The sequence below is a fragment of the Ochotona curzoniae genome, unplaced genomic scaffold, assembly GCF_017591425.1.
Source record: "Ochotona curzoniae isolate NIBS_2020 unplaced genomic scaffold, NIBS_Ocur_1.0 contig_2599, whole genome shotgun sequence".
NCBI lineage: Eukaryota > Metazoa > Chordata > Mammalia > Lagomorpha > Ochotonidae > Ochotona > Ochotona curzoniae.
The window spans coordinates 13,493,292-13,564,587 of NW_024465520.1; the positions used below are offsets into that span (position 1 = coordinate 13,493,292).

General features: G+C 45.4%; 1 protein-coding gene and 1 pseudogene across 2 annotated transcripts; one reads left to right on the plus strand and one right to left on the minus strand.

Annotated features, from left to right (window-relative positions):
• Nucleotides 1-17,893: 17,893 nt before the first annotated feature.
• Nucleotides 17,894-44,260, plus strand: MFSD1 (major facilitator superfamily domain containing 1). Of its 2 annotated transcripts, XM_040974868.1 has the most exons (16): nucleotides 17,894-18,093; nucleotides 19,471-19,523; nucleotides 20,442-20,554; nucleotides 22,889-22,931; nucleotides 23,235-23,302; nucleotides 25,103-25,211; nucleotides 30,428-30,530; nucleotides 33,421-33,519; nucleotides 34,023-34,134; nucleotides 35,672-35,728; nucleotides 36,077-36,233; nucleotides 37,046-37,143; nucleotides 37,867-37,979; nucleotides 40,558-40,605; nucleotides 41,475-41,532; nucleotides 42,632-44,260. In XM_040974868.1, exons 1-16 carry the CDS (start codon nucleotides 17,931-17,933, stop codon nucleotides 42,633-42,635), a joined length of 1,398 nt encoding a protein of 465 aa, XP_040830802.1. In that variant the 5' UTR covers nucleotides 17,894-17,930; the 3' UTR covers nucleotides 42,636-44,260. The 2 variants fall into 2 exon arrangements, with proteins under 2 accessions (XP_040830802.1, XP_040830803.1); XM_040974869.1 differs by lacking the exon at nucleotides 42,632-44,260 and having other exon boundaries at nucleotides 41,475-41,536.
• An 8,584-nt stretch (nucleotides 44,261-52,844) lies between these two features.
• Nucleotides 52,845-54,263, minus strand: LOC121152713 (annotated as a pseudogene).
• Nucleotides 54,264-71,296: the final 17,033 nt, after the last annotated feature.

Consider the following 71,296-nt stretch of genomic DNA (forward strand, 5'->3'; position numbering starts at 1 on the left):
TCCTCTCTGTCTCTCCTATTCTCTGTATATATTACTTTCCAATAAAAATTTTAAAATAAATCTTTTTAAAGATTCCAAAATCAGGGCCCAGTGCAGTGACCTAGCAGCTGAAAGTCCCCACCTTGAACACGCCGGGATCCCATATGGGCACTGGTTCTAATCCCCAGCAGCTCTACTTCCCATCCAGTCCCTTGCTTCTGGCCTGGGAAAACAGTTGAGGACGGCCCACATGGGAGACCTGGAGGAAGTTCCTGGCTCCTGGCTTCGGATCGGCACAGCACTGGCCATTGCGCTCACTTGGGGAGTGAATCATCGGACGGAAGATCTTCCTCTCTATCTCTCTTCCTCTCTGTATATCTAACTTTGCAATAAAAATAAATAAATATATATTTTTTAAATTCTAAAATCAGCTTTGAATTAGACATGTCTTAGGCAAATTACTCTTTTTCAACATCTAAGCACAATATGTAAAACACAAAATTAGGAACACAATTTTAGCTAAATACAAAATTAGGATATGCAGAGATGCCAACACAAAATGCCTGCTGTTTGTCAACATGTAAAAGCACCCCAGAAACTTTTTATAATTGCAGGATTTTTAAAGTTTTTTTTTTTTAAATGACAGTTAGTGGGAAAATGTGATACTAAAAATATGCAGCAGCACTATAAATAAGGAGAGTGTGTTCAGAACAGTAATACTTCAAGGGAAAGACAGTTTCAGCAAAGTTTGCATTCTCTTGGAAGGTTGCTTTAAAGTTTCTCTCTTATTTATGACCCAATATCTGGGGTACTTTTGGAAGTTTTCAGCACATATCCTTAGAGAATAGTTTAAAAAGTCCACACACTCCTAAATTCATGGCTGTATTTAGAACGGCTTCAGGGTAACTCACACATTTAAGCTGACGTACATTTATATTTTGATAAACTGTACAAATTGTTTAACCTCATGCTATTTTAAAATATTTACTTATTTTTATTGCAAAGTGAGATATACAGAGAGGAGAAGGGACAGAGAGGAAGATCTTCTGTCTGATGATTCACTCCCCAAGCGGCTGCAACGACTGGAGGTGCGCTGATCTGATGCCAGGAGCCAGGAACTTCCTCTGGGTCTTTGGGCCGTCCTCGACTGCTTTCCCAGGCCACAAGCAGGGAGCTGGATGGGAAGTGGAGCTGCTGGGATTAGAACCAGCACCCATATGGGATCACAGCATGTTAAGGCAAGGACTATAGCCGTTAGGCCACCACACTGGACCTAGACCTCATGCTATTTCAAACCATTTCCTTGCTAAAGTATATCTAATTAATGCTACTTTGCTTTAGTACATTCACTGTAAATTCACTTAGATAATAATGTTATAGACATATGTATGCCCTTGTATACCTGTATACTATTGTCCTCATTGATCAAGAATTAAAAAGATGTATTTTAAAATGCAAAAATTAAAATAGTGTTTGGTCTACCATACTTACCTGGTTGGTTACACCATTGTTCTACAACAGAAGAAAATAAAAAGAACGATCCTTGAAATGGATTCTTTGCAAGTTCCACCCAGTTTGGGAACATGGCTGACTCCTGCCGTCTCTAGGGTTACTCACAGGCCCCTGAAAGGCGGGAAGCTGCTGTTGCTACTTGAATGAATAAAGAAATCCAGAGCTCAACGTGCATGCCTTCTTGACTTCTGCAGCTAGGGACTTTGCCAGCTGCTCAGCAGTGGGAGCGTTCCCAGGCAGTGGCTCCCATGCTGCTTGTAATCAGACAGATCCTGTGCCCCAAAACTCACAGTGATTCTACCCTTGGTTGGAGTTCTGAGTCTGGTCCCCCAGTCAGTTGGGGGGATCCACAAAGAAACCCCATTTGAAGTTACAATTGCTAGGTCAGCTCTGTCTCCAGCCTCATCTCTTACATAAACCAGTAGATGCTACGACCCAGCCCAATCCTGACCACCACACACTCTGCCCTCACATACACCAGCAGGAACTGTGGCCTAGTCAGTGTGACGTCCATTAACCCCCACTAGGCTTGTGATCAGCCCTAATTCCTGCGCTTGCCAGTACGTGCAGCAGACTGGTCCAGTTTGTCCTACATCCCATTCAGCTCTCATACATGTCAATGGGCGTTGTTACCTAGCTCAACCCAACTGACCTCACTATCCAGCCCACACTCATGCCAGCAGGTGCCACTACCTGTCTAACCAGGCCTGTCTTCAGCCCTGGTTCTCATGCTCACCCATGGAAGTTGCACTCCATCAGAGAGGTGCCCAGTTTCCCTGCTGGATCCATTCCCAGTCCCAGATCTTGCACTCTCCAGATGGCTCTGCAGTCTAGCTTGACAGGATTTTCCCTAGTCCCAACACTTGCCAGCTGATGCTGTAGCAAAGCCCAACCAGCCTGCTCTTACTCTGGCCTGTACATGCACCAGTGAGTACAGTTGGTTAGCCCAGCCTGGCTTTCCCCCTAACCTAGTTCACATGCAAGCCAACAGGTATTCTAGCCCTGCCCAGCCTAGTCTGCCCCCATCCCAGTTCCCATGCTTGCCAGAGGGCACAGTGGCCCAGGAGGGAAGTCCCCTGCATCCCTCCTACAGGGCTTGTGCACACACACCCGTCCCTGGGTCTCATGTGTGCTGGTGGGTGCAGTGGCCCAGTCTGGCATGGGCCCTCTCACCTTGGCATTTGCCCATGGGTGCCGTAGTCTGGTTCAGCCAAGTAATTAAAAAAATTTAAAGAAAGTACACAAATTTCATCTCTCACAATACAGAGTTAGGAGCTTACTGACACTTCACACCTTGTCCCCTTCCTGCCTGCATTTGCCGCAGAAGGAGTGATTTTTGATTAGGGTTAAAAGATACATGTTAGGGTGAGACAGACCAATATAGAGACAGTCAGTCGAAGACTGGGACTCAGGGTGGCGCTGCGATGTAATGGGTCAGGCCACTGACTGTGGTCCTAACATCCCCTAAGCACACCAGCTTGCGTCCTGACGGCTCCATTTCTGATCCAGCTCCCTGCTAATGTGCCCGTGAAAGCCTGGGATGATGCCCAGGGCCACCCTCGTGTGAAACATAGACGCTCCTAGTTTCTCGCTTCAGACCAGTCCAGCTCTGGCCACTGCAGCCATGTGGGGAGTGAACTCGTGGATGGAAGGTCTCTGTCCCTCTCCCCTTCTCTCTGTAACTCAGCACGCATACTTCTGTGCTCTTTTCACTCTTCTTCCTCGACAAAGCGCTCCTGCTGGGCTGCCACAGCGCTTACTTTCCTGCACTGTCCTATTCTGGCGTATCCATCTTTAGTATCAGGGCTGTGAGCTCCTTGAGGGTACAATGTGTAATTTAATCTCTGTATCTCATGTGTCTAACAAGGTGAGAGGCCTTATCACGTGTGTTGAATGGATGCATGAGTGAATTTTCCAGCGATCATTAGGTGCTGGGGCCTCTACACAACTTTCTTCTACTTAAGGCTTGAATTCACTCTGCTACTGATATACACAGGCTCTGATAAGTTCTTTTCCAATCATGCAGTGCTTGTCTTTTGTTTTTATCATTATATGCTTGTTTTTCCCTATCACAAGGTCTCTGCTACCAAGACTAGAACTGGAGGTAGGTGAACTGTCCTGAGCGACCACCTGTTTATTAGCAGGGTGAGCCCAAGAACAGACTCTCCCATGCGCCAGGCGCGTACCCAGCCTCACAGGTCTTCACTCCGGGCACGCCCACCTGCTCTCTCCCTGTTGACTCCTTCTCATTGCAGCGTAATTAACTGCAAGCCTTCCTTCTTTTATGCTACTTCTATCCATTGACCAAAGGCTCTAAGCGTTATCCTTCCCTTTCATATTCAAGTTTCTTCCTTTTTAAAATATTTATTTATTTTTATTTGAAAGACAGGCATGGAGAGAAGAAGAGGCAGAGTAAAAGATATTCCAGCTGCTGGTTCAATGCCCAGATGGCTGCAATGTTCAGCACTGAGTCAAGCTGAAGCCAGGAGCCAGGAGTTCATCTGGGTGTCTTACATGGACAGCAATGGCCCAAACGCTTGGATCATAGCTCTCCCTCTGCTGCTTTCCCCAGGAGATTAACACGGAGCTGAATCAGAGATAGAGCAGCTGGAACACGGACCTGTGCCCACGTGGAATGCTGATGTCGCAGGTCGGGGCTTAACCTATGTCACGTTGGCAATCCCTCCATTCGTATTTTCAAGGTGAACGTGTAGCATTCTTTTCCAATCTGTCAGGTGTTGTTTTTTCAGATTGACAAGAGCGCTGCCTCTGTTTACACAGATTTAGGTTTTGGCGTCGCTGGACGCTCACACAGCCAAGGGCTACCTGGATGGAGCTGAGCGGCACGGCGAGTGACGAGGCGGCTGCAGACGGGATGTTGGAAAAGAACACTTGATTACTGCTTTGTGAACACTTCTCTCACCCACTTCCTTGGGCAGTGACATCACTCGGGTATTAACTAGCAGGCGTGGTGCTCCCTTTGCACCAACACTGGGTAAAATCAACCAAGTTTCTCATAAGCATTAGCATTATGGCAAGGAAAAATGTTTTCTTTCTACCTAGTTAGGCAGTGGCTGGAGGCCTAAGTTAAATAAGTGCTGCTTTGTTCCTCAGCATTAATACCTACTGTTTGTAGGCTATCATCCATTGATTCCTACAAGGTTCTTCCTTTTTTAAAAGATTTATTTTTAATTGGAAAGTAAGATATACAGAGAGGAGGAGAGACAGAGAGGAAGATCTTCTGTCCGACGATTCACTCCCCAAGTGAGCGCAACGGCCGGTGCTATGCCAATCTGAAGCTAGGAGCCAGGAACTTCCTCCAGGTCTCCCATGCGGGTCCAGGGTCTCAAGGCTTTGGGCCGTCCTCGACTGCTTTCCCAGGCCACAGAGAGGGAGCTGGATGGGAAGCAGGAATGCGGGAATCAGAACTGGCACTCACATGGGATCCCGGCGCGTGCAAGGCGAGGATTTTAGCTGTTAGGCTAGTGCACCAGGCCCAGGGTTCTTTCCTAAGTGAAGCTGTGCTATCTGCTTGTTGGATTCAGACATGGTTTGATTTTAACACACAGATTCTTCCTCTTAAAACCTCAGAGAATGGTGAGTCTGAAGCAAACAGTAATTTGTTTTCCTCCAAGCACTGAACTTTTGAAACATACTGTCAACCCAGACACTTTGAAGAAGATTCATAAGTGGTATTTCCTGCATTTACAAATTACTTTTTTCCACTTCACAAGAAAACGTTTTCCTTTATTCGGCCAAGGAAAATCACAAGGCGTTTGTTACATGATAGCTGTTTTGACTGAGAATTCTAATTAACTGGGAAGCAAGAATGTGATATCTCACTGTGCCCTTTCAATTATGGATTTACTTCTTTTCATTTTCTAGGCCATGCATGAAATATCTGAATTAATCATGCCACTGTTTTCCCCAGAACGCTCAAAGTCCTTTGGTCTTTATTGTCTGAGCCAGTAAAAGGAATATTTTTATTTATAACAAAGTTTGTTCCTGTGATCACCAAGGAACTAGATTGCAGTTCCCAACATCAGTAGGCCTGTGTCCCAGGAATACTCCGTGTTCCTAAGCAAATCCCATCTGCCCAGCCCAGGGCCTGCCGCGTGCAGCCGGGGTCTGAGTGAGGCACAGTCGGGTCCCCAGATGTGGGCTGTAATTGCAGGGAGTTGTTGGGGGCACAGCGGGGAGACCACGGGCACACGTGATTCCAGAGGGAAGGCTGTCCTCCCAGTTGCACCCCCTGAAAGACAAAAGTGCTATTTAAAATCCAAACTACTGCTTTTATCTCTTAGGAGAGGGCTGTAATTTATTTGGAGGCACATGGCTTTTGGGAATAGCACCAGAGGCCTAAATCAGCTTTGAAATTCCCTCGGACAAAGGTGAGGGAGAGCCGGGGAACAGCTGCACCCAGATTGCTGAATCGGGAGTCTCAGGGTAGCTCCAGCAAGGACGAAGAGCCCAGAAAAGGGGAAGACACGGGGAGGTGAGTAGAGAGATGGAGGGAGGGTCACCCCCAGGAGCTCAGGCCCGGGCGAGACCTCCCAGGCAGTGGCCATGAACCTCCTAAGCCTGGGGACTACTAGTTCTTAGGTGCAAGTTGATGTCTTTTTGAGAGTTTTACTCCACTCTCTTTATGCTGTTCTGAAAACTTCATGAAGAGTCTGCTGGGTCTGGCCAACGTGCAGAGGCGAATCTGGGGCCTGGAGGAAAAGGACCACGTTCAACCACATGTGAACACGTGAAAACATAAGGCAGGGTCCCGAGTGGGGCCATCGTGCACAGCTGACTCCCACTGGCCCTGGGGCCCTTGGCAGTGGTACTAAAAGGGTCTTGGTTCTTTCCACACAGTGTGGGGTGGGTACAGTCTAGGTCCGAGAGAAGCTGTTCAGGAGGAAGCTGGGAGGCAGGAGGCCAGATGCGCCCAGAGAGGGGTCCTGCAGGAGAAGGTGCCAGCTGCAGGGGCTGAGGGGTCCCGGGGGGAGGGCCCAAGGGAGGGGGTGTGGATCATGTAAGAGCCCTGAGGTCCCCTGAGATACCGGAGAAGGAATTTTTTGAAAGACTGACCAGTTTTGTTCAATCAAGTTAGCTATGAGTAGCTCCTGGGTTCAGACTGCAAGTAGGATTGGTTTTGGAGCCAAAAGGTTTCAAGGTCAATACCATCTGATTGTTCAAGTCACTCAACCCATCTTATGACTGACAGAAGCCAGATGAAACGATAGCCACATTTGCTTACTTTCTGACTTTCCAGAATTGAATGATATGGCATTTCCAGGCCTGCTGTCTCTCTCCACTTTGCTGACACTATTAGAGCAGTCATTCATTCACTAGTTTTGTTTTACTTTTGAATTTGTATCTGAAGGAATTTTATTTACATTTAAGGAGAAATTTGACTCAACATGTGTCTTTTGCTTCATTTTTTTAACCTTAATAAAAGGAAGTTTTAAGGAAAAAATAAGCAGATCCGTATGTTACAACTGGCAAATTATAATAAGCCGGAGTCCTGTAACATGCCAGACTCTCTCCACTTCTGGGTTCATGAACTTTTTACCATGGCAATGAGACACCCACCGCAGGCTGCTTACCAAGTACAGAGATTTTGTTGGTAAGCAGTGTGGAGTTGAGAGTCCACACAGCAGGATTCAGGCTCTGGTGAGGGGCTCTGGCAGGCGCTGGGTGGAGGGCAGCAGGGAAATGCAGTGTCGGGCAGAGCACATCCTAGAACCAGGAGGCAGAGAGGACGGAGGGAAATAGAGCCGCTCTACCAGGATTCTCAAGAGAACTCAGGAAGCTGAATGACAGCTGTCTTCCAAAAGCTCCTCTCCTCTGCTTACAGAAAGCAAATGCTCTGAGACGAACAGACGCTATTCTCCGGCCGCACAAATCAGTCCTTTTCTGCTGGGTGACGGACACACCTGGCTTCATCTGGGAGGCCAGATACGGCAGGATGGCCATGCGCTGGGCAGTGCGGTAAAGGAAGGTGTGTGGACTCTGTCGGTCCTCCAGTGGCCAGGATGCGGCCCTTGCCTCCCTCTGTAGGAAGGGATGCTGCCCTGGAGGTCGTCGCAGCTGCACGGAGTGAAACTCAGAAAGCCAATTTTTAAATCCCAAGTGTATCAACCTTCTAGAATTTCCAGTGGACTTGATGAATCAGAGTAATGCAAGCAAGCAGGACTCCCAGCCTTTGGTTTTATGGCACCTATAAAAAATGTTTTACAGTTTCTGCCCAATTTTATGTTGTTAAACTAAACATTTGACATCATATGGCACTTTAAGCACATTGATTTATGGTAAGTCAGCAATTGCATCTGTAATAAAAAGTCCAAAGTGTGGGTTTTAAAAGTAATCTACTGTATTTATTATTGACATAAACAGTTACCTGCAGTCCATTTGAACATCATCTTGGATTTAACTCATGTATTAAAGATATTATGTTTCCTACTCAGCAAGGTCACCACCAAGGTGAAAACTATATGCAGTTGGAAATGAAAAAGATCAAGTGTATAATGATAAATATTTTCAAAATAAATGATATATGGGAGTTCATCTTTGTACATTCTGGATTAATAACCACATTCTCTTTATTTGATTTCTTTTAATGCGTACCCCTCCCCCAATCTCCAACCTTGGGAACCACTCATCCCCTTCTCATCCCTCGGGTCTGGGTATTTCAAGGCTTCTGTATAAATGGAATCATGTGGTCTGGAACCCGGGAGATCGCTTTTTTCTTCCCTACTCAGCATAATTCCTTTGAAATCAGTTTAGTTTTCCACTGTTTGATGGGAGTAGTTAACAGACAGAGCGGTGTGATTCAACTAATTTGAGAATTACTTCAGTAGAAGCCAAAAAGGAAGCCCAAATTCAAAGTTACTACAGGGCAATAATGATGAGTCCTTGTTAGTAAGAAATGTTGATTTTTAGACTATATAGCAAGTTTGCACAAAAATGAATTTAGCTACATATGAGGTGGTTGGCAGCATAATTAAGAAACTGTACTGTTTCCCTAATGTTAAAGGAGTGTTTAAACAGTAGCAAAAACGGATGAAAATAATCAGAAAACGATTCACCTTTTAAAAAACATTGCATTGGCAGCATTTGTAAGCTTGAATCAACATTTATTGAGTTCATCTTACATACACACACAGCCCAAAAGTCATGGAAAATAAAATATGCATTGGTCTAAGGCACACATTTGGCTTGCCTTTCTTTGCCCAACGGCTCTGCTCTTAGTCTGTGTGGCTGACCCGGAGGGGTCCTCCCAGGAGGTCCCACGAGCCCATGGAGTAGCACAGGGCACCCTGAGCTCAGCAGTAACTCTGAGAGCTGCTGTTTGGGCTCAGGTCTTCAGCCTGTGTTGTCTAGCACATACTCAAAAAGACAGGTGTTCAGCATAAACGTTATTATTTTATAAAGTGGTTAGTACATTGAGCCCCTCATCAACACGGGACACTCCTAAAATCCAAGGTCCCAGGTGCCAGCCGAGGGCCAGCGCAGCCTTCGCAGGCCTTGTCAGGGACAGAATCTGAGCTTGCGCTCAGGTTTTCTCCACATGTCGCCCTTTCGGTGTAATGCTGCTGCCTGTTGGTTTGACTGCCACCTCTCTGGCACCCATATTTTGGGTCCATGTCATTATTTATCAGCTAAACAACATGGCAAATTAACTGACTATGTGGACATATCTTTTTCTCCCAGCATGAGAGGAAAAAAAGTGGCAATAAACCTAACTATAAAACCCAACAAATAGGAATCATTAGTAAGATTGTTTTTCCAGGAGCTGGCACTGTGACACATCGGGTACTCTGCTTCTGATCCAGGTTCCTGCCCACGTGCCTGGAAAGGCAGTCACTGGGTCCGAGTGCCTGGGACCCCATCCACGTAGGGGCCTGGATGGACTGTCTGGCTCCTGGCTTCAGGCTGGACCAGACTCGACTGTCGTGGCCATCTGTGACCAGTACATGGAGGATCTTTCTCATTTCCTCCTCTTTCTCTGTTTTTCTGCCTTTCAAGGAAAGAAATCATTTTTTAAAAAATTAATGCTATGTGAAAAATGGGTTTTAATTGATATCCTATTAAAATCTACATCGTGGCTTAAGCTAATGATATAGGGAACACCCCAGTATGTAAAGAGAATATTGTTTATTTCACTAGTCCAATACTTACAGAGAAGACTTTAAAACACCTCCTTCTGTAACAGAGGGAGCAAGATCAGAGAGTTAAAACTGCTCGGGTTAAACACACCAGATCCGCAGGGTCCCACCACCACCGCGAGGCAGGAGAACGCATGGCCACGGGCCGTTAGCAACAAGGGGGCAAGCTAACAGTGGAAGGAAGGGGTCACTTGTCGAACTCCCTAAGCCAGGCTGTTTCCGGTGACCTCGGGTCAGGACAAGCAGTAACTCGGGCTGTCCGGCAGCTGCAGCAAGGCTGTGGCAGCAGAGCTGGTTTCTTCGCCACGCCCGGCGGAGAGCCGCCTAAGGAAAAACCCAGGAGTCTGTCACTCGTCATCGGTTTTACTAGTCCTGCTTACGTTGTGTGAATATTGAATTTATCCCAAAGTGGGAAGTTTGGTTATTCTTAACTAATCCTTTTGTTTTTATTTTGTTTTTTATCAAGATGTTTTTTGATATGTCCTAGTGTTATTTTTTCCCAAGGATTCTACTGATAAAATGTTTAAAAGTATTATCTAAATTAAATTTAATCACTTTAAATAAACATCCTGCTTGATGTTGATGCCAACACAGCTGTAATCTGTGAACATAACATTTTCTTTCTGGGGCCTGGCACAGCAGACTAGTGGTTAAAGTCCTTGCCTTGCACGCACCGGGATTCCATATGGGCGCCGGCTCAGCTCTGGCCATTGCTGTCGCTTGAGCAGTGGATAATCGGACAGAAGATCTTCCTCTCTGTCTCCCCTCCTCCTCTCTGTAAATCTGACTTTCCAACAAAAAAAATGAATAAATCTTTTAAAAAACACATTTTCTTTCTGTATTTGAAAATTTCCTGATTTTTGAAATAAAAAATGACAAATATATAAGAATAATAACCTAAATTACTAATTTTCTCTTTCCCTCTATTTCACAAACTAATTAATTAAAGGAGTATTTGATCTTTAAGGTCATCTCACCTCTTTTAAGTTATTAGTGCTTCAGAACTTCATTTAAAGATGAGGGTGGCTATCTCATGTTTGTGATTCCTGCATAGCCAGGGCTGAGCCAGGCTGAAGCAGGAGCTGGAACAGTGACCTGTCCTAGCTGCCTGCTGCTTCCAGGATGTAAGCAAGCTTGAACTGAGAGGAAAGCCTGTGCTTGAACCCACACAGTCCCCTGAAGTGCGTTTCTGAAGCGAGCTATTGTCTTCAAGCATGCAGAGGGCCAAAGGCTGGAATCGGCCTTTTCATGTAACACTAGAGCGACACCCACTGGTCAAATCGCGGTAGTGGCTGTGTCAGAGCCGTTACCCTTGACCAGCGTACCGGCCAGAGAACATTCAGGACACACACTCTAAACAGCCGAACACACCCATGCAAAATGGCTTCTACTTTCAAAAGTTCATATCTGTTATCGTAGATATTTATCCACGATATTTCTGGAAATCTGTGCCGCATACACCGGTTCTGATTGGCAACCATTCAAAAACTTGACAATACATTCTCTTGTGGAGGCTATGGGGAGAGATTTTCCTAACACAAAATAGCACAGCCCCTCTACAGGGAAATTTGGGCACGCTTAAAATCATATGAGGATGCTTCCAAAGCTTCATGGGACCTGTACATTACAAAAGTGTATGCATTCAAAATATATTTGTAGCAAGCTTCTCTGTTAATTCTGCTTGAAGTCCCGCCGATGTGTATCCTCTTATGCGGTAACATCCCATTAAAGACACACTCCCAACAATACGAAAATACACGCACGAGCACTGTTCACCACAACATATGTAATCTCGGAATGTTATAATACCCAAATGTAAAGGAGCAGTTGAATAAACTGTAGTATGTATGCTTACCTCAGTACTATGCAGGTGTAAAAAAACCAGAATGGCCTATACGAATGGGTGTGAAACACTTCCTCAGGGCATATTGCCGAGGAAGAGAGAGACAACACTTAAAAGCTGCCATGCGCATCCTTGCTGTCTTTTGAGCTAGTTCCTGTACTTTTGGTACTTGACGTGAATGGGGAATGGTGCAGATGGGGAGGGAAGCATGACCCGGGTAGAGACTCAACCTTTCTGACATGTCACTAAGGCTGTGTCCCCTGGGCAGGTCACTTCTCTGAATGGACAGATTAAGGTAGCTGTCCCGGCACGCATGGATGGTTTTACGCGGATGCATTGATTGAATAGACCATGGCCATGATGCAGTGTTCCCAGACAAATCCTACGGGTGGATGACAGCTGCCAACCACCCTCAGGGAGATCATTCACACCGCAGTTTTAAGCTAATCTGTTGATGTATGTGGCTATCTGAATGCATGCCTCATTTCTAATAGCCTTTCTTTTAAAGATATTCATTCATTCAGCAGCAATGGCACTGCTTATCCGCTGGCGCAAACACGGCAGGCCAGGTGCTGGCAGCTCAGGTCAACTCTCTCCTGAGTGGCAGAATTCACTTTATATGTTTGTTTCTCCTGCTAATTGGTGGGACCTTCCCGTTTCTCCACTTAGAAGCATGCAGCAGCCTGGTGTGGACGAAGCGGCCGGTGCTGCGGGGCATGGCGCCCGGCGCCCCTGGAACCTGGGCCGGAAACCTTTGAAAACCCGCTCATCCCGAGTCCGCTCTCCGGCGCCATCTACCGACAAAGCCTCGTATCGCGCCAGCGACCGTTCGTTGGCGATTGGGATCAACTCGGAGCCTAAAGAGTGAACCAATGTCCGCTCCAGGAGCGTCCATTTACAGGTCCCTTGGCTGTTCCTCCATCACGTTAGTTAACGTCCAAAAACTTATTTTTTTATAATTTGCATTTTTCTCAATATGTGTTTCTTAAGTTTGTGCAGATTTTACAAATTGTATAATTTGTGTTTTTTTTCTTTGACCAAGCTAGAGGAGCCCTTCAAATTTTTTTTTTTTCCAATTCAGGGGCTGGTGTCGCGGCTCAGCACACGAATCCTCTACCTGCAAGTGCCACCTGATTGGTGGACACTGGTTCATATCCCAGATGTTGCACGTCCAATCCAGCTCTCTGCCTATGGCCTGGGAAAGAAGTGAAGGATGGCCCAACTGCACCTACGTAGGAGACCCAGAAGAGGCTCCTGGCTCTGCTCCTGCCTTAAATGGGCTCAGCTACTACTGATGCAGTCATCTGGTGACTGAACCAGTAGATGGGAAATCTTTCCCTCTCCTCTCCTCTCTGTAAATCTGCCTTTCAAATAAATTGGATAAAAGATTCAAAGTTGTATGTACGTTTATTTGAAAGGCAGACTTACAGAGAGGAGAAGAGAGGGTCTTCTATGTCAACCCGAGCCTAGGCGGTTGGCACAACAGGTGAGCCTGCAGCCCTGTCGCGGTGCTTGGTTCAAGGCCCAGCTCCTTGCTCCTGATCCAGTTCCCTGATGACGTGCACCCTGGGAGGCGGCTGGTGCTCGCTGCTGGTCTTAGGTGCCCACCATGCCCACAGGATGCCTGGAAGGAGCTCTGTGCATTTGGCTTTGGTCTGGAGTGAGCAGCTGCAGAATAAACCAGTGAAGGTGAGATCTCTTGGCTTTTCAAATATGATGAAATGAAATAAATAAAAGAGAATGTGCCAATCTTGAAGACAAAGTGTGAAGGCAAACACACATGTATTTAGTCCCACACCATACTGCACACAGTGCTAGGAGGCACAGTCGGGTATGAGGGTCAGCGGCCCCCTGGGTGACAGTGCTCTCTGCTTCTCACTGTCACACTTCCCCCTGAATGCAGGGGTCCTGTAGGAATCGCTCATGTTGGTTTCCAACGGGCTGGGCTGAGTACTGTTTAGTTCTTTCTTATGCATTCTTTCTCATTATGCAAAGATGCACTGTACTTATTACTTTGTCTTATTCCCTTATGCATTTGCAAGAGTTCTATGGATTCATGCTTTTAAATGAACCTTTATTTACTGTAGTCATATATACACATATTAATGTATCACCTGTAACATCTTTCTTATAAGCAGGTTCTTTTTGTAAAAAGGATATATGGTAACTATATCTTTGTTCAGTGACTAGTTTGTATTAGTAATCCCCCTGAATTATATTTTGATCCCTTCAGAACTCAAGTTTGCCATAAATAAGTGAAGGAGACAACAGAATTACTTCATTGGAATGGAATATAAGTAGATCTAAATAGTTCTGGGGGATGTTTCCAGGCCCTTAAAATATGGCCACAGATGGTCAGATCCATAAAGAATGTTCATTTGGCTTTAAAGATTGCAGAACTGTGTAACCAAAAAAAATCTATTAAAACTAGTATTTATTGCTTATTCTTATTCATCTTTTTGCCTATGAGGACCCCAAATGACCAACTTAGAATCCTGTTACATTATTCAGGTCACAAATCTGACTCGTCCTGATGAGAAAATTAGGGTGCAAAAATATACAACGGGCCCCAATTTATACATGTGTGACTTTTCCATTCTGGGTGAAGGTAGGGGACACTGGCAGACTTTCCTATAAGCACACTGCTGAGAGAAATGCACTCCCCTGAGTCCCAGAGCTGAGGACTAAAAGGAAGAGCCTTCTCCTCAGACTGCGTGCAGCCCAAGGTCAAGGGAAAGGTCAAGAGGCAAGCAAAATAGGGGAGGGATGCAGGTGCGTGATCATGGTTGGTATGCCAAAAAATGACACAGAATGATTACAAACAAACGATGCAAGGCCCTCCACACCCTCCAGAGCTGACAACCCAGCTTTGAAACAGAAGTACAATGCTATATCCCTTAAGCATTTTCCCTGTAAAACTGGCTCATTAAAATAAAAGCATGTAGAACTTTCATTCTTGTGACTGACAGTATAAAATATTTTTCATGAGTCATAACATGAAAGTGTATGCAACTTAAATTACAGTCCTAGGATTCAAAATCAATTTAGTTGTTCTGACTACTTTTTGCACATGTGTGCAGAGCTGGATGAAGTAAAATGCCCAGTCTGTGGGACTGCATAATTTCTGCAAATTTTTCATATGATGTTGCTTGTGTGTAAAATGTCCTTACTTCCAGCAACACTCCAGTGTCTGAGTTTATTTATCAGCAGCACTCTGGGCATCCACGCAGAACCAGACAGATACTCCTTGTCCCATAGAAACTTGCACTGACGGTGGGCAGTGGTAGGGCAGAGCTAGACTGGGGAGAGAACAGCAGGCTTTGATGGTGACTGTGAGCTTCCCAGCTTGCCTCTGCACAGGACGGAGACAAACAGAAGGTTCTGACCCACGCAGAACATAGGAAGGGTGGTAGAAATGAAACAGAACTGAAGGTTGAACTCAGAACTTACATCCTGAGAGTAACCCTACACTATATTCTGTCTGTGCAGGTAAGTTTGGAGGCTACAGTCACTCTTACACCAGTGAAATCAAACTGATGATCCAGATAGGCGTGCTGTAATGCCTGTGCCTGCATGAGCTGAGCAGCTGCTTGCGATGCCCACGTACCATTTTGGAGGACCTGGTTCAAGTCTTAACTACCTCACCTCCAGCTCCAGCTTCCTACTGATTTACACGCTGAGAGGCCACATCTGGTGGCTCAAGCGCTCAGCCCCTCCCACCCATGTGGGAGACCTGGCTGGAGTTCCAGCCTTGGGGCTCAGCCTGGGTCAGCCTTGGCTGTTGCAGGCATTTCTGTTGTAAACCCGTAAAGATCTCATTCTCTCTGTATTTCAAATAAAATGAAAGTGTTAACAATACCAAGAAATGGGTCAGTGCAATTGGAATGAGCAAGTTTATTGTATGGGCATATATGGGTTTTTACATGGTGGTGAAAACATACAAATATTAGACAAAACACACAAAACATGTATAACTTGGTGCAGGAGGTGGGTTCCTGGCATGTTTCAAAATCCAGGGGGGATAACAGGCAAGGTTGGTGAATTTTATTACATCTTAGGAAGAAACATATTTTGCTACAAAAGGAGCCTGGAACATCGTAAACACACACACACACACACACACACACACACACAAAGCACCTGAGAAAACTTGGATAAAAAGTGCCAGTATCTAAGTTACTGTAAAAATTGAGGGGGGAAGACTTCCCCTGTACTTAGGACATACGTACCACAAATCAATGTTCTTTCTTAATGAGGAAGACGTCGGCTAAAGCTCTAAGCTCTCCTGCGTCTTCCTTTAGCTCTCAGGTTGGTGAGAATAAGATGCTTTTTGGGGTCCTCCCTACTACCGACTGTTCTGTAGGTTTTACATTTTTACATTTTAAAGAACATTGAGAACAAAGCTGGAATCCATTTTAACCAGTTTCGATGAATCAACAACCAACTCAATTCAATGCTTTTTAAAAAGCCCCCTTGGGTCTCGTGCCGTAGTCTAGCAGCTAAAGTCCTTGCCTTCCATGTGCTGGGATTCCATATGGTGCCGGTTCTAATCCCGGCAGCTCCACTTCCCAACCAGCTCCCTGCCTGTGGCCTGGGAAAGCTGTCGAGGACAGTACAAAGCCTTAGGATCCTGCACCCGCCTGGGAGACCTGGAAGAAGTTCCTGGCTCCTGGCTTCGGATGGCCGCAGTACCGGCTATTGCAGTCACTTGGGGAGTGAATCATCAGACAGAAGATCTTCCTCTCTGTCTCTCCTCCTCTCTGTATATCTGACTTTCCAATGAAAATAAAATAAATCTTTAAAAAAAAGTCCCCTCTCCTTGTGAAAGTCAATCATAGATTCCTCCGATAAATTCCCCAGACGGTTAGCAGCAGCCTCAGGGGACACTCACACCTGTGCCTGGGGAATGCCGCCACCGTCCACCTCCACACTCCCCGAAACCCCACGGGGGACCTAGACCCTGCTCTGCACGAGACACTGTGCCTGCCCAGCACGCCCTTCCCTACCAGACGGCCAGAATGACCAGAAACAATACACTCCAACGGTCTCCTGACACGCTCCTCCACCGCCCTATACTGTTATGCTTTTTTTGGGAACCCCCAAGATAGAAATCTGAGAGCTGTTCTCAAATCCTTCCTCTTTCAGACCTCCTGCAGTCTCAAGGCCGTTCCTATTTTGCTTCCGAGCAAGGATCAAGCTGTCTCCTGCGTGGCAAGCTGGTTTTTCCCGGGACAGGCCTTTGGCACCCCTCATCACCACTGTGGCAGCTCCCCAGTACTCCGCACTGCTACTCAACCCTTAGTTTTGCTGCCCTCAAAATTCTGTTTGCAGAATCCCGGGACACCCAGAAGCTAAGAGTTACCACATGGAATTTTACAGCACAAGCGAGAGAATGCTTCCCCCTCCCCAATACTTGGAACTGTATGGACTGGGCCAGGGCTTGAGCCAGGACTGGGAACTCAACCTAGCTATTCTCCCCAAGTTAGGTGGTAGGAACCTATTACCTGGACCACCACTCCTGACTCAGGGTCTGTCCTGTGAAATGATGGAGAATGGAACCCACGTCCTCCGCCGGGGGATGCGGCCAGCCTGCTCCCAAACGGAATTCTCCAATAACAAATCTGTTCAACGTCCTCGAAGGACCTCTTTCTTGAACAGGTTGTGTGGCTGTACTTTTAAGGTCCTCCTTCCACTCCCAGATGTTCCCGCAGTCACCTGCTATCCCCCACATGTTTCATCATGTCTGCCATCCCTCCTAATCATTCATCCTCCCACCGACCGCTTGGGACAGGCTCGCCTGCTTTGATTCACACCCAACGCTCGTTAAACTGCATCTCTCTCTCTCTCTTTTCCAAGTGGAATTCAGCGCATGCTTCCGTCGCTGTTCTCTTGCCGTTCTTTCAGTCATCATCCTGCATTTCTAAGTACTCGTTTTCTATCTAGGTCTCCGCCCCTCTGAGGTACGTGTATTCCCAGTACACGGCTGGGCACATCGGAAGCAGCCGTCACCGCCGCCAGCGCTAAGATGCTGGGCCCATACGGCTGCCGAGCTGTGGGGTCCCGAGCGCAGGCTGGTTCTCTCCGGAGAAGGAGTCTGCCAGAGACCTGCAAACTTTCTCCTAAAATGAAAGTACGTGACAGCCAGGCGAGATAACAAAGGGACAACGCAGTCTACGGTGGCAGGCGGAGTGGACATCTCTACACGGCTCGAGCCAGGGAATACGTGTCACTCCCGGGATTGCAACTTCCTGCCTCCACTTTCTTCTCAGCTCTGCCCCACGTGACCGCGGCCGTTCACGTGAGCGCAGCCCTGCGTGACTGCCCCGGGAGTCACGTGAGCGCTGGGATCACGTGATCGCTCTCTGCGCTGATCTCCGGGGCGCTCCCTCCAGTTCCCGAAGCTCCTGCCGTGGTCTCTCCGTCCCTCGGTCTCCGGCGCCATGGAGGAGGAGGAGGAGGAAGCGCGGGCGCTGCTGGCGGGCGGCGCCGGGGAGGCGGACGTGGGCGCCCCTGCCGCGCCCCGGCCGCTGCCGGCCCTGTGCGACCCCAGCCGCCTGGCGCACCGCCTCGTGGTGCTGTTGCTGATGTGCTTCCTCGGTTTCGGTGAGCGGAGCGGGCCCCTCCTCGCACAGACTGCTTGAAGAAGTTTTAAAAATACTACCCGTCTCCTCCACCCTCTCCTACTTCCTTCCCTCTCACAAACCCGAAATGTCTTCCTTTCTCTTCTTCTATTGAAATCCATCATTTCCTTGGCCGTCTTGCATGCTTTTCTTTGGAGAAACGCCCGCGGAGTGTCTTGCTGAACACTTGTCGCGGGTAGCACTTTCCTCATCTTGCACTCCGCCGCTGGGAGGCAGTCGGGCTGGAGGAGGCTTGCGGTAGCCTTGGCATGCACTTGCAAAATCTGATGACTCCATAGAAAGCACTTTCCTTCCTACAGTATTCATTTGTTCTGGTATTCCAGTGTTAAGATTAGTTTGATGTGGAACGCTGGCTGGCACCCGGGTTAAGGTCTTGACCTGGTTAACTTCACGCTGTTGCTGGGTTGTATAAATAGGCATAAAGGATGCTTTGGACTCTGCTTTCTTTTGCTGCTCCTCCTCTTTCCTTCCCCCTCCCATCTCCCAGCCGTCAGCTTTAATGCAGGGCTTGGAACCAGACATCCTGGGCTCGGGGAAGGGGATACTTTGGAGAATTGTCCCCAAAGCAGACATCATGTAAATCCTGGTTATCCACCTGCGTTTCAGAAGCCACTGTCGTACACTCCTAACCGTGGTATAAAGTCCTTTGAACTTGTTGCTGCTGTGCTTGCAGTGAATGGGAACGTGGAGGCAGTGTTGTGGCCATACAAAGGGTCTGTCAGTTATTCTGCCTTGAAAATGAGTTGACATGCGTGAATATCAGATCTCTCCCCACTTTTCTGTGTCTAAACCCCCAGCAGACATTATTACATTTTATTTTTCTAATTCACAGTAATGTAGTTGCTAAATGATTTTACGTTGAAGACTCGGTAGAATCAGGACTTGATTCAAATATTGGTTTAGTTACAAGAGGCAGACTCCGTTCTGCTCTCACTGTGATGAACTTAGTAATACATGGAAGCTGGTGAGGGTATTTGTAAAAAGTTTCAGTGTGTATGTAGGTAGCGTTACTTGAGGAAAATGTAACTGCTTGGTGAAGACACTAATAAAGTGGTAGGCATGTGAAGCATGAGGGAAGTGGAATTGAAAAAGCAACTGGCTGCTACTTGGCTGCTTGATTTAGGGTTGCCAGTATTTTCTGTGTATGTACCCTGCCAATTTGCAAAAGCTACTTGGCTACAAAGTGGGAAGTCCTGGTGGGTAAGCGGCTTGTGCCCCTGAATTACTGTGATGTGAACTGACCCATGGGACCGTGCACTTGTAAAGGCACCATGTGCGACTGGAAGCGTCCACATGGACAGTATTGTTCCTTGTAACGCCCGCCCTTCTTTCTTCCTAGGCAGCTATTTTTGCTATGATAATCCCGCTGCTCTGCAAACTCAGGTGAAACAGGTAAGGATAGTTCACTTTCTGTTTGTTCACGTTGAAGCGGGCCTGGCTGCTGAGACCTCAGCTGTCAAGGTGCCTGAAGTGTGCACGGAATTAATTTTATCTTCTCTGGCCACAGCGGAAACGAGGGGTATTCAGCTGAAGTGAGTTGCCAGACACGTGGATTCATGCAAAGCATCTATGTGACTTGAAGTTGTTTCATGCCTTAAGTAGTTGTTTGCCAAGATGTCAGATTTGTGTTTGGTTCATTCTCTCATTGCTTAATCATCTGAGTGACAGGTGATTATTTGGTAGGATAATTTTTTTGCCTGTCAGCCTGGTTTTTGGTTGATGTCATTTTGTGTTTAAGATGTTATACCGATCCCAGAGGATTGCGTGTGTGTGTGTGTGTGTGTGTGTGTGTGTGTGTTAGCAGTTTTTGGCCTTGTTTTGCATTGTAAAAATCCATGTGATTTTACAGTTTCTTGGAGACTGACATAGTCATTTTGCTTCATGCTTTTTATTGTTGGATAGGGAGGAAGGCTGACCTTTCACATGCAAGAGTGACTGAGAAAGGAGGTGGAAGTTAGCAGGAGAGTAGAGTGGAACAGACAGGGAGAGGCTGGGAGTGTCTTTTCCTGTGGTGAGAAATCCTCAATTCGGGCACTGAGGGGCTAGGAATGTATGACAGAGGGAGCCTGGGGCCAACGTCACAGGCTTGAGTCCTGGAATCCTTGAAGTCCCTGAAATACTTGTGGGCCAGGAGAGTTCCCCTGTTCCTAGGTGTGACCATGTTTGTGGGCACAAAGCCGTATCTTTGGTAAGATTCTCAAGGCAGTTAGTGACTTGTAGATGACAAAATAACGTAATCATTGAACTGTTAAAGTTTGATTGCTGAACAGAAACTGTTTGGGAAAATAGTTTTGTTTTCTTTCCCTGTAGGATATGCAGGTGAATACCACGAAGTTCATGCTGCTGTATGCCTGGTATTCGTGGCCCAACGTGGTCCTGTGTTTCTTTGGTGGCTTTTTGATAGACCGAGTATTTGGAATACGGTAAGCTTGAAAAAAAGAATCCACCTGTTGTTAGGAACATGCAGACTGGATTTAGATATTTCCAGAAGAACTGAATAAACTTCTGCATTGACTGTGATAATCCGCTTGATGGCTTCTTAAAACATCATTGTTATATCTCTAGTTGGTTTTTGAAATGCAATTGATACCTCTGTTTATACTAGTTAGGATACTAGTTCTGTTTATACTAGTTAGTCCTACTGCCCATGGTTAATTTTGCTCACACTTCGGGTCAGGCAAGGTGGAGTGTGGACCCAATGGCTGTCAGGCACGTGGCTTCCTGAGCTTCTGTCTCATTAGGAAGATAAGGCTTCTGATTTCTGCCTTGAATAGTGGGCACAAAGCTGGTATGTGCTTCCCCAATGAGATATTTTATTTCTGCTTTGGACCTCAGACTTGTTTAAGATTTGTAATTGGTAAGATTTTTAATTGGAAAGGCAGATTTATAGAGAGACGGAAAGAGAGTGAGAAAGATCTTCTGTCTGCTGGTTCACTCCCCGAGTGGCTGCAACAGCCAGAGCTGAGCTGATCTGAAGCCTAGAGCCAGGAGCTTCTGGATCTCTCATGTGGGTCAGGGTCCCAAGGCTTTGGGCCATCCTCTACTGCTTTCTCAGGCCGCAAGCAGGCAGCTGGATGGGAAGTGGAGCAGCCAGACACAAACTGGTGTCCATATGCAATCCTGTTGCATGCAAGGCAAAGGCCTTAGCTCCTGGGCTACCGCGCTGGGCCCAGGACTTCAAACATTTGTGACTGTTTCTCTTTGATGCGGAGGAAGGTTAACACTATAGGCCTTGTTCTCATGACTCTGTGTGTGTGTGTGTGTGTGTGTGTGTTGTGAATGGAAACATGGAGAGAGACAGACAGAATCCTTTGGGAATATGTTGAGCAGACAGATATCAAGATGATGAAGGACCTAAAACCATGTCTTATGAGTGGGAATAGAAGAAGCTCTAGGTCTTTAGACTTGGAGACCAAATGCCTGCAAAACGCCAAGATTTGGCCTCAGCGGAATTGGAAGGCAGTCATTCAGGCCTCCCGTGTGGATGCTAGGAACTGAGTCATCCAAGCTACCATGCCCGCCTTCCAGTGTCTTTTAGTAGGAAGCTGGAATGTGAGGCCAGAACGAGAAATGAAACTCAGGTAGTCCCGTGTGGGCTGTGGGTGTCCTAAGCACGAGGCTGAACTCCATCCCCAAGGGGAATTAACTTCTGCACGTGTGCAAGATTAGAATGTGAAAGGAAAATGGAATTGATTTTACTTGGTCTCAAGGGATAGAACTAGCTTCAAACTTGAGCAGAACAGATTCTTCAGGTTTGCGTGGCTGTGTTGATGGGAGGTGAGGTAACACGACGTGAGACCCTGTGTAGTTTCCAGTGCTAAGAACCTTCCTGGAATGTGTGTGGCTGTTCCATAAGGATAGTAAGAGCAAGTAAGCTTCAGGTGTGTGGCTTACTCATGACTTCTATGGCTCTTCTCATGTGACAGGGAGAACATTAATCAGATATTCAAACTATAGAATATTGGACTTGTATCAATAAGGTTGAAATGATACTTGTGTCTTTGAAAGTAGTATAAGTCATCACGGAGTATAAACACTTAAACTTACTTAGCAGGCCTGGCGCGATAGTGTAGTGGTTAAAGTCCTCGCCTTGAATGCACCGGGATCCCATATGCGCACCAGTTTTAATCCCAGCAGCTCCACTTCCCATCCAGCTCCCTGCCTGTGGCCTGGGAAAGCTGTCGAGGACAGTACAAAGCCTTGGGACCCTGCACCTGCACCCACGGGGGAGATCTGGAAGAAGCTCCTGGCTCCTGGCTTTGGATCAGCTCAACTCCAGCCGTTGTGGCTGCTTGGGAAGTGAATCATCAGACGGAAGATCTTCCTCTCTGTCTCTCCTCCTCTCTGTATATCTGCCTTTCCAATAAAAATAAAATGAAGACCTAAGATAGCTTTTAAAAAACTTACTTAGCATAGAATTTCTTGGAATTAATTTTGAACTCTTACTATCAGTTTTATATATAAATAATTCCATTTGTAAAAAATTTTGACCCATGGATCTTCTGGCGGATGACTTAAGTTAGATTGAAGAGATGCTGGGGGCGTATATTAACTCATGCAGTGCTGTGCAAAGTCTGCACTTCTGTAGGTTAGCACACTTGCTGACTCGAGGGCAGCTGAGCTCTTCAGTTTGGTTTCTCGGAGGCAATGCAGACTAGACAAAATGTAAATGAATTTTTACGAAAAGACTTCGTAGTTACTACTGATGATGTAAAAAGAGATTCAGAACATCTTTTCTCTTTTTTCCTCTCAAACAGGTGGGGCACAATAATTTTTAGCTGCTTTGTTTGCATTGGACAGGTAAGGGAGACCAAACTTTCATTGATTATTTCATTGAAAATGACTGTTGTATAATTGCCTGATTAAACCCACTGGCAAATATGTGCTTACTGACTGCCCAGCTTAAATAGGGTCTATAAATGCCTATGTGGCATGATCCATATTCTGTCTTAAACCTTGAAGTAAATGAACAGTATTATTTTAATTTCATGAATTTACTAGGTAGGAGTATTATTGTATCAATTGTGACTGATCATAAATAACTAATTATCTTGAATACCTTGAGTTTATTTTCTTATTAAATCATTATTAAATTCTTTGTAGGTTATTTTTTCTCTGGGAGGAATATTTAATGCTTTTTGGCTGATGGAATTTGGAAGGTTTGTGTTCGGGTGAGTTGTGTGTAATTTCATTTAATGTAATTTTAGTGTCCTTTTATTAAATATTTGAAGAATAATTTATCTGGGCCCGGCGTGGTGGCCCAGTGGCAAAGGTCCTCGCCTTGAACGCACTGGGATCCCATATGGGTACCAGTTCTAATCCCGGCAGCCCCACTTCCCAACCAGCTCCCTGCTTGTGGCCTGGGAAAGCAGTCAAGGACAACCCAAAGCCTTGGGACCCTGCACCTGCCTGGGAGACCTGGAAGAGGCTCCTGGCTCCTGGCCCCTGGCTTCATATCGGCACAGCACCAGCTGTTGAGGTCACTTAGGGAGTGAATCGTTGGACAGAAGGTCTTCCTCTCTGCCTTTCCTCCTCCTGTATTTCTGACTTTGCAATAAAAATAAATAAATCTTTTAAAAAAATTTTAAAAAGAATAATTTATTAGTTTTCTAAAGAACTGTTGCAAATCCTTGAAATCATGCTACAATACATAGGATTACTTATTCACTGTCTTAATTTTCCTAGAAAAACAACAGTTTTGAATAATTGTGGTTAACTGTGAGTGGGTTTTGAATGTTAATAATAGTTTTCTATAAATCTTTTAAGAAGTGTGAGTGTGTGTGTGAGAGAGAGAAAGTGAAAGTGCTCCTTTCATTACTGGTTCACTCCCCAGACACCTGCCATGGCTAGGGCTGAGCTGCAGCCAGACGCTGGCAGCTGAAAATGCAGGTGAGGTCTTCTGTGTGGTTGGCAGGTGCCTCGTTACGTCTGCCTTCCAGTGTGTGCATTAGCAGCAAGCTGGAGCGAGGAGCTGTATCTCAGGTGTTTGACTAGTACCCTCACCATGAGCCCAAAGCCTTATTCAAGATCCCCAAGTGAGACTGACTGCCCTGTGTCAATTTCCGTGTGTCATCTGTAAGGCCAGTCAGAGTCCAGCGTTGGGCTCTCTGTCCTGAGGGACACAGAGGAGAGCACCATGTAATTCTAGTTCTTTTCACAGTTACCAGGGAGTGGTACACATGCGACATGTACCGTAAGTGCACTAAGTGAGAGAAAAGGAGCCCAGAGACAGAGCTGCGGTCGGAGGTGGCCTGCGCAGAGTGGCCTGGCCAGCAGGGATAGAGCTGTAGCAGTAGAAATGAGGGGACGTGGTTTTGGTAGTGAGTGGGGAGGACGCTTTACCAGGACAGGAGGGCGGGGAGCTCCCCGCTGAAGCTGAGGGGCACGGTAAGCATTCGAACTTGCTGCCAGGGGCATCCCTGACGAGGAGCGTGATGTTCAGCATGGAAGGTGCACTGGAGGGCGGCGGTGCAGCTTTCTGTGTTGACCAGACGAGTGTGAGCTTTGGCTTTCCCTGCATCGACACACAGTGTGGATGGTGGTGTGGTAACCAGGCTCCTTTCATTGCCTGTCACACAGTGTGGCTGGTCAAGTGACTCCAGGACGAAGCGGTGTGGAACAGCCACGCCATGATGCATCTGAACTTTCTGGGTTAGGAATATGGAATTGGGCTTCAGATGGAAAAATTCATGGAAGCCTGGGGGCTGGAATCATCCAGAAGGTTTTTGACTCGTGTGTGATACCTGGGCTGGGACGTCCCGGAGACTGGCACTGCTTACTGGAACGCTGTGTGCAGCCCCTGTGCAGCTTGCTCTCATGTCCAAGGTGGCTCATGCGAGTGTAGACGAAGGCAGACTCCACCTAAGCCTGAAGCAGACACAAGCTCACATAGATAGGAGAAGAGACATCTAAATTAACAACTGCGGTATTTCTTTTACAAATGTGACTTTTCTTTCTTTTCCTATTTTCAGGATTGGTGGGGAGTCCTTAGCTGTTGCCCAGAATACATACGCCGTGAGCTGGTTTAAAGGCAAAGAATTAAACCTGGTGTTTGGGCTCCAACTTAGCATGGCTAGAATTGTAAGTATGTTGACAAACCTGAAACCAAACAGAAGCAAAGGATTGGGTCATATAGTAATCTGAAAAATCACAGAATGTTGGTGCGTGGCAAACTAGATATTGATTTTTATTTCTCTAGAACCCAGTCCAGCATTTATTGTAAGTAACACATTGCTAATGTTTGTAAAAAGTCGCTAAGTGAACATTTCGTTAATTTGAAGGATCCAGCATAGAGAAGGATCTGGTGAGTCGTGTTGTCTGGCCTGTTACCCAGTTTTGGCATCCCTGTTAGGCATTTGGCCACGCTGGTTCTTCCTGCACATCTGTGCTGATGCAGAGACCACCAAGTGACGGGGCAGCCTGCCCACTCCAGCTTGGCCCCGTGCCGATGACCCCTGCCTTGCAAGCTGCTTTTACTGCATGTCCTGCCTGCCGTCCTCTGCGGCTGGTCTCTGCCTCCCCTGCTGGAGGACAGCCCTTGGGTTCCTGTGCCCGTCTCCTGTGTGGTCTCAGCCACACGTCTGGGCCCGCTCCGTACTGCGGGATTCGGGTGTCTACGCCTGTCTCTCGCAGCAAGCTGGTACACTCCCTGGTCTTTTTCCCTTTTATTTGTGTTTGTAGTTATGATTTTGCCTGATAACACTTTCTGTGGGTATGGATTCCTCCTGTCCCCTTCCTTTCCTCTCTCCCCATTTCCCTTCTCTCCATTTCCCCCCATTTCATCATGATAGCATAGTCCTTTAGTAACTGTTATAAGTTTAACATTCTTCTTTTTAAGTGTATCATGGCTTTGTAGGAAAAGGCAACGATGGAAAATCCAGTATCGTACTGTTAGGGTGGATTTAAGGTTCGTTAAGAGTCCTCCTTGTGTTCAGGAGTAAGATGTGTACTTTCAGAAGATCACAGTGTCTCAGGTCTGATGGCGGCTACATGACTGAGCAGCATGATCACATTTTCATTAAGGCATCCAGGACTTTTTCTAATTCTGGTAGACAGAAAAAAGAATCCGAGCTAGTAGAGATTAGGTTTCCAAGGACTAACACATGTCATAGGGGAGAAGAAATTCTGAAATAGTTTTTAATATAATTCTTGTGAGTATTTCTATGTGTCTACACATGTAGGTTATTTTCAGTTTTTTTTTTTTAAGATTTATTATTTTTTGTTGGAAAGTCAGATATACAGAGAGGAGGAGAGACAGACAGGAAGATCTTCCATCTGGTGATTCACTCTCCAGGTGGCTGCAGTGGTCGGAGCTGAGCCCATCTGAAGCCTGGAGCCAGGAATTTCTTCTGGGTTTCCCATGCGAGTGCAGCTTTGGGCCGTCCTCCACTGCTTTCCCAGGCCACAAGCAGGGAACCGGATGGGAAGTGGGGCCGCGGGGATTAGAACTGACAGCCATATGGGATCCTGGTGCGGTCAAGGCGAGGACTTTAGCTGCTAGGCTGCCATGTCGGGCCCTCTTTTCAGTTGCTTACTCTTGCCCTTGGTGCTGTAATCCAGCATGTGCTGTCAGCCTTGTCTGCATCTCCGCCTCTTCAGCCAAGTGGCCGGGAGCCTGTTCAGTGAGCCGAGGGTTAGTTGGGGTTTCTGAGGGTTGTTGAGATGTCTTTTCATTTCATCTTCTCCGAGATGTTTGCATCCCTGTCTGTGAGATATGAGAGCATTGATTTTATCCTAGCTTTCATCAGAACAGGCAATTTAATTACTTAAAGAAATGAATTTTAGGCCCGGTGTGATAGCCTAGTAGCTAAATCCTCACCTTGCATCCGCCTGGATCCCACAGAGGCTCTGGTTTGTATCCGAGCTGCTCCATTTCCCATCCAGCTCCCTGTGTGGCCTGGGGAAGCAGTTGAGGATGGTCCAAAGCTTTGGGAACCTGCACCCACTCCTGGCTCCTGGCTTGGGACCGGCTCAGCTCTGGCTGTTGTAGCTACTTGGGGAGTGAACCAGCAGATGGAGGATCTTTCTCTCTGTATCTCCTCCTCTCTGAATATCTGACTTTCCAAAAAAATAAAGTAAATCTTAAAAAAGAAAAATGGGGAAGTTGGGACTTGAATCCAGCTACTCCATTATTAAAAAAAAATGAATTTTATTAGTTTGATCAGAATAGTTAACTATTTTAACTGGTAGTTAGTGCATTTCCTCAGGGCTTCTCAATGTTATCTAATAGGATACTCCAAGAGGCTTCGTTCTGTGTCTTTCCCGAGTCACGATGAGTCTGGCAGTGAGTGGATCCGCTGTGTAACTCTGTGACAGGGCAGGTGGGTGGTGTGACTGAGTTGTTCTGCGTCCTCCGGAGTGATCCCAGCCTCTGGGTTTACCTCTTGATGGTTTTTCAGCGTTCTGGGCTCTGAGCTTGTCTGTTTACACATGTGGACTGTGATCGAATACCTGCTTTGCAGAGAACAGAGAAGCCAGCTTCTCATTCTTTAAATCCCTGCCTTAGCTGGGGGGTTGGAAGCCTAGCGTCCTTTTGACTTCCCTTTGCAATTTGTTCCTTTGGAGACAAATATCGCTGTAGCATCTGCTGAGGCAGGTCATCAGTTTAGAAGGGAGTATTACTGAGGCATTTCTCGCCTTGGAAGGCCTGATACTGGAGAGTTTCCAGCAGGTGTCTTTCATCTTACTGCTCGTCCCTGTAACGTTGTAGGTTAGCATCTTTATAAGGGACAGCCGTGTGGGAGTCGCTGCTGTCTGTTGAGAGAGCAGTGCGGAGGACATGGTTGATTCTTGGTCTTCACTGATGTCTGACCCGTCGGTAGCATTCGACGGAACGGATTTTGCCTGCTCTCTGATTTCTTATCTTGGGTCCTGGTGCAGCGCGGTCCTCCGGTTTCCTTTGCCTCTCTGTCTACCCCTTTTCTGCGTCTTTGGTTGGTTCTGTTAGCTCTCCCTAAGCTGCAAGCAGAGCAGGCCCTGAGCTCAGTCGCTGGCCGTCGTCCGTTTGGGAAGGCTCATAGCCTTGGTCATCTTGTCTGGTTTTGCAATTTTAAATACCATTTCCTCACTTCTGAATTCATGGCACTGCGCAGCCCTTTTTGCTGCACTCCCATACAGGTGGGCTGCCTGCTTGGCATTTCCACTCGGGTGTCCAGTGGGCGGATCACACCCCTCATGTGCTGCGGATTCAGTGTTTGGCATTCTGCCCCGTGCGTCATTTGGTAAGGGCAGCTCTGTCGTTGCCTGAGCCCCTTCTCTCCCCTCATGTACTTGGGGTAGCACAGCCTTTCAGATCCGCCCCCAGGTGACATCTGTGTTCTGGCCACGTCTCACCCGGCCATCGTGTCCAGGGCCAGGCACGTCTCTGGCTAGGCCCTCAGGAAGCCTGGTTCCCGCGTGGAGTCTGGTTTGAATACAAAAATATTTCAAAACTTCACAAAAGGTGGAATTTAAAAATAAGCTTATTTTGGTGCAAAAATTGTTTGAGATTCATTCAAAGTTGCTCATAGTACACATTTAAAAAAATGATTTATTTATTTTTATTGGAAAGTTAGATAAATAGAGAAGAGGAGAGACAGACAGAAGATCTTCTGTCCGATGATTCACTCCTCAAGCAGCCACAATGGCCAGAACTACGCCGATCCACAGTCAGGAGCTTAGAGCTTCTTTCAGGTCTCCCATGCGGGTGCAGGATTTGGGTCGTCCTTGTCTGATTTCTCAGGCCATAAGTAGGAAGCTGGATGGGAAGCAGGGCTACAAGGGCACAAACTGATGCCCATATGGGATCCCGGCACATGCAAGGCGAGGACTTCAGCCGCTAGGCTACCACCCCAGGCCCATCATAGTGCACCACTTTACAAGAGCTTTTTGAAAACCTTTCACTCACATAGATTTCAAAATGTTTTCTGCAATAAGATAAACTCCCCTCTAAATTCCACTGTACACGAATTTTTTGGAGTACACTTGTCTAGCAGCCACAGTGTGTGTCAAAGCCAAAGTGGACCGAGTCCTCTGTCTCCTCACAGTCCCACTGGCTTGCCATGTCACGTAGCATCCAGGCCGAAAGTTCTTATTGTTATCTTCCCCACCATAATGTCTTTCCCCGCCATTGCTGCTCTGGGAACCTCACCTCGGCCCGAGCTTTCCCTTGCACTGCCCGACCCTCTGCTCCTTACCCATGCCTGCGCTGTGTCAGACAGCCTGCCTCTTCTGGTCTGTGTGTGGATTGTTCTGCCTGGAATGTTCTTCCTCTGCCACAGCTGTTTTCAAGTCCGGTGTACAGAGATGTCTCCGAGTTTTATGTTGTCCTTCCCTGGTTTATTGTTTTCCTTACCTTTGAAAACATGTCATTCTATATACATATGTGTTTAAACTCACTGAAATATAAGCTGTATGAAAGTTGGGTGCTTTTAGAAAGCAAAACAAAGTTTTGTTCTTTGTTATTAATACCTTTACAGTGGTTAAAATGTAGTGAGGGCTAATGGCTGAGTGAATGAGTTAATGAATGAGATGTGGTCTGCAGTTACTCTCACTGTCTATAGATGTTCAAAGGAAGGATTTTTTATTTCATATTTTAGTACCAGAAAAAAAAGCCTTTTTTCTGAGTTACTACATATATGTGTATGTATATATATATTTATATATATATATAAATTTAAAGATTTATTTTATTTTTATTGGAAAGTCAGATATACAGAGGAGGAGAGATAAAGAGGAAGATCTTCCATCCATTCATTCACTTCCTAAGTGACCGCAACGGCCGGAGCTGTGCTGATCCAAAGCCAGGGGCCAGGAGCCTCCTCCGGGTCTCTCATGTGGGTGCAGGGTCCCAAGGCTTCAAACCATCCTCGACTGCTTTCCCAGGCCACAGGCAGGGAGCTGGATGGGAAGTTGGGTGCTGGGATTAGAACCAGTGCCCAAATGGGATCCCGGTGTATGCAAGACCAGGACTTTAGCCGCTAAGTTTCTGCCCCGGGCATCAAGTTACTGTATATATTTTACATTTCTATCTTGAGTGCTCTGTGAATTTTCTAATTAATGTTTCCTTTGTGCTTTGATTGCTAGAAAGTTCTGAATGTCCTGTGCTCTTTTGGATACTAGCATTTTCCAATAAGTAGATATTTTTTAGTGACTTTATCTTAGTGTCAGTTTTTTTCTTCCTTTTAAAAAAATTATGTGTTGCTTGTTCTGGAGTCCAGTTATGCCTGCTTCCCAAAGGCCCTGCAGTCCTTTTTTCTGAACAAGGTAGAGGTATAAATGTTTGAAAATTCTGTTAATTTTTCTTCACTTCTCTTTAGGGAAGTACAGTGAACATGAACCTCATGGGCTGGCTGTATTCTAAGATGGAAGCTTTGTTGGGCTCTGCTGGTCACACGACCCTGGGGGTGACGCTATTGGTCGGTGAGTGCCGCCTGCCGTGCCGCACCTGCTTGCTGAGCGCTTCGGTCGTCGTTTGTAGCTCTGCACTGTACTTGGTATTGTTTTTTTAAAGATTTATTTTTTATTTTTACTGGAAAGTCAGATATATAGCGAGGAGGAGAGACAGAGAGGAAGGTTTTCTACTTTCTTTTATTATTTTTTTAAGTATTTATTTCTTTGAACAACTTAGTCGGAGTTGTCTGATAATCCAGGTATGCGGCTGTTTATAGTCTAGCAGAAGGAAGAGTCCTTCCGCTTTGACCGCATTCAGCTGGTCTGCTCAGGGAGGTGTGTTTTCTTTATTTATTTTTGCTTTTTTTTATATATTTAAAAAATTGTAGTCTTTAATCGGCTTTAGCAGATTCAGTGTTATTTCTCAGAATACAATGATCGTCTTTCCTTCCTTCCTCTCTCTCCGTTTCCAGTTTCCTTTCTTTTCCCTTCTTTTTGTAGTTTTTGAGACAAATCATAAGTTTACATTATAGTAAAAAGGCTTAATATTTCACTGAATAAGAAGCTTATCGAATAAAAAAGCAAAAAGAGTTTAACTTAGTGGAAATGTAGATTAACAACCACAAGCAATAATTGAATGGCAAAATGACCATTTCACCATGCAGAACATCTTAAAGTAACCTCAGGCCGCTCAGGCTATTCTAGTGTAACATTCTTATCCATTGATTTGACAAAGGTATAAAACAAAGTTTCATAAAACTAGATTTTCAGCAATAGATCTTTTTAAATTTTAGCTTTCACATGAAAGGGAGAATGTGCTGAATTTTGTCTTCCCTGGAGCCTAGATTTTATAATGATTGAAAATCCTGAAGTTGGGAGTTGGAAGCTTGAGTTTTAGCACTGGCTCCAGTTTTGTTGTCTTGGAAAAGAAAGTGAACATTTGGCTCTTAGGTTTCTCCTCGGAGGCGTTGCTGGAGTTTCACTGCTGTTTGTAAGTCCCACTGGGGAAGGCTCGGTGGCTGCTGAGACGGGCACATCTCTGTGCTGACCCCATTTGCTTGCCTCTGCCCAGTGATGGTCCAGCTGCACACAAGTGTTTATACGGCCACCTGCAGGGCTCCAGGGACACCTGTGCTGTGGTGCCATCAAAGGTCTGTGCCCCACACTGGCACACCTTGTCCTGTAAGAAAACAGCGGGAAAGTCTTCCAAATCCTTGCTCTCCGATCCTCTGTCTTACTTGAACCTTTTTCTGGAGTCATTTGGCCTGGCAGTTGAGATGCCTATTAGGATTCCCCATCCTTTGTCAAAGTGCCTGAATTCAAGTCATGGCTCTCCCTCCCGGTGTGGACCGGGAGGCGGCAGCTGATGGTTCAAGTACTTAAGTCCCTGCCACCCACAAGGAAGACTGGAATGGGAGCTCCATCTTTTTCTTTATATTTTTAAAATGTGCTTTTTTTTTTTTTTTTAAATTTCTTTACTTTTGCTGGAAAGGCAGGTTTATATAACCCCCCTCTCTCACACACACACACACACACACACACACACACACACACACACACACACACACACACACACACACACACTTGAGATCTTCACTCACCAAATGGCTGCAATGGCCAGAGCTTTGCTGTCTGAAGTCAGGAGCCAGGAGATAGTTCTGGGTCTCCCACGTGGGTGCAGGGGCCCTAGAGCTTGGGCCGTCTTTTACTGCCTTACCAGTTATATTAGCAGGGAGCTGGATTGGAGGTTGGGCAGTAGTGACTCGAACTGGCAACCATAAGGGATGCTAGCACCACAGGCAGAGGCTTAAGTTACTGTGCCATGGCGCTAGCCCCTATCTCTTTATTTCCATCTCTCTGACTCTCAACTAAAACCGTAGCAACAGTGAGCCCTTCCTGCTCTCCATGGCGTCCATATCTGGCTAGCTTTCCTTTAGTAGAGATTTTAGAGCCTGAGAAGGCCTGTGCTGTCACCAGATCAAAGCCTCCTATTTTACAGATGGGGAAATTGAGGTTTAGCTCTGCTCCAAGATTATTCAGCTAGTTAAAATCAGCACTAGAGCCTGGTCTAGTGACTTTGATTTCAACACTTTTTCCTCCCCAATTAGATCATACACTGTCAGCCAATTCAAGGTTCTGGGAGACAGACTGATCTCTCAGCTTGGTCACTCCTCTCATGCCCACAGCAGCAGGCCAGCAGCCCTTGGGAGCTGGGATTCCATCTGGTCTCCTATCAGTGGTTGGGATACAGCTCACAGTATGTCAGGGTGCAGGAATCTCTACTTGGAAGCGGAGCTGGGACTTGAACCTTGATTATCTGATGTGGAACATAGGCATCTCAAGCAGTGGTTTAAATGCTGTGGCAATGCCCACCCCCAGCTGCATTCATTAACACTAAGCTCTTCAGATAATAGTTCTTGAGTTTCAAGAAGTAGAAATTTTATTATCACTGTTTTGTCTTACTGGTTTTAATGATGGGCATTAATGAGGAGTGCTGAACTTACAGGAAAGAAGCCAAGGGAGAGGTGCTTTGCAAGTGTGCCCATCCTTCGGGCTGCCCAAGGGTAGGGACGTGGGTTATAGACTTAGGAAGGCATTGGGGCAATCGTGATTACAGAGTCAGACTGGTTTAGTCATTTTCCCGCTTGGCATCCATCAGCAGTTGGTGCTTAGAGTGAGTTAAATGAGGACTGGTTTACTGGTTTTATTCTAGTCTTTTTCCTCTCATCTGCGTCTTTCTCCTGAGAATTAATGCCCAGTAAAGGCATCTGCTGTTTGTGAAGAACTGACGATTTTCCGTCTTGAGTTTTCTTATTCGTGACTTTATCTTTCCTGCCAATTGACTCATTTTCTTCTGCGTATATGATGTGCTGCCTTTTGGTGTCTTCTGTTTTTAAAAATTTCCTCTCTTTTTTCTTAGGGGGCTTAACGTGTATTCTTTCCTTAATCTGTGCCTTGGTTCTCGCCTACCTGGATCAGAGAGCAGAAAGAATCCTTCACAAAGAACAAGGAAAAACGGGTGAGTGCAGGTGGGAGTAGTGGGGGACGCTGGGGGAGTTTTGACCTTTTTTATAATTTCTAATATTAGTTCCTAAGGCAGTGTTGGAAGCCTGACAGCCTAATGCATGCTTTTATCTTCTGTTTCCAAGTCTGTTCTCTATTTCTGCTTTTGTGGATTGTTGAGTACTTTCTTTTCCCTTTAAACATTTTGGCTAAAGTTACCTTCTCCATTGTACTTTGTATAATTACAGAATTATGGGGATTTCTGGGAGAAAGCCAGAAGGTGGATAACAGACTTAGCTTCTGCTTTTATGTGTGTGTGTGTGTGTGTGTGTGTGTGTGTGTGTCTGTGTGTGTGTGTGTATCTTGGTAAATTATCCCAGACATGATGCTTGTTTATTGTGCCAGAAAAGTGTCTTTTGAACTGGATTGCAAAGGTTAATCACTTGTTAAGAAGTCATGCTGGCCTGGGGAAGCTCCTGGGGTGTGCACAGCTGTGCTGATGATGGCTCTGTCCTCCAGGGGAGGTGATCAAACTGACAGACGTGAAGGACTTCTCCTTACCCCTGTGGCTCATCTTCGTCATCTGTGTGTGCTACTACGTCGTGGTCTTCCCTTTCATTGGGCTGGGGAAGTGAGTATTGTTTAGCATTCCATTTTTATTTTTTGGCTACATTATAGTGACAGCCCAATTCATAAATGTAGTACTATAGTTTACTTCTCTGGTGCTGGTCCATGTTTGTATAGGAATTGCTATTCTCCTGGGTTACAGCAGCTCTTCTTGGCAGTACAGGTCTCCCTCATGGGTGGTACTGGTCCGACTGCTTGAGCGCTCCTGCTCGTCTCTGGATCGGGCTCAGGCTCTGGGCTGGGATGAGGACTGAGGGCTCTGGTGTGGGAGGTAGGTACCTTAGTAGGCCCGACAGCTGCCTCTGTCCCTGTCGTTTATTTCCCCCCTTGTTCCTTGGTGAAGTGATTTCTTCCTGGGAGTGGAGACCCAGTGCTGCATGGTGACCACATGTGTTTCCACTCACCAGACTTAAATATGGCATCCGGAGCAAGCTCTTGTTTTCTGTTTCTTGTAGAACCATGTGTGAGTGTGCTTGTGCCAAGGAACCCTTACAAGCTATAAATTCAGGCCTTTTTTTTTTAAGATTTATATTTTTTTAATTCCTAAGTCAGATATACAAAGAGGAGAGACAGGAAGATCTTCCATCTGCTGATTCATTCCCCAAGTGACTGCAATGGCTGGACCTGAGCCAATTCAAAGCCAGGAGCCTGGAGCCTCTTCCGGGTCTCCCATGCAGAAGCAGGTTCCCAAGGCTTTGGGCTGTCCTCAACTGCCTTCCCAGGTCACAAGCAGGGAGCTGGATGGGAAGCAGGGCTTATATTAGAACCAGCCCCATATGGGATCCTGGCAGATTCAAGGCGAGGACTTTAGTTGCTAGGCTGCTGTGATAGGCCCCGGGTTGTTGTTTTAAACAGGAACCTTCACTTATTATTTAGCAGAGAACCTGTTAGTGTTGCTTTGGAATTAGTCTCAATGCCCTGCAACAGTGTTTAGTTTTCTGAAAATTCATGTGTGCTTCTTGCTGTGTTTATACCAGGGAAAAATTAACTCTTATGTCTTATTATTGAAATGTTTATATAAATAAGCCTTAGAAGATTGCTTGAAGACAAATATTAAATAAGGCAGTAGGATGGGTGCTGTGGCATAGCACGTTAAGCCCCTGTCTGGGATGCCCGCAGCCCCTTCCTGGGGTGGCTACTTAGTGCTTTTGATCCAGTCTGCTGCCGACGGTCCCAGAGGCAGCAGAAGATGGCTTGTGCACTTGGGTTCCTGCTGTCCAGCTGGAGACATGGACGGGATCCTGGGCTCCTGGTCTTGGCCTAACCCAGCCCTATTACAGGATCTGGGGACTGAAGTAATGGATAGAAGGTCTGTCTCCCGCTGGCCCTCTCCTTCCTGCTCTCTCTCTGTATATGTGTGTCCCCCTCTGTCTCTTTTCTGTGTTGCTCTTTCAAAATAGTAACTCTTTAATAAATATATTAAAGAAGGAGGGAAAGCATAAAGAACGGAAGGTTTGTTAAGTTATACTTACATTTATTTTGCCTTTGGTTTTTGAAAGCAGAAATCTCCCCAATGTGCTCATTTCTCTTTTTGATTTTAGAGTTTTCTTCATGGAGAAATTTGGATTTTCTTCCCAGGCAGCAAGTGCAATTAACAGGTATTTGATTAATTCTGTAAGTGCTTATCTCATGTGAAGTTTGGGTCTTTAATTATAACCAGGTGTTGTAATAGGCGAGAAAACAAACAACAAAAATTCCCAACAAAACCCTGTTCCACGGTGTGAAACCAGGGCTTTTTTGGGACTTGAATCCTAAGTGGCCATCTTTGATGAATGGAAAAGCAAAGGAATGCTGGGCTGTTCTTTGTATTTCTATTTTCTGACGGCCATTTTAGAAGCATGTTAAATAAGTTAGGATTTGCTTTGCCTAGCATTGTTAGGGACTTCTTTGATGTTTACTTTTAGCTGTGAAGCATTTCATTAAACATCTTGTGTGTTTTTGGGCAGCATTGTGTATGTCATATCAGCGCCTATGTCTCCAGTGTTTGGGCTCTTGGTGGACAAGACGGGGAAGAACATCATCTGGGTCCTGTGTGCGGTGGCGGCTACCCTTGTGTCCCACATGATGCTGGCCTTTACCATGTGGAACCCGTGGATTGCCATGGTAACGTTTGTAAGCCCCGGGCTGGGGTCAGTGCCCTTGAGAGGCTCTGTCAAGTGCTCAGATGGCTGTGACGGGGACTGTGGGGGACAGTTGCTCACTTTCAGTGTCCTCAAAATAATTTTTAAAAGGGTGATTATACCCCAGCGCCTATAAAACTGTACTACACAATACAGTGTAAGCAACAATAAAAAAAAAAAAATAAAAAAAAAAAATTAAGAGAAACACAAGAAAAAAAAAAAAAAAAGGGTGATTATAAATGATTACTTCATAGGGTATTTTTTATGTGACTGGGCTCATTTAGGCCTGAGAGCTCACAGTGAAAGTAGAATTTGAGACAGAATAATCTTTCCGAAGCCGGATTACCTGTGTGTTTCACTTTTCTGACCTTCCTTCATCCGTGCCAGTAAATGACCTGTTGCCCTGGTGCCCGTTCTTTTGTCTTTGACTTGTAGTAGGTTAAAAAGTGACAGTGAGTTCATTCTGCTTTTGTTCTTAAAAATGTCATTCTTAAGACCACAGGTTTAAGTGCTACAATCCTTTCTGCCAGTAAAGAAGTTTCTTGAACGTTGGTTTGTGCACTTGCTGAGACTTGCCCTAGAAGTCTTCCTGCGGGCTCAGTCCAGATTCCGAGAACCAAGAATCCTGCAGTTGAAGCTTTGCATGATTATAATCTTGATAAAGATGACAGAACTTCTCCAGTAGCTTTGCACTCATTTATAGCTTCACCAGTAGCATCATGGAATTGTGTGTTTTTTAGTACACCCTTTTTATTAGCGTAAGACTTTTACCCATCTCTGTGTTGCTTTGTGTAGTGTCTACTGGGACTGTCCTATTCACTGCTGGCCTGTGCATTGTGGCCAATGGTGGCATTTGTAGTTCCTGAACATCAGCTGGGAACTGCCTATGGCTTGTAAGTATGCTCGCTCTACGTCATGTTTGGTGGTCCTTCAGAAAGTTCGTGGGAAGAGTAGAATTAAAAGATGAGTTTTGGCAGTCTTTTTCCATGACGTTTTCAAAGAACTTTTATATGCACAAATTTCAAAACAGTTTGTGCCAAAATAAGCTTAAAAAAAAAAAAACAATCAGTTCTGTACCCCTGAAGTCTGTAAGTAGGCCTCACCTGGGCCTCCTGCCATGACAATTTCATGGTCATCTAAGGCCCCTCAGTCCAGTTGTCTTCGGGCTGTGGGACAGCTGTGACCCTGGAGATGCTGGAAAAAGTCAGCTAGTCTCTGCGATGTCATTGTGGCCACCAAAGAGCTCCACGCCTGCAGCAAGGGGGCAGGGGGAAGCTCGGCCCTCGAGGCGATGGGTGACGCCCCCTGCCCTGCCATCTGCAGACTGCTCTGTGATGAGTGCCCTCTGAGCCCCAGAAAAGTGAGAGAGACCTCGCTGTGGTGGCTGTTCGTGAAGCCCTCCACTTGCTCCTTTGTGAGGCTGCTCTCTCACTTTAGACCTGAACGTTTCATAGTAGAAATAGTCGTGGACTGAAAAAAGCAAAGGTTAATCAAGTCACATCTGGTCGAAAGCCTCCCTTAGCGCTAATACCGTGTTGCTTACAGCTGCTAATGTTTATCCTGAAGTATTACCCTCTGTATGAATGAAATGTGCTTATGTGCTTCTCAAATGGCAGCATGCAGTCCATTCAGAATCTCGGGCTGGCGGTCATCTCCATTGTTGCTGGCATGATCCTGGACACCCGGGGATACTTGTTTTTGGAAGTTTTCTTCATAGCCTGTGTTTCTTGTGAGTAAGCCCTGTGGTAGCATTTCATTTCTTTGAATATGTAGCAGAATGTTCCCATTTTTACACTTGGACTTTGTTAATTCTATTCTCTCCCTGCCCTCTTCTGAAACCAAATTTCTAAGCCATAGTTGTGGAATTTCTCACTCCCTGAAGATTCACAAGCATTTTCCAGGAGATTCCTATCCGTAATGGCATCGATGGAATCTCTTCCTAGTCTGTTCATGTTTATGATTTGGGGTTGTGTAGTGTGTTAAGTAGCTGCTTGTGAAGCCAGCATTTCATATTAGAGCCAGGATTTGAGTCCTTTGTTTCTGATCCAGCTTCCTGCAAAGGGCCTGGGCACGCAGTGGAAGATGGCACTTGGGGCCTTGCTGTGCATGTGGGGAGATCAGGTGGCGTTTCTGCCCCTGGCTTCTGCCTGGACCAGCCCAGGCTGTCGTGGCCACTTGGGGCGTGAATCAGGGGATGGAAAATATTTTTGCTCTGTCACTGTGTGCCTCCCCATCTCGCTGTTGCTCTCTGCCTTTGGAAAAAAAAATGATTTTTGAGAAATGTTTAAAGTGTTTCTATTTAAAGGTTCTTGAATGTATTCTCAGTGTGAATGTGTGGCCTTTGGTGCAGTTGGGTGTGAGTGCTCATGATGTAGTCATCAGTTGTTTTTTTTTTATAATCTTTTTAATAATCTTACTTAATTGATTAGCATACAAAGGGTCACAGGCTACAGGGTGAAAGTGGGTGATACCATTATTTCCACACTAATATTATCATTTTTCCCTGTCTCTGGGGTTAGAGGAGTAACAAAGGGAACCCTCCCCAACCTCCCACCCATCCCAGATCCCCAACGGGAGGCACGCTCCGAGGCTCCTGCTCAAACAGTTTTAATAGTTCAACAGTTCTGGATTGCTGCCATCTCGCCATTCCAATCGCAGTGAAACCTATTTAGAGTCCACTAGCTGACAGTCTCTTGATGGTTGGGGTTCTAAGATCAGCAGTTCAGTTGGAGGAACCTCCAAAGAAACTTCATCTGAGATGATCCCAGACCTGATTCTTGCGTGAGTTTGCTAGTACAGAGTCCAACACTGTCCGTCACACCAATCAGCTTGTGCACATGCTGGTCATTGTGATTACTGGGTCCGTTCTGTTTCCAGCCCTGTCTTCCTTGTGAACCAATGGGTGTTGTAGTCCAGCTTGATCCTACCCACTTCATACTCGGTCCTCATGCAAACCAGTGGGAGCTGCAGCCTAGTTGGGGCGACTCCCCATAACCCAGTCATCAGTTTTAAATTCCTTTTATTTTTAGTCTGTTATTGAATTTTTACCTGTAGCACTTTATTGATTAAAATGAGAAAGCTTTAGGAAGTTTTTGAAAAACTACAAAAATCAGTCATCATTTTTCCATAAATAATCTGTACTGTACATATAAGTTGTGTTGTATAAAGGAAGTAGTCTGCTATAATGTGTCATGATGTCTTTTATACTTTAGTTGATGTTTTATAATCTCAATTTTAGAAGCAATCACATATTGTTTAAAAGTCACTTCATTTCTAAAAATGGGTCATATAAAAATTCAGAATTTTCAGTCATGAAGCACTTTTTGTTTATTGTTCATGCCATACCATGTGACTTAACTTCTACCCATAATTCAACATGTATTTGAGTTTCAAAGCAAGCAGTGCTGCTTTAAGAAGTGCTGCTGTTATCATATTTTACAGGAAATTAAGCAGTGTACCTCACCTGACCAAAAGGTCTTTACTGGCTGTGGGCTTCTGGGAGTCTAATGACCATGTTTGTTTAACTGGTCAATTGTAACATAAACTTTTTTCAGGCTTGAAGCCCCCTAAGACAACTTCTCTTTGACTTTCCTTCAGATCACAGTCCAGGGGAGTGGTTGGGAAATGCTGGGGGACCAGCCCTTGCAAGGGGAGTGGTTGGGAAGTGCTGGGGGGACCAGCCCTTGCAAGGGGAGTGGTTGGGAAGTGCTGGGGGGACCAGCTGTTACAAAGGGGAGACATTGGCAGTGGGGAATTGACTGCCTCTCCTCCAGTAGTCTCTGCTTTCCCATGTCTGTTAGAGAACTTTTATTTCTTTTCATTTTATTCAAAAATCAGAGAGACAGAGCATTTCCATCCTGTGATTCACTCCCCAGATGCCTGCAACAGTTGAGGTTAGGTCAGCCTAAGTGGGAATCCAGAACTTGGTCTGTGTCTCTTATGGAAGTGGCCAGGACCCAACCACCTTAGCCACCATTGGCTGCCTCCCAAGGTGCTGATTCGCAGAAAGCTGGAAAGAAGCGACTGGGATTTGAACACAGGCACAGGTGTAGGGGGTGTGGGTCTCGAAAGTGGCTGCCAGCTGCTGCACCAAATGCCCACTTTCTCAGTGGTCTGGCTGCTTGAGGTCTGAGTGAATGCTATATAACTTATTTTTAGTGCTTTTAGTGAAAACAGTATATAGTGTGTTTTAGTTTTAGATGCCAGTTAAGGGTTTGATTATATCTAAGATTTTCTTTGTGGTTAGGTTTACATAGGAACCATGAAGAATATGTATTTTTAACAGCCCTGTGTTTTCTTGTTCCCAGTGTCACTCTTATCTGTGGTCTCACTCTATTTGGTGAATCGTGCCCGAAGTGAGTTGAAATGCTGATATTTTCTTCTTGAACTCTGTCGGATCGTCCTGCGGGGTCTCTAGATTGTGTTTTGGTGTATGTGATGAAGACCCTGCCCATAGTGGTAGAAAAACATTTGCTTCTATGATATTGAGTTTTCTATTCTTGTCCTTCACATTTCTTAAGATTGCTGTCATTCTTTTATCTTCCTCCAGGAGATCAGTTTGTTTTGAAAAATAAGCTTTGAGATATCATTTTAAGTATTACCATAAGGAATCACAGTATTTAAAAAATCCTGCTTTGGCTTCCTATGTTATTGTCTTCCTTTTTTTTTGAAAAAACAAACCATCAAATTTGTAGCTGTGATTTTTAAAAAGTGTGAAAGTGTTTGGTTTAGAATTAGAAATTGCAGCTTTTTCTCTCTTTTTTTGCTGATACATACTAATATATACTTAAGTGCCTTTTTGTTTTTTATGAAATTTTGCTGTAGACTTTGTTAATTTTGCTACTGCTTACTGCCAGAGTCTATTACATATTAGCAAAATGCAATACACATGCTGTTTAAATAACTTTTGATGACTTTATTTTGTCTGTATTGTCACTATTACTGAATATTAATATGATGTTCCAGTTAACAAAATTGCAGTGATACCTAAGTAAATCCAAATTAAAAAGAGAAGTAAAAAACTGGAATTAAGAGGTGATTATTTGCATCTCAGGAAATCTCCATTTATTTCTCTTGGGAAAATTCTGATAGATAAATTATTTCCAAAAGCTTTTCTGTTTCTTTAAGAAGCTGTGTCTATGCACATGTTTGTATAGGTGTATGTGTCGTTGACATTTACTTGCAGTAGTTTGTTGAAAACAGTCTGTGTTTATTTTTATTTTAGGAGGGAACCTGAATTATTCGGCAAGACAAAGGGAAGAAATGAAATTTTCCCATACTGAGTAAGTGTAAAAAGGGAGAAAAGTTATCTTTATTTTAAAAATTACAAATGTTGCATTTTATTTCACGGTATTGGATCTGTGCCTTTTTAAAGATGTATTTTACTTATTTGAAAGGCAAAGTGATGGGAGAGACAGAGGAAGAGATCTCCTCCTCCGGTTTGCTCCCTAGATACTGTAGTGGCTTTGGCTGCACCTGAGGCTGGGAATCTGGAGCTCCACCCGCTCTCCTGCATGGGTGGGAGGATCCCAGCCACTGGAGGATCGCCTCTGCTTGCAAGGGCCCACATCAGCAGGAGGCTGGGATTGGAAACAGCGCTGTGGAGTGAACTACTGAGGTGTCTGATTAGGTCAAATGTGTGCTCCATGGGATTTTCAATTCCCAGACACTTAACACTGTCATGTTAAAGGAGATAAAGATAAAAATGCAAATATAATATCCTAAGTTTATTCAAGATAAAGTATGCAGTATCTTCATGTCTAAAACGTAGCATCTTAGATATAATGTGAAAATCAGAAAGAAATAACCCCAAAGTATTGGCAATTCTATTTGAATGGAAAGGTCATAAGGACTTTTGTCTTGGTTTTCGTATTGTCTAAATGTTCTGTGTTCTGCATTGATTCTCCACTGCTTGCACGTATAGCATCTCAGAGTTTGGCATCATGACATGTTGGGTTGAGCTGCCACCTGTCATGCCGGCAGCCTGTAGCAGCACCAGTTTGAGCCTTGGCTGCTCCGTTTCCTGGTCAGTTTCCTGTTGGTGCAGCAGAAGGTGGCCTGGTACTCGGGTTCCTGCCACCTGTGTAGGAGATCCTATGGGCTTCCTTGTTCTTGGCTTAGCCTGCCCAGCCCTGGAGTGAGCCATTCGAAGTGAACCAGTGAATGAAGGATCTCTCTTTCTCTCTTTCTGAAACTCTACCTTTCAAAAAAAATCCATCTTTTTTGAAAAGGTAGAATCACAAAATTATTGAGAAAATATGTAACTTTTAATATTTGATTCTACATGTCTTATGGGTTTTTTTTTTTCATTCTGTAAGCCAGGAGGTACTTCAGGTTCTTTCTCTTCCTCTTTTTAATAATTTATTACATTTTGTTTTGCAGATGAGAAGCATGAAGGGCTGTGTTGTGAGAATGAATTACACACATCATTGGTTTGTAAAAAAATGTAGTCATTAGGAAAAAAGATGGACTGGCACGTTACACTGGCATCGCAGGTACCCCTTGGAGAGTGTGACTGTCCACCTGTGTGCTCTGCCGTGCATTGCTGGAGAAGGCTCCTCTTTCAGAGTGGGTCATCGCCAGGAAACACTGGAAAACTGCAACGTTGCAGGAAACTTCAGGAAGTAAATCACAGAGAACATGGGATGTTTGTGTTGGGTTTTATGTAAGATATTGTAGGAATCTTATCTTTTAAGCACAGCAGGAAACTTGGGACTGGCACCACCAGCCAGTCACACCCCCAGTCACACTGGCCGGTGGTGCTGTCCTCTCGGGGGGCTTGAGGGCTGCTCCCGGGTCCCTGGTGAGTTCTCACCAGTTACTGAGAGTCCTACCCTCTTAGGCACATAAACTGATAGTACACATTTTCTGTAGCTTTTTCTAACGCTCTGATAAGCATCCGTTTGCGATGGTAACTTCCTACCTAGTTGATAAAAATAGCCCCACTTCAAATACCTGGTGTCTTTAAACTTCTGAGTTTTTACTAAACCATTGATTTTAATTATTCATGTGGAAGATTATCTGTAAGAAAACCCAAGTTGGCATAAAGAAAGTCTGCCTGTTACTTTACCGAAAAATCACATTTCTCCAGTGTAGGATTTTAAGTAGCAGCTTTGCTTATTTTGTTAAATAAAATGGGAATATGAAGATTCTCTGGCACACCTTAAGGCAACTTTTGATGGACTTTGCACTTTATTACTCAACGTCCAGGGGTCTTCCATGTGTTTGGCTAGCTTGGCTTGCAGATCTTTTAGACAGCAAATACAAAATCACTGTGTGTAGCTGCGTATCTAATGAAAGATGTATATCATGACAATTGTATGCTTGGAAAAGTTCTGAACATACTGAAAGTGCATTCCTGACTTAGAGCTAATAATGGTGTTATTATCCATGTGTTGATCTGCCATGTGACTGTGCTAGCACATGGCTATGCCGGTGAGAGGGGTTGCAGGCAGTGGACGCTGCTGCTGCTGCCGCCGCAGGACACATGTGGTCTAGCCCCTACCTCATTCTCTCCACTGCCTCTGTGCTGCAGCCACAGGCAGCTGCTTCTGTTTCCACGTGGCTGTATTCATCCCCTCAGGGCTTTGTTCATGTTACTCCCTTGGTGTAGAGGTTTTTCTCCCGGGTTCTTTACAATCTGATTGCACATAATTGAATTCGGAAGGCCCTACCCCCAGTCCAGAGTCATTTTTTCTCAAGGAAGCCTTTCCAGACCCTTTAAGGTAAAAGGTTCTTTTGAAAGTTCTATGATCTTTGGGAAACCCTGAACTTCTTAGCTTACCTCAGTTTATAATGCAATATTTGTGATGGTGCGAGTGTCTCTGTCTTCCTTAGACCGTAAGCCCCATGAGGGCAGGGTCCAGGTCTGTTTTGTTAATACTGGCTGTTATACACTGTGCCTACCGCAAAGCAGGCATGAAATAAAGAGATTTCTGAATAATGCACAAATTGAAAGGAGTAAATTTTTGGAAGGTAAACTGGCAATATCAATAAAGACTTCTAACGGGATGGTGACAGATTGCATGATTTTCGACTTAGCAGTTCTAAGAATTTGTCTTAAAACCACTGAAGAAGCATACATGAATGTGTTTTAAGAAAGTAGCTTCATTACATGATGGTATAGACCAGAATAGGAAACTATACACATTTTTCTTAAAAGATTTGTTTTATATATATATATATATATATATTTTTTTTTTTTTATTGGAAAGGCAAATATACAGAGAGGAGATACAGAAAGATCCTCCATCTGCTAGTCCACTCCCTAAGTGACCACAAGGGTTGGAGCTTAGCTGATCTGAAGCCAGGAGCCAGGAGCTTCTTCTAGGTCTCCCACACGGCTGCAGGGTCTGAGAGATCTGAATCTGAGAGTGGGCCTGGTGGAGAAGCTTAGGAACTCCCCTGGTGGGTTGTAGTTCTTACTGGTGAGCATGTGATTCAGAACTAGGTGTTTGACAGGCTGGACAAGGTAGTTCTACTTGTCGGCAAGTGTGGGATGGCTCTGGAGGGGGGTGGAGCAGGCAGGGGCAGGCCAACCTAAGCTCATTTGCATGTGCAGGAGCCAGGCTGGAGTGTGGGTATTGCCAGGCGAGGCTGTCACACCTGCCAATTTGCGTGAACCAGGGATGGGAGCAGGCTGAGCAGAGTGCGTGTATCAGAACTGGGCATCTTCAGTGGCTTTGCCAGAGTAGTAGATGTAATACCCAGATGCGCATGGAGGATATGGCAGTCCATTGGAGCCTGCAGAAGACATCTGGTACCACAGCAGAGTAAGGAGGACAGAACGAACTGCTCAACTGCTCTAGCCAAGCATTGACAGAAAATGTCTGGGCAAGTGGAGACTGTAAGGTGGACTATGTCAGCCACTGAACCTCGAAAGGGTTTCCTTATCCTTGGATTGGTGAGATAGACAACATTTCAGAATTCTCGACATCACTTGAGCAGAACACTTGGAGCATGCTCCACATCAGGGACCCTGGGATAACATCAGGTGGCCATTCCCCATCCCTGGGTACTGAGGCGGTTGGGAGGCTGGATGTGGTTTCTCCCCTTTTCTGTTCCTTCCCTTAGATACAGGAAGGAGAAAAAGAAAATTTGGAAACAATGGTCTTATCCACTTTCCCCTAGTCCTCGATCCTTTCCATCATCAACTATGTAAACATCATCAAAAATAAAATTTAAAGAAGAAAAAAGGGATATATTTGTAATTTCATTGCAATACTATTCACAGTGAGATATTTTTGTCAATAATGTATAGATTTGGAATAATTCATATTGATGCCATTTTGGGGGGGGCATTCTAGTACTGCCATTTGAGACCAGCCCAAATCATACCTGGAGGGTGTGCTTGGGGGGTGCAAGTGGCAGAAGCTGGCCATTTCTTGGGTTTGAAGTGGGAACAAGACTGGAATTAAATACGGTAACCTCATGAAAAGAAAGAGGACAGAACAAATCAATCAACTACCCCAGCCATATGTTGGCAGTGAAAAACTGGGCAAACGGAGACTCTAAGGTGAACTATGTCAATCAGTGGATTCTGCAGTGACCACATCATGCTTGGAATGGCGATATTGGCAGCAATTCATAACTGTTGAACCATCAAAACCACTTGAGCAAGACCCTCGGAGCATGCCCCACATCAGGGACCTGGGATGGGTGGGAGGCTGGGTGGGGCTTCTCCCTTTACCTCCCCCTTTACCCCAAAAATAGGGAAAAAATGTGGAAATGATGGTCTTACCCACTTTCCTGTAGCCCTTGACCCTTTGTGCCCTAGTTAACTATGTAAAGATTGTAAAAAATAAAATGAAAAAATGAAAAAAATATGGTAACTTCCCTGTATTTCTGAGTGGAGGATGATGATGCCATTTAAACAGTGTGACCCCAGGTGGGAAGCTGTACATCTGGGAAAAAATTGAGTTCACTGTTAGCCTTGTGGACTTCACAGTGCACAAGAGGCTTGCATGGACAGAAACTCAGCTTTGAAATGTGAGGGACAGTTGCCCTGGAAAGAAGTCTATGAGTCATCAGGGAGCTGGCCAGGAAGAGCATGGGGTGAACAGAGAGGCATGCAAAGGACCAAGGGATGGGACATACCCACCACGGAAGGGGGCAGGAAGAGGTGTGGTCTGCGAGTTGCAGGGTGTAGGTGACAATGACAAATGGAGTGTAAAGATCAAGCAGGAGGGGGCTGACAGTGCACATTCAACATTGACTAGCAAGTCATTGGTGCATTGTTGAGAACAGTTTCAGTAGGTTGTGGTGGTGGGGCGGACTGCAGCCAGGTCTAATAATCTGGGGTATGAACTGAAGCTGGAAGCTGCAATAAAAAGTGTAGCCTACCCTGGCAGAGAATGAAGTGATGACAGGAAGCATAAGCAGTCCTCAGTGGCTGCTCTCTGCTCGCCAGGTTAATGCTTTAGAAAGGTCTCTTTGTTAATGTGATTTTCTGCTTGTAGAGTAAAACATTCTCCGACTCTATGATACTTTAATTTCGTTAAAGTAGCATTTTTTCCTCTCTCATGATTTAACAGCTATAAAAATGCAGAGCTAAGGCTTGCTGAAAGATGTTTTGTTTCTTATCATGGAATTCTTCTGGAAGCTATTACCTTTGAAGTTGGTTGATATATTTAAAAAACGCAATAAAATAAAAGGTTGGGAAATTGAAATACTAAAGAGATTTATCTTATTTATAAGAAAGATAATGAGAATACATAAATTTTTAAGCTCAAGTAAAATTTAATTGCAATCGGTTTTGAAAAAAATCCTTTTTATTTTCTTTGAAATATGGGCTAAAAGGAGCAAGTTAAAATGCATGCAGGTAAGTGTGTTCTGGAATTGCTTTGAATCAGAGTTGGTGGGTGGTAAAAGCAAATAAACCTCAAATAACTTGTGATGTGGCATTATGAATACACCTTCATAAATTGGGTTCAGCAGTAATTATAGAAAAACATACACGGGAGACTCGTTTGCTAAATGTTTATTTACTTCACAAAGAGTACCTGTATGTTCAAGCCTCTGCTAGATCCTGTAGGCAGAGAGCCAAGAGGGTTTAAATAATTGTTAGGAGAGGAGATGTTCCTTGAGAAAGCCATGGGAGACGGTTCAGGAAGAGAAGAGAGACGGTCCCTCTGATGGGTGCACAGGGTGGCTTCTTGGAAGAGATGGCATTTCAGCTGTTTTCCAAGAGACAACAGTGGGTTTTTTTTTGTTTGTTTTTTGCTTTGATTAATCCATTTCATATGACACCCTCAACTACTCTCATTTCCTCTCTTAAAAAAATGTATTTATCAGGCAGATTGAGAGAAAGAGAGGATGATTTTCCATCTCTTGGTTCACTTAGATGCTCACAGCAGCTGAAACTGGGCCAGGCTTAAGTCAGGAATTGGGAATTGAAGCCAGGTTTTCTAGGTGTGCGGCAGATCCAACTGAAGCTACAGACAGTTGCACTGGCGGGAAGGAGAGCTGCAGTGGAAGCTGGGCCATGGATGTCTTAACTTTCATGCTCAGTGCCACTCCCTCCTGCCTTGCAGCTGTTCCCTCAGTTGATCTTCCAATGCTCTGTTGTCCTACAGCAGCTCTTGTCCCTAACTCTGTCAGAATTCTGGTTCCTATATATCCCAGGTCCTCTGTCCCTCACCTCTCCCTCAGTTAAACCATTTACCGGTGCAGCTCTGAATATCACCCTGCCCAGGCCACTCTGACTCCAGAGCTTGGGCCTAAGGTGACCTGCACTTACATCACGTATTTTCAACACAAAGTCGCATCAGCAGTTCAGGTGCACTTTGTCTGAAGATGAACTCACCCAGAGTGCACTGTGCCTCCTGCCTTTCTCCCTCACTTTCTTCCCACCTACCAAGGGTCTGCTTAGGGTAGATTATCACTCTGTTGATTCCTCTGGGTCAGAATCTTGGAGTCATTTCATTATACCTTCCTACCAATAGTGTCTAAGAAATCATTGATTTCTGTATCTTGAACTGCAGTTCCATACCTTCCACTTACTTCCTATCCATTATCTGTGTATCTGGATTCCTGCCATGGTTTCCGATCCTCTCCCTCCTGTTCACAGCTTAGACATACTGTGCTCAAATGACTGGAGGCAGAGGAGAGAAGCGGACCCTGGAAAGATGCCAGATTCTAAAGATACCACTCTGAGCTTCTACTTACATGACATTTTGGAAAAGGCAAAACTACAGGGATGAAAAACAGATCATGGGCGGCCCAGGGCTACAGCTGAGCTGTTAGGATCAAAAGGGCACTTTTGAGATGATGGGAGAATTTTATATCTTGATTGCAGTGACATTTGCATGAATGTCATTTTTAAGACAGAGCTGTACATGAAAAGGGTAAATTTCAGTGTATGTAAAGTATTTCCAAAAAAAGTATAAATCTGAAAAAAAGAAGGTAGACCAAGGGCTTAAGAATGTGAACTTAGGTGGGTGGAGGTTTTGTGTGGGAGTGTGCAGAGTGGTAGACAGTGGGCCCACGTGGATTCCAAACACTGAGTGTGTGGGGAGAACTGTGAATGAATGCTCAGCTGGGACTGTGTTGTGATGGGCCTGGCAGGCCAGCCAATGCAGTCTGAGCTTTCCCCTGTAAAAGAGGATTTCAAGAGGGGCTCATCAGTGGGGAGGGAATGTTGTACAGAAAGTTCTCTTTCGGTGCTTGCATAGTAGCTTAGTGCTTGTGACACCATCATCCCACGTGGTCACTGGTTCATGTCCTGGTGGCTTCACTTCCAATCCAGTGCTCTGTTAATAGCCTTGAAAAGCAGCACAAGATGGCCAAGTGCCTGGGTCTCTGTCACCCATGTGGGAGATCTGGATGAAGCTCATGCCAGCTGCAGCCATTTGGGAAGTGACCAACAGATGGGGGATTCTCTCTCTCGTGACTCTTTCAAATAAATAAGGAAGTCTTTAAAAATACTTTCTCAAAGAAAGCCCAAAGTTGCGATGTGGGATGGCTCTGAAGGAAGGCAAGCCAATCTACAGCCTTGTAGACTTTGCTCTGTTTGTCTTCTCATATTCATTTGCTTCTTCTAATTCCCAGCTTTGACCATGATGTTCTGCTTGAAGACTCTTGGGGGGCTTCCTAAACACACGTCAGCCTGCCTGCCAGCACCATCTGAAAATCTCCTCCAGGCAGCAGCTAGGACTTGCACAGAAATGCACGCAAAAGTTCTTCTCTCCATCTTCTCCACTCTTTGGGAAGCTCTTCCGGCTGAAATTTCATGTGGTCTGAAGCATTCTCATCATACTGTGTGTGGCCCTTTTCATCTAAGTGCTTTTTGGCCCCTTGAAACTTCTCAAATGCATGCTCCTTGTACTGCTCAATCAGGATTGAGAACTGGCTTGGTCTTTCTATGGCTTGTTAAACTGTTACCTGGTGCTCACATTGTTTGTGTATTTTTGTAATTTGCTTCTCTCAAGGTCTGTAGCCTTCTTGGCAAGGATTCTGTCTGAGCTATTTGTGCATAACTGTAGCCATTATATGCCCAGCTAATCTAGCCCCAACTATAGTATTTTGAACATGGTAATATCTGGATTTGATACTATTTGCTGACTTCATATTTGAGAGGCAGAGAGGGGGAGGGGGAGAGAGAGAATGAGAGAAAGAGAGAGAGAGAGAGAGAGAGAGAGAGAGAGAGAGAGAGATCTATACACAGGTTCATTACTACCTAAAATGCCCTCAGTGGTTGGTACTAGGTTGGAGCTAGAATCAGGAGCCAAGAACACAATCCAGGTCTCCCATGTGGGTGGCATGAACTTCATTGAGCCATCACCAGTGCCCCCCCCCCCAATGCTGCATTGGCAGGCAGCGAGAGCCTGTGACTGAAGCTAGGCACTCTTGTGATGTGTGGGCATCTTAAGCTCTAGGGTACACCCTCTGTCCCACTCCCCGTAACTTCATTTGTTTTTTAAATCTGTCTAAAAAATCAGGAAGAATATAGAAGATACTCAGGGTCTGGGGAGATACAAAATTGCAGATCCCAGCTTTTCCCAGAGTGGTGGGCTGTGAATAGGCACATTCTTGATTTCTTGCTGCTTCTGTGGGCAGGGTTTGCTGGTCACAGAGAAGTGAAGGATATCCTTTGGATTTATCTCAAACAGAGAAGGTTCCCAGCCTCACGTACAATGGGCCCTTTTTCCCAAAAGGAATAAAGGGAATCTGATTCTAGTACTTCAAGATAACTATCTCTGAAAATCAATTAAATAAAATGTTTTAGAACTCAACTTTCCAGAAATAAGTAAAGTAAGTTTGCTTATACTTTGCTGTTAAGCAGGTTAAAAAAAAACTGAAAAAGCAAGCTTAATTTTTTTTTTTTTTTGTGGTGGAGCAGAGAAATAACTACAAGCAGGCAATTAATTAAGACTTGAGGGTGAGAAAGCATTGGATGAGAGCTTTTAGATAATGTAGATATTTCCTGAGGATTCAAGGTTGATTTTCTTTCCACCTCCAGTGTTGACAAGCTGGTGGGCATCAGAGGTAGTGGCCTTGTAGGATGTAGGATGGCTCCAGATGGTGGGGCAGCCTAGCTCACTAGTTGATCAGCAATGTGAAACCTCATTAACTGGGATTGTATGTCTGCTGAAATTTCCCTGTATGTTATGCAAAGACAAGGGCAATAGTTCCTGTCATAAGCAGGAGAGCTGAGGCAGTATTCAGAAAAAAACAATTTTATGCTGCCTCTGCTTCTGTAGAAATATTTATGTGGAAATAGCTGACCTGCTAATTAGAATACATCATTGCTTTGTCATTAAACCAATTATCCCAAGGAATTGTGCCAAGCAACACTTGCTCTAGTTTTAATTGTTGTGTGGCCTTGAAAGCAATAAACTGTACTTCTAGAATAAAATTTTGTAATTTAGACATAGCATGGCTGACTCAGACATTTCCCATAGTTAGAATGGGACAGTAATGAGGAGTTACACTTTGATTCTTAGAAAACAGAGTTATCTACCTTGTCTTCATGGAGAGATTATAATAAATTAGATAAAATATGCTTAGATCTGAGCAGTTCTTGGAAAAATCTAATAACTTTCTCTGTCTTACAACAATATTGATGGACTTTTCAATTCCATCTCTGGTCTACTAGTTTTAGGTTGACAAAAATATAAAACACTATAGATTTCTTGAATATTAGCAAATTCTGTCTACAGCAACACTTCTAAAACAACTAAAGTAGTAATGACTTCATAAATAATATGCATGATAGTAATTTTATGAGCAAACAAACCATAGTGTATTTATCTTTTTGCTCCAAAAATAACTAAATAAAAGCACACACAATTTACATATATATATATATATATATGGTATTTTAGAGTTATTAGATTACCTTGAATTTTAAAGAATTCTCTTTAAAAAGATACATATATGTATATATTATATGTATATATTTGTATATTTACATATATGTGTTTATATGTAAGTGTATACACACATGAATATATACATATACACATGTGTGTGTGTGTGTATTCAAAAGGCAACAGAGAGAGAAGAGTTAGAGTGAAATCTTCTGTCTAGGAGTTTTCTCCCCAAATGGTGGCAACAGTCAGGGCTGAGCCAGGTTGAAGCCAGGATCTGGGAACTCCAACCTGCTTTCCCACACAGGTGTCAGGGGCCATCAACTCTGCTAAATGGGAAGCTTGAGGGGAATGACGCTGCCGGAACTCTGACACTCTGGTAAGGGCTGCTGTCTTCACAAGCAGCAGCTTAATTCACTGTGCCACAGAGCTGGCCTATAAATACTGCTTTAAATTTTCCTTTTAAGGAGTAGACATCACTCACAGTTAGGTGAATAGGAAAACTTCTAATTATTCAGGGAAACAGAGACCTAAGTAAAAATAAGAGACCCTGATCCTCAAGCTGTGAGCAGGGACTTGGCTGGCTCTGACTGGTGTGAAAAAGGTATACTTGCTTCAGGCTCAGGAGCATGTGCCTCAGAGAGACTGCCTGGCTTCAGAGCTTCCATTCCATGTTAAGGTCAGAGTATTCTTTGATGGCCAAGTTGTAGTGAGGTACTTAAAGAGTTACATGCTCAGTTTCCTTTGCTGTAAGTACAGATAACAATTACACTCACATGAAGTGGTCTCACATAGAGGTTTCATGAACTCATCCCTCCATTCACCGATGAATTATTTACTACTTCAGCTTGCGTTTCTTTTGCAGTCACCATGTGCTGGGCCTTGCAGGACTCTCTGCTGTGGAGGCTGGTGTTAGGGGTTCAGTGTTAGGATGGGGTCCTTGTGTTATGTGGTCTGCATTCCAGTGGGAAGGCATGGATCACAACTGAATAAACACATTAACAAATCCAGGTAGTGATACATGTTAACAAAGACAGTAGACAGGGAAATAAGAGTGGTTTCAACATGGGGAGAGAGAGCTGGGGTCTACAGAAATGGTTCCAAGAAGGTGAATGACAAGTGATCCATGTCAGCTCTCACTAAAATAAAAATTTCATTTGTGTTGGCGGCTCCCTTCATATTCTCATTTAAGATTTGTATAAAATTTCTCTACAGGTGACACTTCTATGAAGTTCTGAGATTCTGTCATTAGCACCTGGTTCTGCACAAACCAGTCATTGTCAACATCAATGAGTCTGTTTCCCCCAGACTTCAGCTTGGCAGCACCCAGATCTGCCCACCACTGGACACGTCTGCTTTGTCTGTGGCTGGCTGCTCACCCACTTTATTCCCCCTCAGTTTCTGGAGAAGCCTGACTCTGTTGTTGCCTGCTAACAGGAAGTATAAGACTGGATTGAGGCAGGTGCTCATGCTCACCAGGGGCCGCCACATCTTGTAGGCCATGCTGGTTGCCTTCACAAGCCCACAGTTCTCTGAAGCCAGGAAGCTGACAAAGAGGTAGAAGGTGCGGGCGAGATGATATGGTACAAAACAGAGGGCAAAGAGGCCACACACAAGCAGGATGGTCCGAATAGACTTGACCCGGGCTGCCTGGCCAGCTCTCGTGAGGATCTCTGACTTGGTCAGTTTCCTGACCATCAGTGAGTAGCACACCAAAATGACCATGGAGGGGACAACGAAGCCAGACAAGGTCAGAGCCATGGCATAGGCAAAAAAGGGATCAAAGTTCTCTGGGATGGTCGTATCATAGCAGATCACCTGGCCTTTGACATAGGCTGTTTGCGAGAAGGCCAGCGTGGGCAGCACTTGGAGGACAACCAGGACCCATGTGGTGGCAGCACCCAGCCAGGCATGCTTATGGGTCCGGTAGGGCATCGAACGCAGTGGGTGGCACACACCTAGGAAGCGGTGCACAGAGATGCAGGTCAGCAGGAGGATGCTTCCATATAGGTTGGCATAGAACAGGAAGCGCACCAGCCTGCACAGCAGCTCCCCAAAAAGCCAGCTGTCATTCACGAAGTAGGTAATGATGAAGAAGGGCAATGTCAGGATATAGAGCAGGTCAGCCACCATCAGGTTCACCAGGTAGATGGTGGCACAGTTCCAGCGCTTGGTTTGCTGCCAGGAGAACCATAAGACAGTGCCATTCAGGGGCAGCCCCAGGACAAAGATCATGATGTAGCTCAGGGAGAGGTAGATTTTGTTCTCTTGGAAATGGCAGACACTTTCTCCCTTGGAGGCATTCATGTCCAACCTCTCCATCTCCTGGGAGGTTCCCTGCAGCAGCAGAGCTCTGCTACAGCTCCCACTTCTGCTTCCCCTGGGAGGAAACAAAACAGACAGCTTGGTGTCATGAACTCTACTGGGTGTCTGCCTTCACCTTGACCTGCTGTGCAACTAACTCTGTTTTCCAAGTAGAACTAGCATCCTTGTTTGAGAAAGCCCACTCTAGGAAACAAGTTCAAGGATAAGGCAACTGGTAGACTTACCAGGTCCAAAGGGCTGGCCTGGCATTGACCTGTGCGCTCTTGCTTCCAGTTGGGTTGTGCTAAGGAGGTTGAGTACACAGGCTGGTGAGGAGATGGTGCTGTCGTTTCAAGAGCACACAGCCCGGTGATGACTGCTATTGCTAGAATCCTTTGCATAGGACCAGGAAGTCTCTCATGGGAGACAGCCTAGCCACAGAAACCAGTGTAGTCTTAGGGTAATGCTCCCCACAGCCTGGTCCTAACCACACAGACCATGGTGGTTAGAAAATCATTCTGGAGGGCCCGAGGAGGATTAGGGAAAGCACAGATTTTTTGCCTACTGGCTTTGTTTGGAAGGCATTGATTTGGGTCTTTGTAGATTTATGAATGTCTATTTGAATACCAGGGCTGATTTGCCTATTAATCATTGCAGCATCCTGAACATCCAAGAAAATAAGGCTGGTCAATGAAACCAGGTGCAGCTGTGTCTTCATTTGCATCCCTATTTTACTCCCCAAGCACACCAGGGTGGGACTCAATGGCAGCGGAAGGTGTGTGTGGAGGCTGAAGCTTCTGGTGGCATTAGGAAAGCCAGTGTGTTCATCAACATGGAGCCTGTGGGGACTGCAAGGCATTTAATTCTAGGCTTTATGTTAGGGACTGAACACTTAGAATGACAAGGTAAAGCAAGGCAAGAGCGAAGAGTTCAAGGTAGATAGTTTAAAGAGATCTTATTGACTGTAAACATATAGAGCTTTCCTCACGAAAAGAGAAACCAAGAGGGCCCAGCTCCTTGCATGTGTGTGGGTCTCATATGGGCACCAGTTTGTGTGCCAGCTGCTCCATTTTCCATCTAGCTCCCTGCTTGTGGCCTGGGAAAGCAGTAGTGGATGGTTAAAGCCTTGGGACTGTGCACCTCATGGGAGACACAGAAGTTCCTGACTCCTGGCTTTGGATTGGCTCACTCCAGCTGCAGTGGCTATTTGAGGAGTAAATCTCAACATGGAAAATCTTTGTTTCCCCTTCTCTCTGTAAATCTGCTTTTTCAATAAAGAAAAAAAATAAAGAAAGAAAAAGAAAGATAACTGAGAATTCATTCATTCTGCCAATCAACTAACTCGTGTTGAGTGAGGTCCAGGGATGTAAAGGGAGTAAGACACAGCGGAGTTCGACCTCGGGTGACAGCAGCCCTCTGCAGCGGTGGCAGGCTGCCTGGGGAGAGTACCCCAGCCAGGCCAGACCCAATTCCCAGGACTCGGCCCATGGACACTGTCACCTTGCAGTGAGAGAGTCCTAGGCTTTGGGCAGCCAGTGTGCCCATAGGGCGCCAGGCTCTGCCTGCTCGCCACCTAGTGGCGAGCTCTGGGAGTTTTCAGGATATGTAATTGCTGCCTAGGGACATCTATGGATAAGGCCAATGTGAGTGTAGGTGAGGGATGAACCCTGTGTGACTTCCAACCACAGCGTCATAGAACTTGTTGGCAAGCATGGGGACTGAGACCTGGTGGTTTGAAGGGGAGAGTACATAAGATCTTTTTGGGCAAGACTGATTCACCAGCCCAAATGGGAATCCTGTGATGGGCTGTTAGCATAGAACATCACTGACTGCCACACACCAGTCCACATGAAAGCTATGGCTGGGGGCCTGTCTGGCAGGGCTAGGTACCAGTGCCAGACTGAGTGGTGGAACAGGGGATGGGTCACACTTGGCAGGTCAAGACACTAACCAGCATGCAAAAGAACCAGGTCTGGGGGTAGATTCTGTGGGGGAAGTGTGGGCCAAACCCTGTGGAAAAGCAAGTCCTGCTGCTTAGCTTGCAAGTTGGGGTGGTGACAGGCTAAGTATGACCATGGAACCTGCCATCACTGATGGATAAAGGAACCTACAACAGTCTGGGCAGGTCAAGGCAGCAGTACCCAAATGTGCATCCTAAAATAGGATGTGGGGTGGGCCGAGCTGCAGCTGGAAGAGGGAAAATTGGGCAGGGATGAGCAGACCTTAGATCACAAAGAAGAAAGTAATCAGACTGGAGCACAGGTCATGCTGAGCTAGGCTCTTATACTAACTGGTCTGCATGAGCCAAGGATGCTAGGCCACAGCACTAAAGCCAAAAGCCAAATCAGGTGAGGGGCTATGCTAAATGGGTCAGAGCAACCACTGGCATGCATGTAATCTAGGGCTGGAAATAGTCTCAGTTGGGGAGCTATGAGACTACACCCTTGCTGGGTTGGGATTCCCACTGGTGAGTGCAGGGGCTGGAGTTGGGGCTGCGTTCTGGTCTGGCTATGGCTGCAGTCTTCCTTGGCACAGTGTGAATGGGGGCTGGACGCATTGAGCCAGGCTGGACTCCAGCATCGTCTGGTGCTCATGAGAACTAGGGTAGATGTAGGACAGACTAGGCTAAGTCTCTGTCCCTAGTGAGCCATGTGCGAACAGTGTCTGGGTATGGATGAGCCTAAGTTGGGCTGAAACATCCAACAGTAAGAACCAGAATGGGTTGAAGGCCAATAAGGAAAGGCCACTGTTACTTCCAGGACAGGGGTTGGACTAAGTGGGGCTGGCCCATGGCCCCACTGGTATGCGCAAGATCTGGCAATGGGAGAGGTTCTGATGGAGGTGCTTGGGAAAGTCTTCTGTTGGGACACAGTCCCTGCAGGTGAGCGCAAGAACCATAATAGGGAGCAGCCCAGACCAGACCAGGGAAAAGCACCCACTGGCATATATTTGGAATAGACCAGGGCAGACCAGGCAGAACCAGTTCACATCACCTGCTGGCAAATCCGAGCACCAGAACAGAGTGTGGGTTGAGCCAGGTTCAGATGCAACACTTACCAGTACATATTGTGACTAGGATTTGGGTGCCTGCTGGACTGGGCTAAGCTATAACCCCCACCAGTGGCAGAGGGAATTGGGGGTGGGCTTGGCTGGGCCAGGCTATGGCACCCACCGGCAAAAGTTGAGGCAAGGCAGGTCAAGCCAGACTGGGCCTCAGCACCCAACTAGCACACATGAGAACCAGCAGGGGAGGGGGAAAAACCAGTAGGGGGAATGGGGAAGGTTCCTCTGTTGGACCGCCAATCCTACTGGAGAGTATGAGTTAAGGTGGGGGCAGACCAGACCAGGCAGGGCTATAACATATGTGGGCCTCATGTGAGCTAAATCAGGGAAAAGCCAGGCTGGGTTGATTGTTCCTACTGGTGCAAGCATAAATCAGAGAGTGTGGGAGTTGGTTGGGCTTTGCCGCAGCATCAGTTGTCAGATGCTGGCACTGGGGGATAATTCTGTCAAGTTAACTGCAAAACCACCTGGAGAGTGCATGATCTGGGAGTGGGAGTGGCCTAGGAGGAAAATACTGGGCCTCCCTCTTGGGTTTTCACTTCTACTGGAGAACATGAAAACCAGGACTGGGGCAGGGGTAGCTAGATAGTACAGCACCTGCCCACCTGCCAGTATGTGTGTGGACTGGATAGTAGGGCTGGTCAGGTTGAACTAGGCTTTAATGCCCAGTGATATGTATAAGAGCTAAATAGGATGTGGGACAGACTGGACAAGTCTGCGGTACATACTGGCTAGTATGGGGACCAGAGTAAGGGGCAAGCCTGGTGGGGGTTATTGGGAGTCACCCCGACTAGGATGCAGCTCCCACTGGTTTGCATGAAGGCCGAGGGTGGACAGAATCAGACTTGACTGCAACACCCATTGGTTCATGTGGAAGACAGGGCTGGAAACAGAACTGACCCAGCAATTGCAACCACCAGCATGTGCATAAGCTGATTGGGGCGATGGACTGTGCCAGACCCAGTACTGGCAAGCACATAGAAGAATCAGGTCTGGGGATCACCTCAGACAAAGTTTCTTTGGGGATCCTTCCAGCTGAACTGCTGATCTCAGAACCCCAACAATGAAGAGACTATGTCAACCAGTGGATTCTGAATAGATTTCACCATGTGTGGAATGGCGAGATTGACAGCAATTCAGAACTGTTGAACTATCAAAATAGCTTGAGCAGGATCCTCGGAGCATGCCACACATTGGGGACCTGGGATGAGTGGGAGGTTCGCTGGGGCTTCTCCCTTTATCTCTCCCTTACCTGGATACAGAAAAAATAATAATATTAATGTGGAAATAATGGTTTTACCCGCTTTCCTGTAGCCCTTGACCCTTTGTGCCCTAATCAACTATGTAAAGCTTATCAAAATAAAAGAATAATAATAAAAAGACACAGCGCTTGCTCTCTGATTAGAACACGACGTGAAAAGTAGTCGGCAGCATTCTGAAAACCAGACGGATGCACACAGCTCTCTTCCAAGGGGGGCAGTGACTAACGTGTCTAGAAGGGGTGGCTTTTGCACAGAGCTTGTTAGAACAATCAGTAGCTTGGCAGGCAGAGAGGGGCTTGGTTCCTGGGGTGGATGGAAGGCAGGGATGTCCGAGGCTCAGCGTTATTGACGTCACACAACAGGACAGAGATGTGCTCCTGCCTTTGAGGTGTTGCCTTGCCGGCTATAGAGGACACCCAGACAGATGGCAGAATGTTTTCTTAGGTGTATCCAGGAGAGACAAGCATTGGGAGCATTGGCTCAGTGAGACAGAGGACGTGATGTGCATGGGCTCTGTCCGGTCCGCCCCGGGCCAGGAGAGACTGAGAAGGCAGAGGCTGGATGAGTTTGTCCTTCAGCTGCAGCATGTCCTCTGGCCTGGAGCAGGGAGGCGCCCAGGTGCGCAGGCAGGGGGCTGCGCAGGCGCAGGTGAGGGCGCCGCGCTCCAGCAAGGCCCGACCGCCAGGGAACTGGGCGGACCCATGGCGCTGGGCCCTGGCTGGCCTGGCTGGGTGAGGGGCCCGGAGCGGACCCATGGCGCTGGGCCCCGGCTGGCCTGGCTGGGTGAGGGCCCCGGAGCGGACCCATGGCGCTGGGCCCCGGCTGGCCTGGCTGGGTGAGGGGCCCGGAGCGGACCCATGGCGCTGGGCCCCGGCTGGCCTGGCTGGGTGAGGGGCCCGGAGCGGACCCTGAGCGCCCCAGCGCTGTGGCCTGGGAGGGCGCTCAGACCCGGGCCCTGAGGGCTGGCTCTCCGAGCGGCCGCAGAGCTGTCGGCTGGTGAGTACCGAGGTGGTTTTCCTTCAGGCTGCTGCCGCCTGCTGGCACTTGGCAGGGTGCCCCAGGAAGCTGCCACCGCACCTCAGCGAGACCGAACGCCACCTGGGGGCCAGCCAGGTTCCAGGAGTGACGAGGCCGGATCCCCAGAAAGCCCTTGTGGACGGGGCGTCCTGTCTGCGTTCCCGAGGAGAGCGCCCCAGCCTGGTGGCACTGCCCCCGGCAGGGAGCGGGGACGGCCTGAGGCGCGCAGGGGCCCTTGTGCCCAGGCGGCCCTTGTGCCCAGGCGAGGCGGTTGTGAGTTAGGGGAGAAGCCCGGCGCCGTGGCGGCCTGCGCGCCCTCTCCCACCCCCGGCCTCTGCTGGGGACAGGGTGCTCGCTGGTTTGTGCCTGGACTGAAGGGCGGGCAGGGGACACTTCGGCCTGGCTGTCGCCTTTGCTGTCTTCATTTTGCATCCCCCTCTGCTCCCGCGGAGAAGCCCTCTCCTTGACTTGGCGAAAGCACTGGGGTTAAATGAAGTCAGAAGGGACGCTAATCGCACCCATGCCGGAGAGTACGCTCTCTGCGTTGGAGAGCGTCTTTGTCAATCTGATAGTTGATTTTAATGTTTAATGTGTATCTGGAAAACTTCTTAGAATTAAAAAAAAATTTTTTTTTTTTATTTGAAAGAAATCTTCCATCTGCTAGTTTAACTCCCCAAGTACCAGAAGACAGCTAGGGCTGCGTCAGGCCGAACCCAGGACCCAGGAACTCAGTCTGGGTCTCCTAGGTGGATGTTAGGGGAGGGCCCAAGCAGTGTTATCATCTCCCGACTCCCAGGGACCTTCTTAGCAGACACCTGGATGGAATATTGGAATATAGGGGACTTGAACCAGACACTGCCATATGGCAAGTGGGGGTCCCGACAGTACTTTTTTTTTTTTTAAACAAATGAAACCATTGAGGAGAGTCCCATAAATGCTCTTTGATACAGTTAAAAGTTGTTAAGGCTGTTGATTATTCTGTACAATTCTTAATTTGCAAAGATGAATTAGGAATTCACATCGCATAATTACTTGATTTTTAATTGTTTTCTTATACGTCTCTCCCCCCCCCCCCCATTTAATTAAATGGTGTGTTAAAGTGGCTGGTGGTTTACTTTGAATTTCCCAAAACGTTTCAAATCCAAATAACAACTTGGTGTTATTTGGATGTCTGGCCACTGGGTGGCAATGAAGACCAACAAACAAGTTACAATCCTCTTTCCCCTTGCCCCCAAAACCGCCCAAGAGAATCCCGATTTGGGCTCTCATCCAGGCATCGTCGCTGTGGATGAAGTAAAATTCATTGAGGACATAGGACAAAAATCCCAATTACCAAAATATCTATTGGTGTGCCGCTACAGTTTCTAGGTTAGGTTGACACTATGAAATGGGGTTTGATTAAGTGAAAATTGTCTGCTATTAGTGATGGTTCTAAAAAAGAATGGTTATGAAGCAGATATGGCCACTTCAGTACCACATTTTATAGCTGAGGAAATACAAGTTTAGAGAGGCTAAGTGAAAGTCATGTCTGTGATGGTTTGGCGGACATTCTGGTTCCTTTTACAAAGCAAAGACTCAGCAAATTCTCAGATTTCCTGGGATTTTTTTTTTTTTTTTTTAACCTTCCTGTCCCTTTACCACCGCTACCCTGCCACCATGATCCCTACTCCCAAATAAAGACATGAAGATGGATTGGTAAAGAAAGCCATGCCTGAGAGAGATTGATGAAAGGAGAGAAAATAGAATACCGTAGTCCCTCTTGTCTTTACTTTTGCTTTTACTTTTGTCTCATTTGCCCATGGCCAATCATGATTCCCCAAAAGGTTGAAAATGCCAGAAGCAACAGGAAACGTTAAATTCCACACTGTTCTGTGTAGTAGAATAAAATCTCTCAGTGTCCCTCTGTCTTCCTTGGGGTGAGAATTGTGTCCTAGTTCAGTGAGAACACACAGTACATTCACCTGCTTGTAGCCATCCTGGCTTTCAGATTGACTCTCATAGTAGTACTTCTGTCCAAGTAACTCGTTATTACTTAGTAGTGTTTTTTGGTATAAGCTTTCGTTACAGTATATTGTTGTAATTATTGATTGGTTATTGTTCATCTACTGTGCCTAGCTTAGAAACTAAACTTTATCAGAGGTGTGGATATATAGAGTTTGGCATTGTCTGGTTTGAGGCATCTAGTGGAGGCCTTGGGACAGATCCTGCAAGGGTAAGGGAGGCATACTGTATTCAAAATTGAAAAAAAAAACTATCAAAAATGAGGGGTAGCTCACACTTAGCAGTTCTCTATTCAGTTTTAAAACATACTCTGAGCCTTCAGATAAGAGATGCTGATGTTAACTGTGTAATGATTTTGTGTTAAATTCTCACAATGTAGGCCTGCTCTGTTCCTGGGCCCCTCTTCTGTGATTGTACTGACCTAAAATATGAGAGCCTCAGGGCATTTTTTCCCCTACAATGCAAGCAAATTGAATTCCTTAAATAATGTAGAGGACTGTCTAAAAACAGCAAATACTTAATTTCAGTAATTAATTTCTATGGCAGCTTGCACATTTCTGTTTTCTGTTGACAAGAATCTGACATAATTGGCAGCTTCAACACAATGTCCACATGGCAATGATTGGGAGACGTTGCATTGTTACAACAGAGTAGATTCTGAAGCTGATGTTCTGTCTGGACAAATAATTGCTCCCCTACTCTTGTTAGTCCATCTATCCAAATATGTGATACCCCCAAACAGACCCTGAAATCAGATTTTTACACTTCACTTGGTGGTGTGCTCCAGGTAAGCACAGTGATGCGAAGCCCGTCACAGTCCCCTGAAAGCAGATCTTGAAGAAACCTTTTACCCTTTCATTTCCCATCAAAGATCTTTAAAAGCATCGTGACTGAGTGACTGAGTCTTCCCCGGTGCCCTGCTGTGAAGAGGTGCTCAGGCTGGTTTGACTTGAGGCAGGAGAGTAGATCAATGGTAGAGCCTGGGGCTCTCAGAGCCTTGGGCAACTGCCCAGCAGAGGGTCCTCTGCTCCCACCCTGTCTCTCCCTCACAGCCTGCTCTGGCAACGTGGAGAAGCCCAGTAACACCTGGGTGGACTTTCCAGGTGCCGGCTGCTAGGTTGGCTGGGATGGTGTTTGGCAGTGGTGGGAGAAATCCACAGAAGCCCTGGATGCTAATGCGTTGGGGACAAGAGTGGATGGGGGCTGTCTTACTCATTCTTTGATGGTTTGTGCTTTTTTTGTAACTGGCTGAAGAATTTTTGCCTACCTGGTTATAGATTAGAAGTCGATACACAATGTGGATATTCTTGTGTTTTAGCATATAAAAGCCTTTTCCTCTTTTGATCTAATTGATTTTGTTCAACGGTAGGGTTTGATGTGTCTGTGTGTGTATCACTAGCTGTAAGGATCTACTTGCTCGGGGGTGTAACAAACACAGATGAATACGATCCCATTTGCTTTTCGAGAAAATCATTATACAGTTTGGAGAGTAGGGCACCCTGGGAGGTGAGTCAGGAGGCTATGGCTTTAGTGTAGGAGAAAAATGAGAAATGGGCGAGTTCAGGGGATCTGTAGGAGGTAAATGAACATGATTTGCTGATGAATTAAATAAGGGGAAGGGAAGGCTCTGGACTATCCCAAATGACTCTTCCTTCTGTTATTCCCAAACAGATGCCTTCACCCCTCTTCAGTGACCATGTTTCTCTCCTTCATTGCTTCTCTATTCACTTTGCACATCCTCTTGCTTCTGTAGGCTCCTCCTTCCCTCTGGGCATCCTCTTCGTGCTGCTTCTGTTGCACATGATTAGTTCTGAACACTCAGCTAAGAAATTTGCCCAGGGCACTGTGACTGGTCCATGTGTCCATCCTGATTGCTGTTCGGGAAGGCCTGTAACAGCAAGGCCCTTGTATGCTGTAGGCTGCACACATGTTGTCTGGCTGCGTGGCCCCTTTGTTATGGCTAGCAGCTGGTGTGATGGGGTTCAGGAAGTTACGAGCAGACCAACACTTGACGAGAGGCGTTGAGGGAGGCTCTTTGTGCAGGATCTTTTATAAACATGCTTCTCAGAAGGGGAATGTGAGCAGCTGGCTCCTGACATATCCTGTGAATGCAGCAGACACAATTAAGGGAGCAGAGTTTCTTTTTCACCCCATTTCTCTTTAGTAGTACTTACATTATATACTTGTTTTCTGAAATACTTGATAGAAATTTCTTATGACTCTAACATAAATGTGAATGACAATATAATATTTGAAGCTGGTCTCCCACCTAGAGTTCCATTTTTTCTAAATAATATTACCAGTCAGAGCTTTGGTTCTGAAATATTTTGTTCATGCATAGCCCATAAATTTGGATTGACAGTCCTATTAATGACGGAATGCAGTTATGTGTGTTTATGGTAAAAGGACAAAGTGGATATTTTTGAACTTGGTTAAAAATAAGATGGATTGCAAACAGTAGTCCTGGGAAATAAAAATAGGCTTTAATTTTACATTCAGCCGAAGAGAGGTGGGTTTCCTGAAAGACCTACAGTGAAATATGAGGAGAAGGTGTAGAGTTGCAGGGGTTTCATTTAAACACAAGACTTATGTATTAATATTTTCATTGATTTATTTTCATGCCAATATGTTCTGACATAAATATGGTGATCTATAATGTATCGACCCTAAAAGTCAACATTATTTTAAACGCTGACTCAGGGAAATAAAAACCTCATTGTTAGTGCAGATATATACAGTATGTTATCCCATTGAAAAATTAACCTTTCTTATTCTGCTCCCAACTGAACTAAATAAGAGAGATATATTTTAATCATCATGACCTTTGTGCATGTTTTACTTCATGGCCAGAGTCCAATTTGTGACAAGACTGGGCACCAGCGTGAAATTACAGAGCAGGGCTTGTTCAACTCTCTTTGGAAAGGGCTGTGCCAAGAATGACAGCTAAACTTTCGTCTGTTGGGATCTCACCTGCTGTAATCCCTTGGACAGATAACGTGTCTTTGGTCAGCAGTGAGAATGATGACAGGAGCAGAAGGGATGCTGAGGTCCCGGGACTGAGAGGAGGTATGGAGCCAGTGGGAGCTATGGGACAGTGCCATAATGAGTACTGGAGGCCATGGCTGCACACCCATCTCTGTGCCATCTGCCCAGCACACAGAAGAGACCGTCTGCAAGATGGTTACTATGAAATGGAAATTGAGCCATGGAGAGTTTAAGTTTGCAGTAGAGGGAAAAAAAGCTAACCAGACCTAGGGAGATTTGGATACTTCTCCATTCGGTTTGAGAAGAGTTCAAGTTGGCTAAAAATAGCAAAATAAGTGCATGTTTTAGAGCAAGGGAGGATCCTGAGTACTGGGCAGGTATAATCGTTTGTGGACACTAAATGGACTGTTACATCCTGAGAGCTCAAATGAGTGGTTTGTCTAAGGTTTCACGGCTGGTCAATGGCTGGGCTGTGTCCAGGTCTCTGGTTCTCTGTGTAGGACTCCTTGTCAATGACAGGCCATGCATAGGGAGGTTTCCCAAGATCACGGTGATCAGATTCCCCCCCACATCATGCTACCGCTGATCTTGTCCAGGCTCTGTGTGACTTCTGTGTTGCTGAAACTGGTGATTCAGTTTTAGCTCTGATTGGCATATGCCACAGTCGAGCACTCCTGAAGAGGATCTCTTCTTTTGCCTGCTCCATTCGTTAGAACTTCCTTGTTGCTGCTAAAGACTCATGCCATAGATGACCCAGCAAAAATAACATACTGCCTTATGTAATTATATATATATATATATATATTAGTCCGCGAAACAGCGAGAAAGATTTTCTCTCAGCCAGAAAATCTTGGGGTTGGTACTGTTGCTATGATCTTATCTCAGGCTCTGTGTCTATGCTTGAAGCAAACCCTGTGATTAGGGGGATGGAAAGCATTGATTGGCTAAGATCTTGGATGAATCCTCCATCTGTAAGATATAATTGATTTCAGTTAGTTGGGATTGATTTCACCTGGATCCCATACATTTGGAAGGATGGGTGGTTTTAAAGTTTTATTACCACATGGAAGGGTCTGAATACTACAACGCAGAGTCAGAAAGTGTCCTTAGCAGCTTCGATGGCATTGCATCTCCCTGTCATGCTTCGTGTCTCATCCCTGTCCTTGTGGTTGTGGAGGAACCCCTATCCCCTGTGTTCTCTATCGTTGGAGTTCCTCAGGGCTTAGCTGCAGGCTTTCCTCCTTTCCACTATACTTCTCCTCAGGCAGATTTCCTCCAGTGCCTTGTGAAAGGAGAAGACCATTGGAGCCCCAAATACTTTGGGTCAACCTAATACTGTAGTTGAAATTGTAGACTGTAGCATCTATCTATCTATCTATTTATTTTTGATTAATGATTTATTATGGATGTAGAGAGTGAGAATGTATGGACGTGCTTTCAACTACTGATTTACTTCCAAGTTGCCTGCAGTGGCTGGAGGTGAACAAGGCTCAAGCTGGGAACCAAAAACTTAACCAGCGTCTCTCAAGTGGGTGAAAGGAATGCAACTACTCCAGTCTTCACCCTGTACCTCCCGGAATCTACAATGGCCTGAAACTGATTTCCTGAGCTGGAGTAGGACGCAGACACTCTGGTGTCAGACATGGGCATTAACTACCAGGCCAAATGACTGCCATGCATTGCATGGAATTTAATGAGGAATGGTGTTTCATTAGAAATCTTGAGAGGAAGGAAGACTATTGATACAAGAGACTTTGTGAATACAAAGTACCAAGATACTTTTATTCTTTACTCCAAAGTTAAGGGGCAGGTTGAAGACTATTTACAAATAGTCACCATAAAATCACAAAGGGTAAAGTTTGAGTTGGAAGATCTGTTAAGATTACTTCTCTGTATACTTGATCTTCTCAATGTGAAATTGACATTTGACTGGCTCATTTGCTAAGAAGGTAAAGGAATCTCTTGGGGGGGGGGCAGTTTCCTTCTTTTACTTTGTTTTACTCATCTAAGGAATATAATCTCTAACCTTGAGGCTCTGGTTCCTGCAAAGTTGTTTTATACATACTTGTTATGGGGAATTGTATTTACTCACTTTATAAGGATAAAGTGGATGTATTAGAATATATTGGTGATAGTGGATACTTAAACTCTCATGTGCCCATCAGCATTGTAACTCCTATTCTATATAAATTCATAAACTTGAATTTTGGTCAGCAAACATGAAGGCCCTCTGTCTTGGCCCTTTTTTTTTTTGAAGTTTAGGTTTGTTTAAGAAAAATGAATTTGTGAGTCTAGTGGAGTAACTGTAAAATCTGTGGAATGCGTTTTATTTTTTTAAAGATATTTTTATTTCTTTGAAAGGCAGAGTGAGTGAGGAAGAGAGAGAGCTTTTCCATCTCTAGTTCCCTCCCCACATGCCTACACCATCCAGGGCTGGGCCAAGCCACAGCCAGGAGCCTGGAACACAGTCCAGATCTTCCATGTGGGTGGCACGGACCCGAGTACTACACACTACCAGGAAGCCAGATCAGCAAGTAGAGCTGACAATGAGTGTGGCATCCACGTGGAATCGTAACTGCTATTCCATGTGGTTGCTGTGAAGTGTCTTCACATTGTCTCTTTTCTGATACTCCATAGTTCATGTCCTTAGCTCTGCTTTGTCCTCTGAACTCTAATCTGTTAGCGAAAGTAAACCCAAAGTTAGCTCTGCTTTTTGTATGCCAATTAACTTGTCCTCTGCTGAACGGTCTTCATCATTTCAGTAGCTACCTATTCAGCCTTTCAAGCAAAAACCCTAGAATTAATTTTCCATTCTTTTCTTACCCACTCCTCTGCATCAATCTTTCACTGAATTCTATCAAACATAGGATGAAGGATCCACTTTTGTTCATCCACTGCCCCGATGCTTGTCTCTGGCTCACTTCACCTGTGCTCCTCATGGGTCTCCAGGCTTCCTCCTACCTCTCTGTGCAAACCAGTAAGGTGGATCTGTCTGAAGCATAAATCAGACCAAGTCTCCTAAAATGTTTCTGCTGTGTACATGTCCTTCAGAATAGAATTCAGGTGTTTTAGGACTTTTGAGTTGCGGGCCTGTCCTTGTCCCCCACTCCACTGTTATGTCACTCACTACTGCTCAGTTGAGAGACACAGCCACACTGACTTCCCATTGCACAGATGGGAGGCTGTGAGTTGGAGTCAGGGGAACAAATGCACACACATAGTGCACATCCTGGGTGTTGTAGTTAAGACACAGTTGCAGGATATTTTAATATAATTTTCCCATTATTGTTGATTTTCCATTGGGATGTCACTACAGCAGCATAGAGTCCTGCTTATTGTAAGAAAACAGGCAGGTTTTTACTGTAGTGCAAATCTTGTATTCACAGGACTCACACCAAAGCTTATCTGTGTACCATTCTGTGCATAGTGGCTATTTGGGACCAGATTCAACTTCAGCAAGGCCTCATCTTCATTGGAGGAGAGTCAATATTCAGTTATGCCTAGAATAGGTGGTTCCATTTATTTTTTTTATTTTTTTTTTTTTTGTTGCTTACATTGTATTATGTAGTACAGTTTTATAGGCGCTGGGGATTCCCCCCACCCCTGGGTGGTTCCATTTATAACATTCTAGAAAGACTGCTTCTACACAGTCTACCCTGTGATGCTGAGTTTGGTCCTAGGACTCAAATCACAAGTCCATTTCTCTGAGAGCCAACTTGTTTCCTGAATATGTCATGCTCTTCATGCCCCAAGTCTTCACAATTCCTACTGCTACTGCTTGGAACACATTCTCCAACTCTGTTGGGTTCTTCTTATCCCTGGCCTGACAGCTAAAATGTTACATCCCACCACCATGCCATGATTTACTACCTAAAAAATAATTTTGCTGTAATTTCTTGTTAGAGCATCTTATTACTTAACATATTTTCCAAAATGCTTGGTTTTTTTCCCACTAAAGTATAAATTAATTGAGGCTAAGGATCTTGTTTTGTTTTTCTTTATGTCCTTGGGCATAATTCCGTGGATTTTAGCTGAGTGAGATATTTTCCTGCTGGCTGTCTGGCAAAGAAGACAAGTGGCTTTCTCTTCTGAGCATCATCCTGGCTTTCCTATCACAGCAGGGTGGTTTGAGTTCACACAGATGATGACTGGATGGCCTTTATGGCAGTGGTTGTTAATGACTGTCATCATGGATGGGCATAAAGAAAAGTAGTCTGGTCTTGGCTCTTGGTGCAGCGGGCTTCTTCACTACTTCTATTTGTTTTTCTTTCTAGGATTCAGGTATGTCTATGACTGGGTGTTGAAACAGAGCATGTCAGGCCCGGCACTGTGGCCTAATGACTGAGGTTCTCACCTTGGGTGCACTGGGATCCCATATGGAAGCCAGTTCTAATCCTGGCAGCCCTGCTTCCCATCCAGCTCCGTGCTTGTGGCCTGGGAAAGTGGTCAAGGATGACCCGGGGCCTTGGGACTCTGCACCCTTGTGGGAGACCTGGAAGAGCTCCTGGCTCCTGGCTTTGGCCTGATGCAGCTGTTGCGGTTACTTCGCAAGTGAATTATTGGACGGAAAATGTTTCTCTGTCTCTCCTCTCTCTATATATATCTAACTTTGCAATAAAAGTAAATAAATCTTAAAAAAAAATAGTGCATGTCAGTTTCATACTCATAAGTGTTGATTCCTTTTATCTATGATGTATTTTTTAAAAAAGATTTACTTATTTTTATTTGAAAGACAGAGTTACAACAAAGAACAGATATTCCATCTGATGGATGACTCCTCAAATGGCTGCAACGGTTAGAGCTGGGCCAGCCCAAAGCCAGGAACCAGAAGCTTCTTACAGTTCTTTCCTGTGGTGCAGAGGCCCAAGGACTTGGGCCATATTTTGCTGCCTTCCTAGCCCATTATCAGGGAGCTGGATGGGAAGTGGCACAAGTGAAACTTGAATAGACACCCATATGGAATGCCAGTGCTGCAGACAGAGGCTTAACCTCTATGCCATGGTGTCCGCTCCAAGATTTATGTTCTTGAGGTAGATAAGTGAAAAGTGCTTGTTAGTGATTCCACAATGAGCTTTTAGCACTGTTCTTGTTAAGGACATTGTGTGCAAAGTAGAAGTGAATACATCAATGGAAAAACTTGACCATGACTTAATACTTTTCAAAACCAGTATATTAGGTTGGTTTCTTTATTTACAGTTTTAAACAAATTGATTCTGATGCTCCATCAGTCAATTTCGTTGTTAGTGGGAATTGTACTTTTTGACTCTTACCAGGCAAAGTTACAGAAAGGGTGAGAAATCTGCTGGTTCATTCCCTAAACGAGTGCAATGGCCGGGGCTGGGTCAGGCTGAGTTAAGGAGCCTGGAGCTCTATTGGAGTCTCCTATCTGGATATCCAGGGCCCATGTACTCAGGAAGTACATGTTTTGCTGCTTTCCTAGGCTCATTAGTAGGGAGCTGGATCAAAAGTGGAGCAGGTAGGACTCCAACCAGCACTTATTTAGGATGTCTTAACATACTGTGCCACAACTCTGTCTCTTGGACCCTAAAATATTACTGGGTCATAGCAGAGATGTTTTATTTCTCCATGTACAATGTTGTTAATTGTGAGTTAGTTTCAGTTCTTCTACTTGTTTCTTCTTCGTCCTGGTACCTAGGCTGAATGATTCATTCTGGTTTTGCAGAATGGTGAAGAGATGGGAAGCATGCTATGCCCCTTCCCTAAGTCACGAGGTCAGACCTGACATCCATGATATAGTGTGGTCCTCTCACAAGGGGCGGAGCACACAGCCAAGGCTCTGAATGCAGTCTTCCTCAGGAGTTTGTAAAGAAGTCTTAAATTCTTGCTACTGGAAAGTTTTGGCCACTTGTAATGCATGAAAATTAAGGGAAAATGATGAATATGAAGGATAAGCCGTATGATACAGGGCACAAACACAGGATGGAGAATTGGCAGGATCTGTATGCCAATAGCTGACACTGTGAACTTGCATGTTTATTTTCACTAGGTTTCTGTTTCTGAAAAAGAAGCAGTTTCAACGTGATAATCTCCAAGTTGCTGATAAATCAAAGATGTTTGTGTTCCCTGATTTCAAGTACATGCTGAATGGTGTGTCTGAGTGACAGCAGCGACAGCATCACAAGTCCTTTTTGTGGGGTCTCCTTGGCCTGTTGGAAGCATTGCTCCATGCTTTGTAGGCACACAGGGAGTTCAAAGACATTTGCCTTTAGTTGTCACTGGAAGGGAAGGATTCTATACTTAATTTCTTCCCACTGAAGCCTTTCCACTTACACACGTGAGACTTCTGTTCAATTTTGAAAGATTTTTCACTCTCAGTTCAGTTAGCCAAAGGGCAAGTTCTGACAAGGGGGGTGTTGAGTGTTGTCTGTGAGTGAGGATGAAAATGGCAGTAGTAAGAAGTTAATTAAAACAAAAAACACCTGACTCTAGGGTGGTCTTACTCTATTATTTTTTGGGACCTTTTTTTTTTTCCTTAAAAAACCAACATTGAAAATGAAAATCTCATCCATCAGCAGCCAATTCTGCATAAATTTTGGTCTTGGATGAGCATTTGGGGTTTGGGAAGCAGCAAGGTGCTAATCTGAATCTGTCAAGATTTTTTTGCTTCTCAGTCTATGTGTTCTCGTTTCCCCTCGCAGTTTATTCTACTTGACATATACCTTAAATTAGAAACATTAAGCTCTTTCAACCAGATTTTCAACTTAGATCAGACTCTGTCATGCTTTAGCCATTGAATCAAACACTTGACCAAGTTATGATTGACTTCTATATGCCCAGTCTTTCTCTGAATTTAAATGATTTCATATTTTCTCAAATATGAGTCTACGAAATTGTACTTTGGGACCATTCTCTGTGATGGGGTCATATTATTGTTGTTGTCATCATTCTGAGCAATTAGAACATTAATTCAATTTAGTAGACTGCTTGCTTTCCATATGTTAAATCATTTTACATAAATATTATCCTTCAGGGAAACTCTCAGCCATGTTCACCAGCAGATAAGTAAATGCAAAGAGACTTGCTGCAATAATTAGAATTTAAAAAGAGGGGGTGCCTAACCGTGTACCAATAGGAGAATTAATAAA

Coding starts and splice junctions, on each gene's coding strand:
- MFSD1 (XM_040974868.1), top strand. CDS start 17,931: ATGGAGGAGGAGGAGGAGGAAGCGCGGGCGCTGCTGGCGGGCGGCGCC. Junction 19,524..20,441: donor TGCAAACTCAGGTGAAACAG/GTAAGGATAGTT, acceptor CTTTCCCTGTAG/GATATGCAGGTGAATACCAC. Junction 20,555..22,888: donor GACCGAGTATTTGGAATACG/GTAAGCTTGAAA, acceptor CCTCTCAAACAG/GTGGGGCACAATAATTTTTA.